Source organism: Dendropsophus ebraccatus, chromosome 1, assembly GCF_027789765.1.
Source record: "Dendropsophus ebraccatus isolate aDenEbr1 chromosome 1, aDenEbr1.pat, whole genome shotgun sequence".
In the NCBI taxonomy this organism is placed as follows: Eukaryota; Metazoa; Chordata; class Amphibia; order Anura; family Hylidae; genus Dendropsophus; species Dendropsophus ebraccatus.
Genome location: NC_091454.1, coordinates 222,280,294 through 222,332,258, shown reverse-complemented (window position 1 = coordinate 222,332,258; position 51,965 = coordinate 222,280,294). Strand labels below are relative to the sequence as shown.

Genomic DNA, 51,965 nt, shown 5'->3' with positions numbered 1-51,965 from the left:
AGAATATATCCCTAGTGCAGCTCGAATATCACCCTGTATAACCCCTAACACAGTACCACCTTAGCACAACACTAGTATCACCTTGGTAATAAACATATAGAAGATCTCTCGTATAACACTAGTATGAATAGTATAGTAGTAGAACACTAGTATGGATAGTATAGTAGTAGAACACTAGTATGGATAGTATAGTAGTATATACTAGTAGTATATACTGCTATATCAGCATTACTGATATAAAGAAGATAATCTATGACAGGTGATATATCCCCCCGGACTTACCTCATTCTGTCCTGCAGCAATGTCCTGTATAGAGTATATAGTGTATATATATAAGATGGATGTACCCCCCCCCCTCCTCCTGGTAATTGTACCCTACAGATATCATTAGTTCTTCCCGTCCCCACTCACCAAACGTACAGAGAAATTATAAGTAATTAAGACGCTATAACAAGGCCGTGCGGGGAGAAATTATCATGGGCGATATCCGTTCCCTCAGGTTATTGTTATAGAGTTTGGTTGTATCTGAATAATATGATACATCTATATACATTATATATGTGTAGGCCGAACCTGCTGACCATCTCACACCGGGGGGTCCTAACTCGCCATTGATGTCAGGCGAAGAAGTAGGATCGGGCATGTTGTATATCAAATGTCTGATCCTTTTGTTCTCTGAGAGATAAGCTGCCACCAGAGAGGTCAAGTTTTGGATATTTTTTTCTGAAATAAATGCATGGGGAAAAAAATAAGTCATATTTTTGACAGCTTGGTTATGGATCAAGCTGTTCTTGTTCTGGTCAAGCTGTTCTTGTTGCCCATAGCAACCAGAGAAATGTAAAATGTAAGTGATACTGTCACCCCCCCCTTACTCCCACTTTATTTCATCGGTAGACAGTGTCACCTAGGCGGGCTGGGGTGAGGGCCCTACTGCCATGAAGCCCCGCCTAGTTGACACTGTCCACCAATAAAATTTTAGAGCAGAAAGAAGACAAAGACAAGTGTTATACAGGTGTCTGTGTATATATATATATATATATATATATATATATATATATATATACACACACAGTGGGAAAAAAAAGTATTTAGTCAGTCACCAATAGTGCAAGTTCCACCACTTAAAAAGATGAGAGGCGACACCATATTAGACCTCAACTATGGGAGACAAAATGGGAGAACAAATCCAGAAAATCAGAATTTATTTGCAAATTATGGTGGAAAATAAATATTTAGTCAGTAGCAAAATTTCAGGGTTGAGATCTGGAGACTGGCTAGGCCACTCCAGGACCTTGAAATTCTTCTTACCAAGCCGCTCCTTTGTTGCCCTGGCGGTGTGCTTTGGATCATTGTCATGTTGAAAGACCCAGCCACGTTTCATCTTCAATGCCCTTGCTGATGGAAGGAGGTTTGCACTCAAAATCTCACGATACATGACCCCATTCATTCTTTCATGTACCCGGATCAGTCGTCCTGGTCCCTTTGCAGAGAAACAGCCCCAAAGCATGATGTTTCCACCCCCATGCTTTACAGTAGGTATGGTGTTTGATGGATGCAACTCAGTATTCTTTTTTCTTCCAAACACGACAAGTTGTGTTTCTACCAAACCGTTCCACTTTGGTTTCATCAGACCATAGGACATTCTCCCAATACTCTTCTGGATCATCCAAATGTTCTCTAGCAAACTTCAGACGGGCCCGGACATGTACTGGCTTAAGCAGTGGGACACGTCTGGCACTGCAGGATCTGAGTCCCTGGCACTGGCGTAGTGTGTTACTGATGGTAGGCTTTGTTACATTGGTCCCAGCTCTCTGCAGTTCATTCACTAGGTCCCCCCGCGTGGTTCTGGGATTTTTGCTCACCGTTCTTGTGATCATTTTGACCCCACGGGGTGAGATTTTGCATGGAGCCCCAGATCGAGGGAGATTATCAGTGGTCTTGTATGTCTTCCATTTTCTAATTATTGCTCCCACAGTTGATTTCTTCACTCCAAGCTGGTTGCCTATTGCAGATTCAGTCTTCCCAGCCTGGTGCAGGGCTACAATTTTGTTTCTGGTGTCCTTTGACAGCTCTTTGGTCTTCACCATATGGAGTTTGGAGTCTGACTGTTTGAGGGTGTGCACAGGTGTCTTTTTATACTGATAAATTTAAAAAGGTGCCATTACTACAGGTAATGAGGGGAGGAAAGAGGAGACTCTTAAAGAAGAAGTTACAGGTCTGTGAGAGCCAGAAATCTTGATTGTTTGTAGGTGACCAAATACTTATTTTCCACCATAATTTGCAAATAAATTCTTACAAAATCAGACAATGTGATCTTCAGGATTTGTTTTCTCATTTTGTCTCTCATAGTTGAGGTCTACCTATGATGTAAATTACAGACGCCTCTCATCTTTTTAAGTGGGAGAACGCTATTGGTGACTGACTAAATACTTTTTTTCCCCACTGTATATATTCGATGGTGTGGCCAAAAAATAAATCTCCTGTGGCCAGAGGCAGAATCCTGCGTGCAGCCACAACAGTGACTGGCAGAGCAGAAAGCCATTGGCTGCTTGTTCTGTGCATCCACTGCAGTACATAAGGGGTTGAGCAGAAGGACACAGGAGGCTCTTATCTTCCCTGTGCATCCCGGGTCCCTCCCCCCACGGGTCCCATAGCAACTGCCTACCCTGCCTCTATTGTAGCTACGCCACTGGGACGGGCTGTCAGCACATAGTGAGGCCTGCTGCTGCACACAGTCAGCGCAAATGTCTGGCAGGGCCCTCAGCATCTGCTTAGAAAGGGCGAGGGAGGGTGTCTGCTGCACTGCCTGTGCCTTTTTAATATGCGGCATTTCCCTTTACAACCCAGGCGCCCCCCCATGGACTAGCCCTCCAGTCTGCCAGATTGTCAGTCAGGGCATGGAGGGAGAGCAGGCATGCTTAGTGCAGTTCTCCCAAACCGGCTGTCATTATGACAACCGATTGGGGAGAACTGCAGAGTGATAGAAAGTGGTGAGGGGGCCCCCCTAGCTTCGGGTCCGGTAGCCATGGTGGCCGATGCAACCCCTCTAGCTACGCAACTGGCTGGCTATGTTGTGCTCTCTATATAGTAATAATGTCCCCCTGCAATGTCCCCCATATAGTCATAATGTGTCCCTGCAATGTCCCCCATATAGTTATATTGTCTCCCTGCAATGTCCCCCATATAGTTATATTGTTCCCCTGCAATGTCCCCATATAGTTATATTGTCCCCCTGCAATGTCCCCCATATAGTTATATTGTCCCCCTGCAATGTCCCCAATATAGTTATATTGTCCCCCTGCAATGTCCCCCATAGTTATATTGTCCCCCTGCAATGTCCCCCATATAGTTATATTGTCCTCCTGCAATGTCCCCCATCTAGTTATATTGTCCCCCTGCAATGTCCCCCATATAGTTATATTGTCCCCCCGCAATGTCCCCCATATAGTTATATTGTCCCCCCCAATGTCCCCCATATAGTTAAATTGTCCCCCCGCAATGTCCCCCATATAGTTATATTGTCCCCATGCATTGCTACAAACATAATAATAATAACTAGATTCGCATTTCCAGGGAAATACATAGTGCTTGAAAAGAACGCCCCTTTACCAGTGATTTCCTTATAAGAGAAACTTTAACCCTGGGTACTGTCCCTTTAAGAGTGACTTGGGTCCCGTCCCTTTAAGAGCGACTTGGGTCCCGTCCCTTTAAGAGCAACTTGGGTCCCTTCCCTTTAAGAGCAACTTGGGTCACGTCCCTTTAAGAGCAACTTGGGTCTCATCCCTTTAAAAGCAACTAAAGTCCTGTCCCTTTAAGAGCAACTTGGGTCTCGTCCCTTTAAGAGCAACTTGGGTAGGACAGGTCCTTATTAAATGCTTCTATTACTATGGAAGAATTGGGGAAAGTAGTCAAACACCTAAAACCTAATAAGGCCCCGGGGCTGGACGGCTTCACTGGGGATTTCAACAAGCTTTTACTAGAGGAGGTTGGTCCTGCCTTGATGTCCTTATTCAACTCCTATCTGGCTGGCACTATAATATCACGAGATATGAACACAGCCATAATTAAGGTTTTGCCCAAACCAGGGAAAGACCTCACTTCTCCAGGAGGATATATGCCTATCTCATTAATAAACGTTGACTTGAAAATAGCTTCCAAAATTATGGCAGATAGGCTGGCGCAGATACTGCCTAGACTAATTTCTCACCACCAGGTGGGCTTTGTTCAGGGGAGAGCGGCAGTGACCAACCTCAAAACGGTTATAGGAGTGTTGGATGAGGTCCACTTGAGACCGGAACTACACCCCTCCCCCGCCATATTATCTATCGATGCAGAAAAAGCCTTTGATAATGTGCGGTGGGAGTAGGTGTGGAATGTAATGAAGAGGATGGGATTCCATGGGGAGTTTATGGCCTATTTACACTCCCTCTATACGTCCCCGCAGGCTCGGATAGGTACCCCCGGCTTTCTGTCTTCTCCGTTTTCCCCAGAGTAGGGCACCAGACAGGGATGCCCTCTTTCGCCCTTATTATTCAATATAGCCATAGAACCGTTGTCACGGATCTTGGATCAGTGTTCAGTGTTTGAAGGTATAGCGGTTGGGGGCATCCCTGTTCGCATTGCCTTATTCGCAGATGATCTCCTTATATTTTTGGAACACCCGAGCAGGGATTTACCATCCGTATTTAATTGTCTACATGATTTCGGACTCAAATCTGGCTTCAGGGTCAGTGTCTCTAAAAGCACACTGCTGGAGTTACGGGCTAGCTCCTCTCGACTATCACAACAATTGTTGGGGGTCCCGGTATCCCTCACTTGCACTAATATGAAATATCTGGGGGTATTGGTGGGGTCCAGTGGTACCTTGTAAGGTCTAAACTTTCCTCCCCTCGTCCAGTCCATTATAGCATCCCTGGAAAGATGGGTGAAACTGCCCTTACCCTTGCTTGCCAGATGTCATCTGGTGAAAATGATGGCCTTCTCTAGGTTATTATACCCAATGCAGACCATCCTTGTCCTACTCAAACATGATGATGTTCGCCGGCTGAACTCTGCTTTTATTAAATTCATTTGGGGAGGCAAACGCCCCGGGATTGCATTGAAAAAGTTACAACTATTCCGTGACCAGGGGGGTCTTAATTTCCCGGATGTTAGACGCTACAACTTGGCGTGTCTTTTGCGCCATGGAGTGGATTGGATGAGGGGAGGTGGCCCGTTCTCCAATATCCACCTGGAGTGTGCCCTAGCCTTTCCCTGCCTGTTGCAGTCGATCCTTTACACTAAATTTCCTGCTATCCCTCCAGCTATCAAATGGAGCCTCCTTCTACGGGACACAATTAGAGCATGGAAGTCTAGCTTAAAGGATACGGGGTTACCATTCGCCATCGGTAGGCATATGCCCATATGACATCATTCTGAGGCACAAGAGTTATCTACTAACAAGCTATATCACAAATGGAAAGATAAGGGTATCACCCAAGTCAAACACCTTCTTCACGAGTCGGAACACAGATATCTGACTTTGGAGGAGACTCTATTAAAATATGGGTTAACCTTGGACCACTTTCTGATTTATTCGCAGGCGGTGGCCTTTCTAAAATCTAGGCTCCGTAATCTCAAACCACTGCTCCAGTCATCTTTTTTTGATGACGTCATTCAAACAGAAACTCATATTCATTCACTGTCTTATTTGGCATGGGCATTGAGACGGCAAGCCTCGAGCCGATCGGACATGGGTGTTTTCACACACTGGGAACTTTATTTCAACAGGGAAGATCTTACCAAACCAATTCTGGATGGCTATACGTCTGTGAGAAAGGCCATTGTAAATGAAACAATTTAAGTTAATCCATAATGCCACGTATGGCTTTACCCTGCCTAAAACCGTTGACAGGCCTGATTGGATTGAGGCTTGCCCGAACTGTAATGCCCGAGGCACGGACCTGGTACATGGCCTAGTCACTTGTCCTTTGACAAGACATTTCTGGGTACAACTGCAGAATCTTATAGCTAAACTGCATGTTACTATGTCGTTAGACCCACTGCAGCTTTTGTTTCATATTCCGCAATCAGAGGGTACGTTGACCCAACTTACCCATGTCTTTCTCCTAGTAGCAAAGAGATGTCTTTTAGCCAACTGGTTGGTAGCGCGTATGCCAACGATAGATGATGTGTTGCTCCAGGTAAAGCGATCCCTTTATCATGATCAACTGGAGGTGCTTAGGGACAAGGAAAAATCCACTAATGGGTTTTTTAAGAAATGGAAAACCTTCATTTGTTGTTTTCTTTCCCATTCTGAAATTAGACAGCTAATGTTGCCATTCGTACATACCCTGTGGTACCTGAAAAAGGATGTTGCTGGAACTTTAGGAAAATTTAAGGTGACATCTTGAGGTTATGGTTCATTAAGGCATTAGCACCAGATGCGTATACGTAGCCATGTGATTACTTCAAGACCGTGAGCGGGTGGGTGGGCGAGGGAGGGGGGGTTTTGGGAGAGAGTTTCTCCTATTACTTACTCGGTTTTATCTTCTATGTTGTATCATTGTTTTATCTTTACATATATGTGGTAACTATTGCATAGATCTTTTGGCGGGAGTGTTTTCCGCTGTTGTGACAGATATTTGTAAAATGTTTTTGGTTAAAAATAATAAAAAAATGATATTTAAAAAAAAAAAAAAAAAAAAAAGCAACTTGGGTCCTGTCCCTTTAAGTGACATAGGTCTCTTTGAGAGCAACTTGGGTCCCGTCCTTTTAAGAGTGACATGGGTCCCTTTAAGAGCAACTTGGTTCCCGTCCCTTTAAGAGCAACTTGGGTCCCGTCCCATTAAAAGCAACTTGGGTCCTGTCCCTTTAAGAGCGACACGGGTCCCGTCCCTTTAAGAGCAACTTGGGTCGTGTCCTTTTAAGAGCAACTAGGGTCCCAGCCCTTTAAGAGCAACTTGGGTCCTGTCCCTTTAAGAGCGACTTGGATGTCGTACCTTTAAAAACAACTTGGGTCCCGTCCCTTTAAGTGACATGGGTCCCTTTAAGAGCAACTTGGGTCGCGTCCCTTTAGGAGTCGCTCTTAAAGGGACCCATGTCGCTCTTAAAGTGACCTAAGTCGCTCTTAAAGGGACCCAGGTCTCTCTTAAAGGCACCCAGGTCGCTCTTAAAGGGACCCAGGGTCGCTTTTAAAGGGACCCAGGGTCGCTCTTAAAGGGACCCAGGGTCGCTCTTAAAGGGACCCAGGGTCGCTCTTAAAGGGACCCAGGGTCGCTCTTAAAGGGACCCAGGGTCGCTCTTAAAGGGACCCAGGTCTCTCTTAAAGGCACCCAGGTCGCTTTTAAAGGGACCCAGGTCGCTCTTTAAGAGCGACCCAGGTTCCTTTAAGAGCGACCCGAGTGACCTGGGTCCTTTTAAGAGCGACATGGGTCCCGTCCCTTTAAGAGCGACTTGGGTTCCTTTAAGAACGACTTTGGTCCCTTTAAGAGCGACTTGGGTCACTTTAAGAGCGACTTGGGTCCCTTTAAGAGTGGCCCTCCTACTTATAATGGTAAAGATCATTACTTGGTTACCATGACAATCTTACTCATGTCAGTGAGACAAAATCGTTAAGGACTTTCCATATATTACATCTTCTATTGGCCAATAGTGGACATGTGACTGTGTGAATGTTGTGAGACATTGCCTGACAAGACCTTAGAGTTCCTATTGGCTGCTATATGTTAGCCATTGCATATGTGCTGTGATTGGCTGTTACCGGTTAGAGTGTGGCCATTATTTCCAATGGGCCATTATTTTCTATGGGAAATTAGGGGTCTTTAAATGTAAATTTCTTAAAAAGGACAAATCTGATCGAAACGAAAAATAGATAGCACACCTCACACCGCCAATGGCTCTGAAACAAACTTGGAACTGAGTCTGTGCGCAAAGCAGTTCGGGCTATATTACGCGCAGAAGAATGGCTGGAAGAAGAATGGTTGGGAGAAGAAGAAACGGAAGAAGAATACGGATTAAAATATAGTGTTTTTTCAAGTACTATAATTATACTCACCTAATACTGTCTTCATCTCTTCTAGCCTCTTCTCTCCTCTTCAGCCGGTCAGTCGCTGGAGGGATCCACCAGCAGGGGCAGCAACATCATCACTGCCGCTGTTGGAGGATCCCTCAGAGATCATTTCCAGGTTACATCCGGGGCGGGGGAGGGGGTTGGTGGTCTGTGCGGCGCCGAGAAGGCAGGCGGCAGGGCCGACATCTCACACAGCTCCGGGATCTGCGGTCCGTTGCACATCCCCCCCCCCCCCCCGGAGGGCGGTGCAACAGATCGCAGACCCCGGAGCTGCATGAAATGTCGGCCTTGCCGCCTGCCTCTTCGACGCCGCACGGACCACCAACCCCCCACCCTGGATGTAACCTGGAAATTATCTCTGAGGGATCCTCTGGCAGAGGCAGTGATGACGTTGCTGCACCTGCTGGGGGGATCCCTCCGGCGACTGACTAGAGGGATTCCAAGAGTGCGGGGGGCCAGGCACACCCAGGGTTGAAGACGGGTGTGGCGGATGCGGGACAGGGAAAGGGGTAGCTCTTTTATTGGTGGTCAGTGAGAGCGGTCCTCTCACTAACCACCAATAAAAGAGTTGTCCCTTCCAAAAGTGCGGCGGGGGCGGGATAAATGGCCTTGGGGGGCCGCATGTGGCCCGCAAGTCGTAGTTTGGGGACCCTTGCTCTAATGTAACAAACCCCACATTGTATCTACTATCACAAGTTTTTTAATTTGACTATAGACAATGTATATATGTATTTAAATTACATGAAATTAAATATGATTCCTACGAAACGCTACCCAGGTAGGTGAGACGTGCGTCCCATGACATGCCGCGGGCTGGGATATGCTTGTGTATTGCATTGTGAATGGCTTAAACTATTTGTGCTTTGTTATTAGTGATGAGCGATTACTAAAATGCTTGGGTGCTCGTTACTCAAAATGAATATCTCCCGATACTCGAGTGCTCGAGTAACGAACCCCATTGAAGCACGAACTGGAGAGAGTGGAACGGCTGCACATCCCAACTATGGCTGAAGTCAATTAGAGACTTGAGCATTTTTTTGAGGGGACCCAAGTTCGGTAGAGGGAAGGTTGTGTGAAAACCTGTCAACCTCCGAAATTGATGGAAACACAAAGGAAATGGACAGGAAAAAGCAGGGGCAGCATGTATGCATGCCTCTGAGGCTGCCTAATGGCACCATTATGCCTAATTCTGTGCATTAGCCAGAGGTAGGCATATGGACCACCCAAAAACTGAGCCTGACACAGCATGGCAGTGAGAAAACAGGGAACCATTAAAACAGAGGTAGCATATCATGAACCACCCAAAAATTCCACCTGACACAGCATGGCGATGAGGCCAGAATGAACAAGGTAGAAGCGGTAGCCAGTGAGCCTTCCAAAAATTATACCAGACACAACATGGCATTGAGCACACAGAACCATTAAAAGTGAGTGAGGAAGCAAGTGAGCCTTACAAAAAATTATACCAGACACAGCATGGCATTGAGCACACAGAGAACCATTAAAAGTGAGTGAGGAAGCAAGTGAGCCTCCCAAAAATTAGACCAGACACAGCATGGCATTGAGCACACAGAGAACCATTAAGAAAAATTTATAAAAAATTAAATTAAGAAAAAAGTACAATATATCTATACATGGTGTCTTAGTAAGGGGTGGTGTGGTACATCATAGTGCAAATGTTTGGGGGGGGAAGCACACATCCTTCTAAACTATCAAAGTGGTATAAGTGAACACAATGGGGGAGATTTATCAAAGGGTGTAAAATTTAGACTGGTGCAAACTACCCACAGCAACCAATCACAGCTTAGCTTTCCTTTCAGCACTGCCTAAAGCTGAGCTGTGATTGGTTGCTGTGGGTAGTTTGCACAAGTCTAAATTTTACACCCTTTGATAAATCTCCCCCAAACTGTGCACTCAAACAACAACAACCAATGAAAAGTTAGATAAGTGCAGAACTTTAAACTTTTACAATGTGAACTATGAACTTAAAACAGTCACCCAACAATAGTGACATCCCATTCCCTAGTTGACTAATGTGACAATTCGAAGTGCTAACTGGTTTAAGTGCTAACAAACAAGCATGAGCACAGCTAGATAGATTTCTCTCTCATACTGTGCAAACTTACAATATGTATATATCCCAACAAATTAAACGGAAGGGTAACCATCATTTCAGAATTTCTGACATGTCACCAAACTTGTTAGGGTCCAAGTGCTGACCCTAACCCTACTTGCATAAAGGAAGGGGCAGAGGGCCCTCAGCAGAGTTTGGCATCTGTTCCTTCCTGATCATCACTTCCCGGATAGACAAACAGAAACAAAAAGGTGACGACCTGACCACCTCTGCCCTATTTTGGCAACTGTTGGGGGTAAGGAGGCTGACATGTCAATATGAAAGTTATAGTCACGTCAGTCGTTCCATGAAGTGATAGGTACCCTCCCCTTTAAGGCACAAACAGCATTAACAAACTATTAACTGTGGCGGTGTGTATCCTAAACGTCATTTTTGTCAACTCCATTTCCTCACTCTCCTCCTCACTTTGAGTTACATGACAACAACCTCACTGTCTGACAACCGGGTCTCATCGTCATCATCAGACACCTCTTTCAACCCCGCTTGCAAGTCCCCACTCTCATCACCCACTGACTGCGTGAGCTGCACAGTTTGGGCATCAGGACAGATCGACTGCTCCGGTTGCTCCTACTCAGGGAAGCGTCCAGAAAACAGTTCCTGGGAGCATGGTGGTGGTGGTGGATCTGAATCCCTTCTTTTCCTGGAGGGACCAGGCTGTGGGGAAGGAGGCTGAGCTAATGGAGCAAGGGTTCCACTCCCTTGGGTAGCGTAGGTGGACTGCGTGGAGGACTGGGTGGTGGTGGATACATTATCCGCTATCCACGTGATCACCTGTTCACACTGCTGCGGTTTCAATATCGGTCTACCTTGAGAAGCTAGGGAGTGGACGTCTGCGGTGTGCCATTGCTCCCTCCTCAACAGGTGCTGCTGTGTCACCCTGAAACACGGCCTCCAGCAACCACATCACTTGGAACCCCACGCCCTCGACCCTTACCCCTGGGGTTCACCATTTTTGGACACTGCACAGTATGGAACTTAGATAGGCCTTGCGTATGAAATACAGAAATCAGGAAAATTACTTGGAGTACCCACTGGTTTGGTGGGGCTGTATGGTACAATCTGATGGCCGGAACTAGACACACTCTGTGATACCCCCTTACAATGAGCAGTGAAGTTGTATGCAGGATGTAGTAGAAATCTCAGCAATACAGTGTAGTGCCCACTAGTTTAGGGGGGGCTGGACGGTACAATCTGGTATTGGCCGGAACTATACACACTCTGACACCCCCTTCCAATCAGCAGTGAAGTTCTATGCAGGATGTAGTAGAAATCTCAGCAATACAGTGTAATATAGCAGCACCACCATCCCCAAAATCAAAAAAGAGTACACTGAGCACTTCTTAGGGGTCTGTGTGCAACTCCTAATGTCCCCTTTCTGCCAGCAGCCGGTCAGCACAGTGTGCTGGTGAAATCATGATAGCAGCACAGCAAGTCCCAGCCAGCAGTCTGTAATAACACTATAAAAAACGCTTTGAAACCCTGAAAAGGTCTGTTTGTTTATATTGCTAGTATATACCCTGCCTACTGGAACGCTATATCCTACACTGACACTCTCCCTGACCAGCAGCAGCTCTGTCCCTGATCTCTCACAGCATGCGTCTGAAGCGAGCACAGCCGGCGGCGAGTTTTATATGGCAGGGTCATCTGATCTGGCCAACCAATCGCTGCTATCGACATGTATGGGTCCCACGTGATCGCAGTATGTACCAAAGAGTCTCCTGCATGTTTATTGGCTGAGAAATAGCGCCCAAACTTACAGGAAACGGATGATGAGATTTTCTTGAGTATCGCAAGATGCTCGTCCGAGTAACGAGTTCGCTCATCACTATTTATTATAAGTTTTTCAAGTATAATAGATTTCAATCATCAGTGTATTTATTGTAAGTTTTATTTCTGTGATACCATAACATTATATTTACTGATGTGGATTTAAAGGGAATTTAAAGGAGTAGGAAAATACTACTGTTTTTTTTTTTTAATACAAAAAATAATTCTACATCAGTCCATGGCAACATAATGGCAAGTGTCTGATCAGTGTGGTCAAACCAATGAGATCACCACCAATCATGAGAACGTTTTTTTTTTTTTTTACCAATATTGGGCAGTCCCAGCAGAGTTTGGATAGACTGGTGGTGTGCATATTCAAATAAGAGAGTAAAGAACTTAATTCGGGGGGCTGCCGTCTCATCTGTTCTGGATTGGATTAGGTTGAGATATGATACAGATAGATGAAATGATCCCGATGGAATTGCCAGATGGGCCTCCTCTCCACCACTTATTCCTGAGCTTGAGCCTATTTCTGACCTCTCTCTCTACCTAAGAGATGTTCTTTGGTGTTCATATGTGGTCGGAACAATATGATAAAACATTTTGGCAAGAACATGCAGATCACAAGAGCCCAACTTGATGCCTGGATTGCAAAGATCTCCATGGCTACTGTATACTTTCCCTGTGAGCTGAGGGATGCTGGGATATAGGACAACCAAACACTGAGAAAGGCCAGCATGCTAAATGTGATGAACTTTGCCTCATTGAAGCTATCTGGAAGTCTCCTGGCATAAAAAGCCACAATGAAACTGATGGAGGCCAAGAGACCAAGATACCCCAACATAATCCAGAAGGCAATGGGTGAGTTCTCATTACATTCAATGACAAGAATTCCAGGTTTACTGTCAATGTTCATATGAGTAAATGGAGGAGAAGCTAAGATCCAGCTCACGCACAAGACAAACTGAAGGAGTGAACAGAAGACGATGATCATGTAGGACACACGAGCACTTGTCCATCTTTTAAGACTACTTCCAGGTTTGGTGGCCATGAATGCAAAGACTACCATGATGGTTTTAGCCAAGATACAGGAGACGCAAAGGGCAAACACCATGCCAAATGCGGCCTGGCGTAGAAGACACTTCTCTTTCTCGGGGTAACCAATGAAGGCCAAAGAGCTCAGGAAGCAGAATGACAACGACACCAACAAGATACAACTGAGGGAGTAGTTATTCGCTCTGACCATCGGAGTGTTCTTGTAAAGAAGGAAAAGTCTCAAGATAGAAATCGGAACCATAGAAGAAGAAACACTGGTGGTCACCAAGATGAATCCTAGCGGTTCATAATAGGAAAGATACTCAATAGGTTTTGCAAGACATCTGTCCTTCTGGTTGTTTGGCACCATATCCCATGGACACTTAGAACAATCTATGGAATCTGAAAGACGAAGCCAAAAGTGCTGAACAAATATATTATCAGGGGTTTCTCAATACACATAATTCCTTTCATGTGGGAGATGGCTTCTAGCAGCCTGGGTAATCAGATTTTTTTGTCAGAACGAGGTGCGGACACAGACTGCATTGGGCTCCTGTGCAAAAAGTTGCCTGGGCCCCCCCATTAGCAAACCATGCCACCACATTCTTCCCCCACCCAGGAGAATTGGTATATATATATATATGTATATACATACAGTGGTTTGCAATAAATTAGAACATCAACAAAAAGTAATTTTTTTTCAGTAATTCAATTCAAGAAGTGACCTCATATATTCTATAGAATCATTACATACAGAGTGAACTTTCAAGCGTTTATTTCTGTTAAAGTTAATGATTATAGATTACAGCCATCAAAACCCCAAAAGTCAGGATTTCAGAAAATTAGAATATTATATAAAACCAACTGAAAAAAATGTTTTTAACACAGAAATGTCGACCAAATAAAAAGTCTGTACAGTAAGTGCCCCCAATACTTGGTCGGGGAATCTTTTGCATGAATGATAGCATTGATGCGGCGTGGCATGGAGGCGATCAGCTGACGGCACTGCAGAGAGGTTAGCGAAGCCCAGGTTGCTTTGATAGCGGCCTTCAGCTCGTCTGCATTGTTGGCTCTGGTGTCTTTCATCTTCTTCTTGACAATACCCCATAAATTCTCTATGGGGTTAAGGTCTGGCGGGTTTGCTGGCCACTCAAGCCCAGTGATGCTGTAGTTAGTAAACCAGGGATTGGTACTTTTGGCCGTGTGGAAAGGTGCCAAATCCTGCTGAAAGTTGAAAATTCCATCTCCAAAAATCTTTTCAGCACAGAGAAGCATGAAGAGCTCTAAGATGTCCTGGTAGACGGCAGCGGTGACTTTGGTGTTGATGAAACCCAGTGAAGCTCCACCAGCAGATGACATGGCTCCCCAAACCATCACTGATTGTGGAAACTTCACACTAGACCTCAAGCAGCTTGGATTGTGTACAGCCTCTCCACTCTTCCTCCAGACTCTGAGACCGAGATTTCCAAATCAAATGCAAAATTTGATACAAGGATTAGGTGCAGCTCACAAAACAGAGGCTGCTATGGGCGAGGTTGAACTAAACTCTGCCCTAACCTAGAGAATGGCAGATGAGAGGGTTTCGTGCTAAAATGATAAATTAGTCCTCAAAGCCGAATAACAGCCCTACTTCTAACCAATTATTGATCAATTTAATGAATAAAAATAACGATGAAACATTAATCTTGCTTAATTGGAACATAGAAAATAAATAAATACATTGGTTATGAGGATATATTTAAGTTCGTAGAGCATAAAATATGTAGAGATGTGGTGGTTGGAAAAAAATGAAGAAAAATAAAATATAGGATAAATATTAAAAAATAGTCATTAAATTGATAACAAACTTTGCAATAAACGGTGCCGCCAGGTAATAGCCAAAAAATGCAGAATGGTAATTGCTTTTATCGCATGGGAGCCACTGTTTCCAATGTGGAGTTTTATTGCAATATATCTTGGACTTATAGTCCTTCTGGAAATGCAGTTATTCTTGGACTTATAGTCCTTCTGCCTCTGTAGTTTGTTTTGGACTTGTAGTCCTTCCGGATATATAAACAGTTTTGAACCTGTAGTCCTTAGGGTTTTTCAGTGCGTGATTCACTTCAATTGGGTGAACTCATCATAAGTGTCTCTTATTAGATATAGAGTAAATATTTGCAGATTATGATAGCAGCGATCAATTGCAATATTATGGCGTCTGTGACGCCTCTCACCCGTCCTGAGGTAGCTGGTAGTGTGGCTTTCTCCTCCGCTCGTTCACAGCGGCTGATCGATGCTGATAGTTCTATGTTGGAAAGGTCCTGCGGCGCGTCCTCGTGGTTCAGAAGATACCATCGCGCGCAGTGTCAAAGCCTCGGTCTGGTCTCAGATGGTTCTATCCGGAATAGGCAGATGTGGGTACTATTGGTATTACGAGTGGCCGCATGCAAAGCAGTGATGTATCGCATTCGGGGGGCCCCCCCCGGCGGAACAGAAAATGGTGTGGAGATGATACAAAAATGATATTGGAAAAATGTGAAAACAATGGTGAAAAAATAAAAAATAAAGACAGTCTGTATCTGTATGGTATTAACCCGTGAATGTTGATTGTCAAACGCGTTTCAAGGTTTTAACATATTAACCCCTTCCTCAGTGGCTGTGTAGTAGTGTTCAGTGTGAACGCGTTTGGCAATCAACACTCACGGGTTAATACCATACAGAGTTAACTACCGTGATACAGACTGTCTTTATTTTTTATTTTTTCACCATTGTTTTCACATTTTTCCAATATCATTTTTGTATCATCTCCACACCATTTTCTGTTCCGCCGGGGGGCCCCCCGAATGCGATACGTCACTGCTTTGCATGTGGCCACTCGTAATACCAATAGTACCCACATCTGCCTATTCCGGATAGAACCATCTGAGACCAGACCGAGGCTGTGACACTGCGCGCGATGGTATCTTCTGAACCACAAGGACGCGCCGCAGGACCTTTCCAACATAGAACTATCAGCATCGATCAGCCGCTGTGAAAGAGCGGAGGAGAGGAGAAAGCCACACTATTAGCTACCTCGGGACGGGTGAGAGGCGTCACAGACGCCATAATATTGCAATTGATCGCTGCTATCATAATCTGCAAATATTTACTCTATATCTAATAAGAGACACTTATGATGAGTTCACCCAATTGAAGTGAATCACGCACTGAAAAACCCTAAGGACTACAGGTTCAAAACTGTTTATATATCCGGAAGTCCAAAACAAACTACAGAGGCAGAAGGACTATAAGTCCAAGAATAATTGCATTTCCAGAAGGACTATAAGTCCAAGATATATTGCAATAAAACTCCACATTGGAAACAGTGGCTCCCATGCAATAAAAGCAATTACCATTCTGCATTTTTTGGCTATTACCTGACGGCACCGTTTATTGCAAAGTTTGTTATCAATTTAATGACTATTTTTTAATATTTATCCTATATTTTATTTTTCTTCATTTTTTTCCAACCACCACATCTCTACATATTTTATGCTCTACGAACTTAAATATATCCTCATAACCCATGTATTTATTTATTTTCTGTGTTCCAATTAAGCAAGATTAATGTTTCATACTTTTAATAATTTTAACATCGTTATTTTTATTCATTAAATTGATCAATAATTGGTTAGAAGTAGGGCTGTTATTTGGCTTTGAGGACTAATTTATTATTTTAGCACAAAATGCAAAATTTACTTTAATCTGAAATGAGCCCCTTGGACCACTGATCAACAGTCCAGTTCTTCATTTCCTTGGCCCAGATAAGACGCTTCTGGACTTGTTTATTGGTCAGGAGTGACACATGGAATGTAACACTTGTAGCCCATGTCCTACAGACGTCTGGATGTGGTGGCTTTTGAAGCACTGACTCCAGTCCAGTCCAGCAGTCCACTCTTTGTGAATCTCTCCCAAATTTTTGAATGGCATTTTAATTACAATCCTGTTAAGACTACGGTTCTCCCGGTTGCTTGTGCACCTTTTTCTAGCACACTTTTTTGTTTCATGCAACCTTCCATTAATATGCTTTGATACAGCACTCTGAGAACAGCCAGCTTCTTTAGCAATGAACTTTTGTGGCTTACCCTCCTTGTGGAGTGTGTGAATGCCTTTTGGACATCTGTCAGGTCAGCAGTCTTCCCCATGATTGTGTTGCATACTGAACCAGACTAAGGGACCTTTTATAACACTTTGGAAGCCACTGCAGGTGTTTTGGGTTAATTATTCTAATTTTCTGAAATACTAACTTTTGGGTTTTTCTTGGCTGTAATCCATAATTATCAACTTTAACAGAAATAAAAGCTTTAAAAAGTTCACTCTGTATGTAATGACTAGAGATGAGCGAACCGGTTCGGCCGGTATGGGATCCGGTTCGGATTTTTCCAAAAGTCCGAGTCCGATCGGATTCGGATTTTTGGAAGTCCGCTCCGATTTTTTTTTTCTTGCTTTCTTAAATGGCAGCCGCCATTTTAGAAAGCAGGAAGTGTTCCAGGCGGGAAAAGCGCTTTCACATGATGCCCGGAACACATCCAATCAGCAGGGATCTTGCACTAGCCCACCCCCTGTGTGACGTCGGTATTGCTTTAAGAGGAGTGGTAACATGACCGCACCACACAGTCTGCAGAGAGAGAGGAGAGAGAGAGAGAGAGAGGAAGGAGACTGTTAGCAGTACACAGAGCTCGTCAGTGAGAAAACGCTGCTGGTGCTGCTGTACTGGCTACTGAGAAGATATTGTAGAAAAGCAAAGACCAAAAGATTATGAAAGCGGAGAGGAGAAAGATATAGTGATTGGGAGAGAAATATAGAGAGGGCGACGTGTTATCCTGAGAGACAAATATACCTGGTGCATGTGTGTAGCATAAAACTCTAAAAAAAAGTGCTATACAGATAGACTTGTCCTATAGTTGGACCCTTGTGATACTGTCTATCACATACGTGGGCACATATCACATACTGGCCTCAAATGACTATTGCTGGACCTCCACTGGCCTCCAATGACTACTGCTTGACTTTGAGATATTGAAAAGATAACGATGTTACTGAGCCCTAAATTCAACCAAATACACTACACCCGTTTCATATAGATGCTTTAAACTATGAAATCCAAAGAAATCCAAAATTCGGTCAAGCCAAACTTTTTTTAAAAATCTGGAAGTCTAGTCGGAACGAACTTTTGAAAAGTTTGCTCATCTCTAGTAATGACTCTATAGAATATATGAGGTCACTTTTTGAATTGAGTTACTAGAAAAAAAAAACCCAACTTTTTGTTGATATTCTTATTTATTGCAAACCACTGTATATATAGACACACACCACACATTTACACTAGATATACACTAACCTCCTGTGTCTGTCTCTCTGATAGATGTTACAGGCCAGCAGTGAAGGGGTCAGGAGATGAGGCTGTATGGCAGGGGACAGGGCACACACAGCTTCCAGCCATAACGCTGCTCTAGAACATAGCTCTGCACTGCTGTGCCTCCCTCCCCCTTCTCTCTGCTCCGACACCAACAAGGAGCAGCTTTAGGAAGCCTAGGGACAAATTTGTCTTGTTTTATCCTCCTGTCAGGTCAGACAGCTGCCCCCAGTCAGACCTCTGCCACCATACTGTCCCTGCAGCTAGGTGCTGCACAGGGACAGGGCTGCTGGTCGATGAGCTGGGTAGAGGGGGCCTGAGGCGGAAGAGTGGGCCTGAGTCAGAAGAGGGGGCCTGATGCGGAAGAGGGGGGGGCTGAGGAGGCAGAGGGGGCCTGAGGAGGCAGAGGGGGCCTGAGGGGGCAGAGGGGGCTTGAGGTGGAAGAGGGGGCCTGAGGAGGCAGAGGGTGCCTGAGGGGGCAGAGGGAGCCTGAGGCAGAAGAGGGGGCCTGAGGCGGAAGAGGGGGCCTGAGGAGGAAGAGGGTGTCTTAGGGGGCAGAGGGGCCTGGTGCTGTGCCTGCAGGAGACCAGATGCAAGTGGTACAGAAAGACAGTGAGTGACAGACCTCTACAGAGACAAAGTTAGTGATTGTCTTTCACTGTTTCATTATGTAGCCTGCCGGGGAGTGTGCGTGGGGGAGGAGGTGTTGTGCCCTGACTTCCTGGTGCATGCTGGGCTCCTGCTGCTGTTAGGCAGTTGCTGTTGTTTTAGCTAAGTCACACTTAGCTAAAATAACAGGGCAGGATCATGCTGCCCCTCAGGAACCCAAGAATCTGCCCTATGCGGGCAAATCCTCACTAGCTGCCTGACACCATGGCTGTCTAAGCGGACGGGCCCCTCTCCCTCTTGGGCCCCTGTGCAGCTGAACTGGCTGCACATGCGATATGTCCACCACTGGTCAGAACCTTGATCAAACAAGGTATTTCCCCACCCTATATTCTTGTGGGGGACACGCTGCCATGAGGCATATAGCGAGGGATTGTCTTCATGATTAAATACACTTCTCACCTGTTTGGTTGGAGATCTCTCCTTGGGGGCAACGGACACATTCAAAGCAACAAAGAGGTTTACCCTCTCGAGAAGCCTTTCTGAATCCAGCAGGGCAGCTCTCGCTACAGACGGAAATAGGAACCTAGATGGGTATGAAAATATGAAATATATCACTGTGAAGTTCTAAGCTTCCCATCCATGCCATGCTATAGTATTTGTGGCCTTATAAACATACAGTATACATGATACAAAAACTGGTTTTCTAAACCAGACATCTTATTTTAACCATCATGACTCCTATTTATGGTAGACTTTTTGAGCTATTTCAGTTTATTTCATGATGTTTAGCTGTAACCACACTAAACTTGAGTTAATCTATAATGATATCCTTGTCTTCCAACTTTTTACTCGATGAACCATTGAGATGTCTGTACCAGTCAACAATGTTGTACCTGCCACTGTTAGGGACATTTTCCAAGGATCTAATGAGTATGGGGACCTGCTGATTACCTACATTAGGGAAAATAAGGACCACACTTGAATTTCTCTCTTCTATTTGAAAGAAACATTCATGGTTGGCCAAGCTAAGGATGCTCGTTTATGTTGGCTGATTATGGCTGTCAATCTGCTGCCAGCTATTTCTATGTTTAAAGCCAGTGAAAATCAATATCACATGAGCATTTCTAATTCAGAACCTCTTCTGACCACCATGAATCATCTTCTGTGAATATTTTAGAAGCTCTTTTTTATGTTACCTCATGGCTTCCATGTGGCCACCAGACTAAACTTGAGTTGATGGTAAAAGTATCGTTAGAGTCAGCCGCAGAGTCGTAACTTCCAACTTTCACTTGGGTCATTGAACCATCGGGACGTCTCTGCCAGTTGACAATGTCGTACATCGCTGGTGGATCCCCATCTTTATTGAAGAACAGTTCTCTCTTGCTAAGCGAGGGCACTTGTACATTTTTTAAGTAATGCATAAGCTGGGACAATAAGAGGGAAAAACAATGGACAATGTTGTGTGCTCAGACCTTTGGGAATGGTGAGTGTCCATATTTATTAGATAAAATAAATGGTGGCTTAATGTGTTTTTGAGAGTTAAAAAAGCCTACACATTAGATAGAAGAGGGTTGATGGTTGGTTAAAGGGGTTTGCTGGGTAAAATATGGATTAAAAAGTAATAAATTATAAATGCCAGGTAAATGTCATGGCACATAAAGTTAGGTTTAACTAATTTGGTTGTAAATCTTGTAATATTTAGCTACTTACCTGCCATGGTTTAAACATCTTCAGATCAGAGTATTTCCTATTTGAAAATGGCCCATTCCATTGATTGTATCGCATGAGGTGATCAAGAGCTTTTGCTATCACGTGTACAGCAGAATAAACGTTATAGGAAGTTCTTAAAGTTGAAGCATCATTATAGAGATTGTGGATGCTTGATAGGTCCTCATACCCTGTACATAGCCTAGACTCATTATTAGGACCACTGGGGTTATTTTCTATGGAAAAGGAACATCCAAATGCCTCTTCCCAGAATTTCTTGGCCCATTTGACCCCAGGAACATTGTAAGGGGTGATACTGTTAAGATATTCTTGAAACCCCTTTATATTATAGCTGTGATAAGCAAATCCAATGGTACCGGAAAGTAAGGAAGAATATTTATCTACTGAGAGTACATTCGATATGGACCAAGCTTCAGTGGCAACAAGGAGTTTTCCTGAGACATCTTGTGCTAACATTTCTTCAAGAACAGGGATGGTTACGATGTCTGTACAGAAGATCACTACCACTTTAGCTGTTGATCTCTTTATCACTTTGACAATTTGTTTAATATAGGTAAAATCACTTGGTATGTATTGTTTGAAGGCCACACAGGCTCCAGACCTTGTAACATCTCTTTCCATGACCATAACGCCCTCTCGGCCAGAGTCATTATCACGACCAACGAGCCCGACCCAAGTCCATCCAAAATGTTTCACCATTTCAGCTAGTCCTAAACACTGGAAATGATCACTTGGGACAGTCCTGAAGAAGGAAGGAAATTTTGTCTTGTCACTCAGTAGAGGACTGGTTGAGAAAAAGCTGACCTGCACGAGAGACAGAGGAGGCAGATTTTAATACAGACTTGTTAGATCATGATCCATGTGTTAAAGATAATACTAAACAAAAATACAATACAAAGAGAAAAACACAAACATGGACAGATGTGTCACCCCCCAAATAGGGCGGTACATTACACAAGGGGAGGGGCTCCCTGGCACCTGTCAGTAATCGCCTATTCACTTATATTAGTGATTGCTGATACATATAACTGGACACATATAATGATTCGTATTGCCAGATCCTACAAAGCATTTTGATCAATGTCTTTTGACTTCATTGCTTTTTATCACATTACCTGTGGATATCTGTACAGTCCTAACATAAAAGCCATTTGAATGGAAAAACTGGATGTTGAGTGCCCAATGATGGCCGCCAGGGGTGGACTTTCACGGCAACAGTAATTGGGTATACCCGGATCAAGTCCTGTCAGCATCCACAAAGTCCCCTTCATCTCCTTAGTCAGTACAGCACAGGAGTCAATATGATAGAAGCCCAGGCTGATATTTGGGAGAAGTTCCGGGCTTCTATTAATTTCATCAATGGCAAATCTCATGGCCTGGAAATACTGGTAGTGTTCTAAGCGAAATCTGAAATAGGCAAACGATGGACTTCATAAGATTTACACTATATTGTATTTATCCACCAGCATCACAATATTGAGCCCTTGGTAAATAGGCCTGGACGAAAGTGCTTTGGATCGAGAGAGACTCGACAGTGAGAGCCATGCCTAAGGGTTTAGGGACTCGACAGTGAGAGCCATGCCTAAGGGTTTAGGGACTCGACAGTGAGAGCCATGCCTAAGGGTTTAAGGACTCAACAGGGAGAGCCATGCCTAAGGGTTTAGGGACTCAACAGTAAGAGGCATGCCTAAGGGTTTAAGGACTCAACAGGGAGAGCCATGCCTAAGGGTTTATAGACTCGACAGTGAGAGCCATGCCTAAGGGTTTAAGGACTCAACAGGGAGAGCCATACTTGCCGGTTTAGTGGGAAAGCAAACACTGGATGCCGGGCCAATTCTAGCTTTCCTGCTTCTTGAAGCAAAAACTGAAATGCAACCCCCCCACCTTCTCCGCCCCATTGAAAATTGTAAGTATGAAAGGTTTGTGAGCATAAAATCTGCCGAATGTAACAGTACCAGCAAAGTAGACGTTCTGGGGGTAGTGACGCTCCTGTGTTTTGCTCAAAAATTTGAGAGATGTCAGGACAGTTGTGTACGATAGAGGAGGGGTGGGCAAAACACAGACAGTGAACCCTAATCTGGTCCCACCAGCTGACCCTGCCTACTTGCCTTAACATCTGTATGGTGTTGGAGATGGCACTCTGTGTAACAGTGGTGCTCGAGGTAGGGTAAGGTCCCAAGTATAGCAGTAGGAAGAATCCCGGCACTCAACAAGTTAAGTAATGCTTATTTATTCAGTGCAAAGACATCACAGGGTACAAAAAGACGCGTTTCAGCTCATAGCCTTCGTCAGCTCCACTAACTTGGTGAGTGCCAGGATTTTTCCTACTGCTATACTTGCCTCAACAGTCCCTGGCGACTGCCAACAAACACAGATACAGTAGATACACACACTCTCTGACACACACATAGATACAGTACTTACATCTCCCAGTCTATCCCTCTTTCTCTCTGCAGTCAGGCCGATATCGTTCCACACTCTAGGTCTGAGGACCTGCAGGTCATGTGACTCAGGTCCTTCATTACTCTCCATCTCTGTATGCAGGACTATAGGTTGGAGGCTGAATTGCAGCTTCCCTTTAGTAGGCAGCAGAGACTTCACCCTCCCTAATGGACAGAGTGTCCCTGAATGGATGGCCTCCATGCTCTATCTCCTGACTAGATGGTATCTGGTGCTACGAGAAGGAATCTGGTCATGTGTAGCCAGAGGCGAACTGTACTGGAGACTAAAAATGTAAAACTCTGATCCCTAGGGCCAGATCCAGACGTATTTCTGATAGTGAGCAATGGTCATAGTGGGTCCCTCTGTCTACTCTAACCTCGGCTTGAGAAACCTAGAACATGTTAGGCCGGTTCTCCATGGCCCAACGTCCCAAGGGCTCTGGTATTGTGGAAGTGCATTCACCGGTTATGTTAGTTTTGTATAATTCATGGTAACATGGTTATGGATTATGTTCTTAGTAGAAGTGCCTGGTAGGAACATACATATGACATGAAGGTAAATGCATTTTCATCTTTAACCTTACATTATGCAGATATCTTCTGGTGGCTTCTCCTTGAAGGTTATATTGCGGTCCATTATATCAAGATGAAGAGGAATTATGGCTCCTACAAGGATATCTCCATTAACCAGAATCCCACTGAGGTCCTTGTAGGCCAGATTATCTTCTGAGTATGAGGTGGCGGGGAATATTACTAGAAGGTGCCATAGTGTTCTGCCCAGATGAGAAAATAACCTGGAAAAGAGCATGGAACAGCATTTATCCCCAAATATAAGAGAGGATAGCGCAGTGGTCTCCAACTAGAGACGTTTCTGATGTCGGGAAACTACAATTTCTACGAGCTGCAGCTTCTAAACAGCCACACTGGGGAGGGGGAGGGGGGGGGGGGGGGTCATGGGCTGTTTATTCCATAATATCAGTGCCAGAATATTCATATTAAAGAGATCAAATATAGCAGATAGCCAACACTTGAATACGGTTAAGAGCCAACTTTTACTGTGGATCCATTAAAAGTTTGCAAACTTTGGCAAATACAGTAGGCAAAATGAAAAAGGCAATTCATATACAGATAGAAAATCAGAATGTTTCAGACCAGGTTGCCGTCACTCATAGACCGTGAGTAAGGGCCACATAAAGGGGTACTCCATGTGCTGATGGTGGCTGGACCACCCACTGAAAGTCGAAAATCGAGGCCTGAGGTTATGTACTCCATCATCATCATCATCATTATGTACAGCAATCTTTGGGTATTGTTTCCACGACTGGGAGCATTTTAGCCGAAACAAATCTCAAAATTTTCCAATTTTGATATTTGGGGTTAAATTAGTTTATTTATGAAATTATTCTCCTCTCTTTACTGGTCTGCATTGTCTCCTTACTGGGTTCCAGTCTGACAAGGACAACATTTATATGAAGTTTACCCCTGTAGTTTGCCTCTACAACCCAAAAAGGAAAGCAAGAGGTCAACTGGTTTCTTATGACATTTGTCCCATCTAGTGATAATAGATTATGAGCGTCACTGGGGACAGATGGCAAACTCTGTATATTGTACAACGCTGCAGAATATGTTAGCACTATTTAGGAAATATGTCACTCTAGTGAAACACTAATAAATATATGTTTATATCCAGGGACGGACACAGTCAGCATAGGGCCCTTGTGCAAAAAAATTGCCTGCCCCCCCCATAAGCAAACCATACCACCACATTCCTGGCTGCCCCCCTTCCCCACACACTACCCATCCTGGCTGCCCTCCATCCCCATACACACTACCCCATCTGCCCCACATCTCCACACACACTACCCATCCTAGCTGACCCCCATTTCCATACACAATATCCCATCTGACCCCCAGTGGTCCTCCAGGTCATCAGGATGGTCAATGCCGCCATTGCCAATGTACGACCACCAGGTGACATCACTGGTGCGCGCGTCCCGAGGTAGGGCAGGAGCGTTGGCCATAGCTCACATATCCAATAGACGAGTGTGGTATGTGGGGCAGGCTGTGGCTGCTGGCATCTTGGAGCTGGCGGGCCACGGGTGGCAGGGCATATCATCAGGAGTCTGGTACATGGGTGGATGGACTATACATATCACCTATGCACCGGGGCTCAGGGCAGTTGAGGGGCCCGCTAGGCTGAGACTCAGAGTCCGAACCTGTAGGGCCCCTCTGTTGGCCTGGGCCCCTATGCAGCTGAACAGGCTGCACAAGTGATATGTCCGCCACTGTATATATCACTAATACAGCTCTACTATAGAGTGAATATAAACTGAACATAACACTAGTAAGACCTTACTACAACTATGATGTATGCCTAGTGCAGCTCGTATATCACCCTGTATACCTCTAGTATAGCTGAGTGTACTGTATCACTCTGACTATACCCCCTAACACAGTACCACCTTAGTACAACACTAGTATCACCTTGGTGAAATACTAAGTATGTATGCAGAATAAAGATATAGAAGATCTCTCGTATACCACTAATATGTGTCCTTCACATTGATAGCAGACTTAGCTCTATGCACAAAAGCAGCTCTGCTATATCAGCACTACTGACTTATAGAAGATAATCTATGACAGGTGAGATATCCCCCCGGACCTACCTCATTCTGTCCTGCAGCAATGTCCTGCATAGAGTACACAGTGTATATATATAAGATGGATGGATGTACCCCCCTCCTCCTGGTAATTGTACCCTACAGATATCATTAGCTCTTCCCGTCCCCGGTCACCAAACGTACAGAGAAATTATAAGTAATTAAGAGGCCATAACAAAGCCGTGCGGGGAGAAATTATCATGGGCGATATCCGCTCCCTCTGGTTATTGTTGTAGAGTTCAGTTATATCTGAATAATCTCATACATCTATATACATTATATATGTGTAGGCCAAACCTGCTGTCCATCTCACACTGGGGGTCCTAACTCGCCATTGATGTCAGGCCAAGAAGTAGGATCGGGCATGATCCTTTTGTTCTCTGAGAGATAAGCCGCCACCCGAGAGGCCAGGTTTTGGATATTTTTTCAGAAATAAATGCATGAAAAAAAAAGTAATATTTTTTACATCTCGGTTATGGACCTAATTTATGACAGCTGTTCTTGTTGCCCATAGCAACCAGGGAAATGTAAAATTTAAGTGATACTGTCACTCCCCCCCCCCCCCTTAGTCTTGCTTCATTTCATTGATGGACGGTGTCACCTAGGCGGGGCTTCACAGCAGTTGGGCCCCATCTCCTAACCATAGGGGAGGATCTATACTGTTTGCACCCACCATAATAGAGGAGCAGTGTCCCACTACCTGGGTTCTTGGCACTTTGTCTGAGTTTAAAGGACATTATTGATTAACAAGACTGAGGTTATGTTGTAGTGTTTTATATCTGCAAATGTCGATGTAAAGTCAATATCAATATCAATATTGTAACTGCTGGTGACACCAAGGGCTTGCACACGGCCGCACGCTCCATTGTGTGCAGAGGGGAATTCGGATGCAGGCTCCACGGATGCGCCCGCATCCAAATTCAGCAGAAGTGAAGATCTTGTCTGACACCAGCAGTTCCGTGACCCAGCGAGGTTATGGAACGGACGGTCTCTTACGCCATGTGAACGTGGCCTTAAGGAGCACTGGAAAACACTGATATACCCGTAGGCCTATGGCTGAATCCATGTTTTCCAGGCAGCCCGTAGTCTGCATCCAGCTTCTTCAGCCACTGGTATTGAAGTGCTGAATGATTGGACTCCAGCACACTTGAATTGCGCTCATCTCTAGTAATATATTGTATTTTATACCGCTATATGATAGGTAGAAAGGAGGAGATCCCTGCTCTGCCACCAATCCCCTTCCCACCCGGGTGGAGGATGCCATGCCTAGAGAGGTGGGATAGTCAGTGTAGTTCAGAGCAAGGCAGAGTAGGGATCAGAGAGTGTGAATCTATAAAGATGTGGACTACATGGGTTCAAACATTGGCGAAGAGAGCTGCCCAGGGGATACCAGTCCTATTTAAGGGGTTCCTAATGACAAGTATTCTTCAGCATCTAAATCAAGCATACTGGTCATAAGAACGGTAGTACTAGTCAGCAAGGCTAAGGGTCCTATTACACAGGCTGATGAAAGCCCAATCTATATTGTAAACGAGTGCTGATTAGCACAACAGCCAGGGGGCGACAGAGAGTCCAGCACAGCAGCCAAGGGGTGACAGAGAGTCCAGCACAGCAGCCAAGGGGTGACAGAGAGTCCAGCACAGCAGCCAAGGGGTCAATAGGGCGTCCAGCATGGGAGCCAGGGGGCGACAGAGAGTCCAACCCAGCAGCCAGAGGGCAACAGAGAGTCCAGCACTCCAGCTCTATCACTGTCACACTGCCATCTGCTTTTTAGTCCTCCATGCTGGAAAAGGAAAGTAATAAAACAGAACATCCTAAAAGATAAAAATTAAGAAAACAAAAACCATGACGCTGCACTATACACATGTGTGAGAGAGTCTGTGTGTGTGAGGGAATGTTCACCCAGCTCACCTGTAGTGCGGCCATCTTTTTAGCCCAGAGCTCCAGTCTTGTTGCCAGCACTGGCTCCTGTATCTTCACTCTGTGCTGTATATACTGTATAGTGTATACCTGCAGCTTTAATGTTTTTCTGCTCCCTCACAGATTCACCATAGCCATAAACCAACCCACCACCACCTGGAGCCCACATAGATATATCCACATATAATAAATGACACAGCAACCAGGATCTTAATTGTTGGGCAGAGGTAGGCCACAGCTTTTTTATTTGTATAAATAACTTCCTTATTATAAGGAGAACAAACATAACCACACAGGAGGTGTAACAACAAGGGTGTGCCGGCTGTTGATGCCGACGGGCACTGCCAACTTCATTCCTCCATTATCCATCAACCGCCACGAGGAGCCCGTGTAAGCCTACACGGTGCTCCTACCTCCACCCAACAAGAAAAGGGCCTGCTCCACACCATCCTGTGAACCAGACAAAAAATGTCCAACCCAATTTCGTTTAAATGAACCCCGTCGTGACCCATGAGGCGATGGTTGTCCCCTTCAAGCTGTCAGTGATGTACCACAACCCCCCCCCCTAGATCGTACAAAGCGTGAAGTACGCTCGTTGACTGTACGTCTCGCCTTCTCAACAGCCCCTGCACCTCAGGACCCTTGTCAAGTGACCAGGGGAATAACCTCAGACCATACGCGGATCATTTCTTCAAAAAACCTAGAGAAACGGTCCATGTCCGTTCTGATCATAGTCAGCAACTCCGCAAGCCGAAGAAAACAAAGATTGTTCCCTCCAGCATGAAGAACGAGTACCACCGGGGGAGACGCTGTACGGCTGATGTCGATCACTTCTGTCAATACCTCAGTCCAGTGCAGGCTTTTAATACCCCTCCAATGCATCTCTGCATTATTGAAGCCGAGACTCCTTCCCCCAGGTCTATATTCTGTCCTCTGGGCTGCCCAGAATATGTAAGAGTGCCCAACTAGCGATACATTGGGACGTCAAGGACCTAAAGAGGAAAACAGGTTAATCTAGCAGCTCAGGTCTTATGTAAGTGGCATAACAAGCAGATCTCCATCTCCCAATCCTCTGAACATCCGCTTCTGACATATCTGCCCTAGTCGCCTCTGTCGCGGCACCAATGCCTAAGGAATGGGTGCCATAATCAGCCGGAGAAACCCCAACAAACTCAAGAACTTTCTTCAATACCGATTGAAACTGATAACGAATGAGATAGGAAGAATTTTTCATGCAACGGAAATTGAGGGCCAGCAGGGCGCAACCCATAATATTTTGAAATAATAGCAACCGGGCAAACCACACCCGCCACCGGCAAAATGGACACCCATTCAACCCGACCATAAATTTCTGTTTTAGATTTATGAATTCTAAGCTTTACAGAATTGTTGGCAAAAATAACATCCTCATGAAACAAACCCCCTGGGCGGGTGGCAGCTAGAGAAACTAATTCGCCAACCTGCAATTCCCCAAAAAAGGCTAGGCAAAAGGCCGCCGAAAACAAAGAAACCTCAAAGCTGGAGGAGCAGACAGAACCCAAACTAGCAATAATCTTTTGGAGCAACGCATAAGAAATGGGGCGCCTGCATTCCTTCCTAACGTGCTCCTTCTGCCAGCTCTTGTCTGATCATGAAGTTGGATGTAACATCTGGCCAACCCCTTAATTTAAAGTGAAAGCTTAGCCCAGCTTACCTTCGCTGCGCAACCACAATGGAGCAGCCCTGCTGACGAAGGGATAACATGTAAGAAATGGTAACCGCTAACCTGTCATGATCATTAGACTCGACTGGCCTAGGCCCCACCATAGACGCCCAAACTGACCAGGCCTTACCGTGACAAGCCCAGGTGGCTGGAGTAACAGAAGCTTGGACCAAACTCATGAACCTTGGGTCACTAAGGGGGGGGGGCACTCTCGACCTTGCTCTGTCGCCTCCGGAGGACACAGCCTCCTGAACTCCTGACAATGAGAACGTGAAAGTGCGTCAGCAACCGTATTACTTACCCCTGGAATATGCTGAGCTCTGAAACCAATGTTATATTCCAGACACCAAAGTACTAGGTGCCTGAGGAGTGCCAGAACTGGAAGAGGGAAGACGTCAGCTTACTGTATTTATACAGTGCACTACACTTAAATTGTCGCACCAAAAGCACACTCTCCTATTGACTAAGACTCCACATCACAGTTCAATAGAAACAACAATTGGGAATAATTCCAACGGTGTAAGGTTACGACTAGAGATGAGCGAACCTCGAGCATGCTCGAGTCCATCCGAACCCAATCATTCGGTATTTGATTAGCTGGGGCTGCTGAAGTTGGATAAAGCTCTAAGGTTGTCTGGAAAACATGGATACAGCCAATGACTATATCCATGTTTTCTACATAGCCTTAGGGCTTTATCCAACTTCAGCAGATAACGCTAACCAAATGCCGAATGATTGGGTTCGGATGGACTCGAGCATGCTTGAGGTTCGCTCATTTCTAGTTACGACATAATCCCAGTTCCAGCCAGTCCGCAGGCCAGGGCTGAGCACAGCATTCAGTGCCCAGGAAAGCCCCAAAACCAATGGAACCAAAAGCGTCAGTGAACAAAGAAATATCCAAATTAGTGACCTCATGAGAAGGCCAATAAGTCAGACCATTATACAAGGCCAAAAAGGTCCTCCAAACCGCCAGATCAGCTCTCAAAGGATGAGTAATACGGATAAAAGGAAAGCCGCCTGGAGTAAACAAGACCCATTGTCATGATCCTGCACACAAAGACAAGCAGGCAGACAAGAAGTGATTGAAGCTGTCCAAGAGTAACTCTCTTAACAGAGCAAAAACCATTAATAAGGGCAGTTAGCTTGTCCAGCTTGTCTTTGGGGAGGCAACAAAACCCCAGCTTCAGTGTCCAATTCTATTCCCAAGAAGGACAGCCAAGTACACGGGCCCTCAGTTTTTTTTCACTAGCCATGGGGGACACCAAAACGGTTCATAAAGAAAATAAAAGTGGATAACAAAAACTGACAAATTTCTGTACCACCTGGTGCTATGAACAGTGTATTGTAGTGTATAATTGCGTTGGAAGCTGTCTCATAACGAACCACCCATTCGTGGAACGAACTAAACAACTCGAAGTAGTGGCACGATATGACGCAACCCATGGGAAGACACATATTGTAGTATAACACGCCATTAACCTTAAAAATCCAATAAATGATAGCATTCTGGATGGGCAGGGAGAAGTCGAAAAGCAGACTTAATGTCAGCCTTAACCATAAGGGCACCTCTACCAGTGGCCTACAGCAACATAATAGCCCTTTCAAAGGACACGTATGACACAGCTGCGTCCTCCTTCGGAATACCATTATTCACCGACTCACCTTTAGGATAGGACAGATGGTGAATAAGTCGGAACTTACTTGTGTAATTCAGAACAACACCTAAAGGCGAAATCCTCAGGTTAGAAAATGGAGGGTCACGAAAAGGACCCGCCACTCGACCAACTTCCAGCTCCTGTAAAACCTTATCACATAACACATCTGGCAAAACCCTAGCTGACTTGAGATTGTTAGCCTCGCAAGGAAGGTGAGACAAAACAAAAGGTATGAAGAAACCTTCAGTAAGACTAGAACGAATTTAAACAGCTTCCTGCCTATTGGGGTTGATGCTTAATCAGGGAAGCATCTCTGTTACGCTCACTGGCGTCCTTCCCATCACTAAGGTTGGCGGGTTTGATAGTGGGTTTGGTACGCTGGCGAAACACGGCTACGTGCTGCCCTCCACATGTAGCACATTCGTGCTTGAATTTACAGAGGCCGTAGAATATACAGTGGCCCTCATTAAAAAACCAACTTATCCCTGGGCGCGTACGGCCACTGACCTGGAAGGGAATGAGGCAGTGGCGGTGATTGAAAGGGGGTAGATATTTGTGATAGCATAAGCTGCAGCCAAACATTGGTGGCCTTAACCTCCCAACTTATATCTGGTTGTAACGACAAACGACGACGGAACTCCATCGTACCGCCACCAGGCACTACCACCATGGGACCTGTACGCATTATATATATGAAGAGTTCCGAACATAGTTCAGGGTGCCGTTCCCCCATTACACAGCCCAGAATGGAAAAAGGTTTGCAGCCAATTGTTAATGGTCTTAGCGACCCTAGGCTTACCCTCATACGCTTTTTCAGAGAGGGGCTTACGTTCTTTGTCAACTGTGTGCTGGTCCACCGTGACCAAGGACCAAATGTCAATATATTTATTTTCCCATATCTTCTTCTTCACCTCATCCAGGGGAGACCCTAGTGGGCAAATACAGCAGAAAATGGCTCCTTTTGCACGCCAGCTTTAGGCTGGGCGGGCCTAGCGGGTTGATTGCTCAAATTGGGCTCTAACTTCTGCAATAGGGCTTTAATAGGAGGAGCCACCACACCAGAAGGACCCGGATTTCAACCGCCATCGCTGTGGCAACAGGTTGCTGGAAGGCAGAGGAAGCTGTAGAAGACTGGCTAAGCTGAACAGGAGGCACCACCACCGTGCTGGCCCGACTGGCCCCACGAGACGACCTTCTGGGCGAGGAGGAAGAAGGCTCCTGCCTATGCCTACTTCTACGCGACTCTCTATCCGAACTGGAGCGACTTCGGGAAGATGAGCCGGACGGCGACCGCCACCTAGAGGATCTTAATTTCCTTGAGTAAGCACTCCTCCTTGACTCTCCTGAGTATCTGCAGAGGCGGTGGCATCTGGAACAAGCAGCTCTGCGGCGACTACACCATGAAGAGCCCTGGGAGGATAATTGGGAAGACGAGCGGTTACGACTGCATCTACCCCGCCCCAAAGCACTAGGAGGAATGGACTGTGTGTGATCAGGCAGCCGCTCCATAGTGGAGGCCTCGACATCCAGAGCTGCACGTAAAGGCTGCTCAGCAGAAGGCAGCAGCCTGAGTAACCCCTACAGCTGCAGGAGCTGACAATATAACCTGCTGCTGTATATCTGCAGCTGGCTAAGCAACAACATCAGGGCGGTCAGAAGCCTCCTGTGAGGCAGAGCTAGAGGCTGGATTATTGCCCATAGCAGCAGAAAGAGGGCCATGGCAGTTGTAGGACTAGATAAAATGGCCGGTGCCACGTGCAGCAGTACACTGGGGGAAGGGGGCGGAGCCAGGAGCGCAGGGGCGGCACAGGGAGGCAGGGCAAACAATGGGGCCGCAGCGTTACTCAGGGGACTCAGCAGCCGTCCCTCTATCCTGGCAGCGCCTCCTGGAAGCCGGTAGACTGGGGCTTAATCAGGCTGGTGGGCGGGTTTGCCGTGCGGACCGCCGGCCGCCTGCCGGATCTAACTGCACCAAAGGAGGGGTGGAAAGTGTGGCAGCACCCAGACCAGCCAGAAGCCTCCCCAGGAACCCAGGATCATTTTGCAGCTTACCCCTAAGGGAAGACATTAACTGCTCCTCAGCCATACTCACAACAATATAATCTGCCTCAGGTAAATCGGGGAAGAGGAAGTGAGTAACCAGCACTGACCATATATACCCCCCAGGAAGTGGCACAGATGCCTGAGGTTGCCTGAGACCACATGTTAGCCCACCTGACACCAGGAGCCAGTAAACATGATGGGTAGTACAAATACTATGGGCAGTTAACCATTTAGTGACTGAACCTGCCCCTGCAGTCCTGTATGCCTGCCTTATATTTCTGGCATATCTAATATAGTTCATAGCTCACGGGGTGAACTGATTCTCCTGATTCCATCTCCTGTAGCTCAGTAGGTCACATGAGCCATGTCGGAGCCTGTACCGTACTTCTCTATACTCTACCATGCATCTCCATCATCTATGAGGCTCCTCAGGACACAGAGCTGTAGGCTGCCGCCATGTTGGAGCCTGTGCTGTACTTCTCTATACTCTACCATGCATCTCCATCATCTATGAGGCTCCTCAGGACACAGAGCTGTAGGTTGCCGCCATGTTGGAGCCTGTACTGTACTTCTCTATACTCTACCAGGTATCTTGATATTAGTACAACCTTTTAGCAATGTTTTTTTCTGACATTTTTCTGCCTATAGACGGTCTTGGAAAAAATGTCACAGCCAGAGCAATGAATTATTTTGAAAAACTATCACTGAGCTAAAACATTAAGGTCATTTGTACATTACATAGCATGTAGGTGATCGCATTCACAAAAATAACTAATGAAATGCGTATTTCAGTCGGCACGGAAGACACGGAAGGTGCTGTCAGACCACTTGCCATCTGATAGGCTGATGGTGTCAAGTGGCCGACGTCTCCAGTGGGCGGGCCGCAGACGCTTCCCGCCCAGTAGGAGCTGATGACGCAGATGAGAAACCTGCTGAAGAGATGTGCAGTGAGTTGTTTGCAGAGTGGGCAGCTGGAGGGTGAAAATTGCATTATGTGAGGGAGGCCTGGAGCGGGTAAATTGAGGTGTGTGTGGAGGCCTGGAGGGGGTAAATTGTGGTGTGTGTGGAGGCCTGGAGGGGGTAAATTGTGGTGTGTGTGGAGGCCTGGAGCGGGTAAATTGTGGTGTGTGTGGAGGCCTGGAGGGGGTAAATTGCGGTGTCTTTGGAGGCCTGGAGGGGGTAAATTGCGGTGTGTGTGGAGGCCTGGAGCGGGTAAATTGTGGTGTGTGTGGAGGCCTGGAGGGGGTAATAGCCGATGTATTGGGGTAAATTGTGGTGTGTGTGGAGGGCTAGATAGAGATAACAGCAATGTATTGGGGGGTGGGGAGACGGAGGGGGTTATTTCAGGTGGAGGGGAGTGGGTTGGGAGTTAATTGCAAGTCTATTTGTGGAGTGGAGAGGGTTAATTGTAGGCGGTGGTGCGGTGGATGGGGTTATTGCAGGTGAGGGGACAGAGGTGGTTAAGTGCAGGTGTGTGGGGTGGTGGATGGTGTTAGGGTGAGACTTAGAATAAAGTCTCCCCGCTATACCTGGGTGCTGCCTTATACTGCAGCTGGTCTGGTCTGTGGATCTCTGAACCATAATTCTCCCAGGTTTGGGTGTCGTCAATGCAGATATGATGCCAGTCCCATCTGGGGTGCCATTAACTGTGGGGGAAACACCCACCCCCAGTCTTAGCGAGACTAAATTATCAGTAGGGTATTTTTACAAGCTTGGGAGACATGACACAGACACAGGATTCTGTGAATCAAGCTCATCATTTATTGGACAAAAACACATATTTATACATACAAAGAAAGTTGGCGTCCAACCAAGAAGGACATGGGCAGTGACCAAGCTCCTATTGGTTAGATGTTACATACATAGTAATTCTTGTTCTGATTGGAGTGAGTGTCAATTATGTATTCTATTACTCAGCATGTGAGGGGCTAAGATTAATTAAACAACTTCTTATTTTCAAGATATGTGAACCAATGGGTGTTTACATATCTTACAAGAGCTGCCATGTGTCCCCAGCTGTCCTCGCTCTAATCTTATAGTCAACGATCCTCAGACCCTAAAGGCCCTATTCCACCAACAGATCTGACGACAGATTATCTGCCAAAGATTTGAAGCCAAACCCAGGAGTGGATTTGAAAAGAGGAGAGATCCCAGTCGTTACCTTATGACCTGTTCTCTGATTATAGTCTGTTCCTGGGTTTGGCTTCAAATCTTTGGCAGATAATCTGTCGTCAGATCTGTTGGTGGAATAGGGCCTTAAAGTAAAGAACAAATTCCACTAGCCATAGTAAATAAACAAGTTCTCCTTTTAATAAAGATGGTAAATAGACAGAGCAGGGGCCTCTTTCCCAATAGTTGCATACACAGCATTTATACACAGCATTATACACATTTCAAGACTATAGAATGGAGGAACAGAGACAAAATGTCCTCTCAACTCCACAATAACACGTATAAAATAGATTCTCAACTCCACAGATGGGGTTAAAGGGGTTGTCCAGTGTGGGGGCACTTTTTTGGGGGGACCGGGGAGGAGGTGGCTGAAATAAAAGACGTCCACTCACCTCCCCGGTTCCAGCGGCGGCTCACTCATCGCGGCGCTCCGGTCCCCGTTTCCCGGCCGCTTCTGGGTGGCTGACGCCCAGGCCCGCATCTGCCATGAGGCGAAGTGAAGTCTTCGCCTCAGGCGGCAGCTCCCACGACGCTGGAGGGGGCGGCACTGGCCGCCCCTGCACAGTGAGCTTTCATGCATATATTATATGCATGACCGCTCACTGACTACAGGAGCAGAGAGATCAGCCATAGACTGATGTCTCTGCTCCTGTATGCGTATTCCAGGGCGTGCTACGCTAATAGCGTACCGCCCACGGAATATACGTGCAGAAGCAGGGACTCCAGTGTGATGCCGGACTCCCTGCTCCTGCACTATAGGAGCGCCCCCTGCTGTCAGCTGTGTCTGTGTCCTTATTAGGAGGCAGACACAGCTGACAGGAGGCTCAGAGCAGGGAACTAAGAGTTCTCTGCTCTGTGCCAGTCACTTCTAGGTCGCAGGCTGTGTTAGTGCTGCCATCTAGAAGTGATCTGGAGCAGCCAGTGATGTCTTCCTGGTCAGGCTGCTCTATGAGATCTGTGATCAGCCTGACCAGGAAGCGACCAGGAAGCATCCAGGAGGCCACAGGGACTGCGGGGGAACGATTGGTGAGGTGATGGGGGGACACAGGAGATGGGGGGACACAGGAGATGGATGATACAGGGGGTAATTGTTGGGGGGACACAGGAGATGGATGATACAGGGGGTAATTGTGGGGGACACAGGAGGAATATGAGGAGATGGATGATACAGGGGGTAATTGTTGGGGGGACACAGGAGATGGATGATACAGGGGGTAATTGTGGGGGACACAGGAGGAATATGAGGAGATGGATGATACAGGGGGTGATTATGGGGAGCACAGGAGGAATATGAGGAGATGGGAGGATTATGGGGGGCACAGGAGGAATATGAGGAGATGGTGAGACACAGGTGGGGGGGATTATGATGAGATTGGAGGATTATGAGGAGATGGGGGACACGGGGGATTATGACTACAGGAAGAGATGGGGGGATTATAACTGCCTAAGGGGGATTATGACTACATGAGGAGAATGGGGATTATAATAGTGTGGAGATGCAGAAGGGATCTTCTAAATTGTGGAGCCTAAAATGTCTGTCCAATAGATGCTGCAGGGACAAGTCATGGCTAACAGAAGTCTTCATGATGGAGTCGGATCTGAATGTAGAAGAAAAGAGAAAGTGAACAACTCTGATGAGAGAAGACGTCACTTGTGAGTCACTGGATGTAACTGTACCCTGATCACTATACTGTCACTGTGTGGGGGTAATGCTGGACTCTATACAGTGTTTTTTATTCAGTAGCACTACTGGTGGTATTGATCAGTCAGTGGTGGAATTTTTCCCTTGTAGTGGCAATATTGGTAATAGTATTTAGTCACTATGGAGTGCTGATATGCAGTCATCATGTGGTGGAATTATTTGGTGTTTATATGATGTTGATCTCAGTTGAGGGGGGGGGGCGCTATTTCAGTTCTCGCCTCAGGCAGCAGAAGAGCTAGAATCGGCCCCGCTGACGCCGCCCGAGACGCTACGTCTCAGGGCCGCTCAGCCGCTCAGTGAAGGAGGCGGGATCCGTGTTAAGTCTGCTCGGATCCCGCATCCTTCACTGAGCGGCTGAGCGGCCCTGAGACGTAGCGTCTCGGGCGGCGTCAGCCACCTGGAAGCGGCCGGGAAATGGGGACCGGAGCGCCGCGATGAGTGAGCCGCCGCTGGAACCGGGGAGGTGAGTGGATGTCTTTTATTTCAGCCACCTTCTCCCCGGTCCCCCCAAAAAAGTGCCCCCACACTGGACAACCCCTTCAAGTGCAGGTGTGTGGATGGGGCGGATGGGGTTACGTGCAGGTGTGTGGGTGGGCGGATGGGGTTAGGTGCAGGTGTCTGGGTGGGGCGGATGGGGTTAAGTTCAGGTGTATGTGGGGGCGGATGGGGTTAGGTGCAGGTGTGTGTGTGGGGCGGATGGGGTTAAGTTCAGGTGTGTGTGGGGGCGGATGGGGTTAGGTGCAGGTGTGTGGGTGGAGCGGATGTGGTTAAGTGCAGGTGTGTGGGTGGAGCGGATGTGGTTAAGTGCAGGTGTGTGGGGCGGATGGGGTTAAGCGCAGGTGTGTGGGGGCGATGGGGTTAAGCGCAGGTGTGTGGGTGGGGCGGATGTGCAGTGTCCCAGTACAGGATATATATATGTATACTGTTGCCTATAGGCACTGGAAATGGTTAATGGCCACTGCAAAGAGTTCAGCTTGTATTGCGCCCCCAGTGTTCAAGTTTGGTATTCTTCATATTCTCCTATGTAAATTCATTTGTATGTGTTTCCATGTCACATGGTGTGATAATGCAAATGGCCTAGTGTCACGTGACTTCTCCGGCTGCCATAGTAACCCCAATAGCCGTCAAGCTTTTGGCTGTGGTCAGTCACTTCCCATCTGGCTCTCAAGGGAGATGGTTGTGTGTGTCCTCCCTCTACCTCCAAGAGGAAGGACTAGTCCGCTGCTGCTCTGCAAGCAAGGCCGCAACTCAGTGTGATCCTCTCGACTACCTCAGAGACAGATTCCGCTCCAGTCCTGACCAGTCTCCTCCTCAAGATTTTCTATTCTATTCAAGATCTGGGTAATGTTCTCAAGTCGCTATCTTCTTCTCATCCTCAACAGCAAGTATTCTATTCAGTACTATTCCACCCAGCATCATTCTCAGGGAACTACTACTCCCATCCTCCATGAAGATTCCTTTCACTCAATGTAACGCTATCACACTACGGCCTATTGCAGCATCAACCATCTGCTCAGTTATATTCAAGTTTACCTATTCCTGGTTGCATCCAGAGAGACTGTTGCTATTGACAACCACCGTGTTAATAAACGCACAACCACCGTTGTTTCTGAATCATGGCATTGGTCTAGTTATTGGCGCCTTGACTAAGGGCAACGAAGAATTGTCCTGGGGTCCCGCTTACTCAAGTTCCCGTGGTCTAGCCCTGCACCCTTGTGCCAATACCGTGACCATAACATCTAACAGTGGCAGCCCGGGTACCGCTAACATCTACTCCTTAGCGGGTTACTCCAGATGGGGTTAAGTGCAGGTGTGTGGGTGGGGCGGATAGGGTTAAGCGCAGGTGTGTGGGTGGGGGGGATAGGGTTACGTGCAGGTGTGTGGGTGGGGGGGATAGGGTTACGTGCAGGTGTGTGGGTGGGGCGGATGGGGTTAAGCGAAGGTGGGTGGGTGGGGCGGATGGGGTTAGGTGCAGGTGGATGGGGTTAGGTGCAGGCGTGTGTGGGGGCGGATGGGGTTAAGTGCAGGTTACTTGCAGGTGTGTGTGGGGGCGGATGGGGTTAGGTGCAGGTGTGTGGTGGGGCGGACGGGGTTAAGTGCAGGTGTGGGGGGGGGCAGATGGGGTTAAGTGCAGGTGTGTGTGGGGGCCGATGGGGTTAAGTGCAGGTGTGGTGGGGCGGACGGGGTTAAGTGCAGGTGTGTATGGGGGCAGATGGGGTTAGGTGCAGGTGTGTGTGGGGGTGGACAGGGTTAAGTGCGGGTGTGGGGGGGCAGATGGGGTTAAGTGCAGGTGTGGGGGGGGCGGATGGGGTTAAGTGCAGGTGTTTGGGGTTGGACAGGGTTAAGTGCAGGTGTGGGGGGGCGGATGGGGTTAAGTGCAGGTGTGGGGGGGGGGGCGGATGGGGTTAAGTGCAGGTGTGTGTGGGGGAGGATGGGGTTAGGTGCAGGTGTGTGTGGGGGAGGATGGGGTTAGGTGCAGGTGTGTGTGGGGGCAAATGGGGTTAAGGTTAGTGCAGGTGTGTGGGTGGGGGCAAATGGGGTTAGGTGCAGGTGTGTGTGGGGATGGGGGCAAATGGGGTTAAGTGCAGGTGTGTGTGGGGGTGGATGGGGTTGGGTGCAGGTGTGTATGGGGGCGGATGGGGTTAAGGTTAGTGCAGGTGTGTGGGTGGGGGCAAATGGGGTTAAGTGCAGGTGTGGGTGGGGGCGGCCCAAGCAAGAAGCAGAAGCAAGCAAGTATCACACTAAACGTAAGTCTGTTTTTTTCTATTTTAAATAAAATTGAAAAGAAAAACAAACAGTACTTTTGTTCATCGCTGCCCAGAAGGAAACATCCAGAGATCGCCAATTGAATAAAAATTGAAATTTATTTGTAAAATAGCACTGGTATTTACACGTTTCGGGAACATTCATTTTAAATACCAGTGCTATTTTACAAATAAATTTCATTTTTTTATTCAATTGGCGATCTCTGGATGTTTCCTTCTGGGCAGCGATGAACAAAAGTACTGTTTGGTTTTCTTTTCAATTTTATTTATGACTCAAGGGCCCCTTATGGGAGCATCCCAGCTTTAGCAGCCCTCATACATCCTAGCCAGACCTACTACCTTCGCACGGACCACCGGACTCCAGTACCCCCACGACTAGTGAGGGGTGATATGCATAAAGCCCAAGGGGCCACAAGGTGAGCAGCCTACATTTCTTCCTCATTGTTTATCCACCACCTGAAGGTATCACACGAGGCGCCGGGCCTTTTTTCTTGTTTATTTCCTTTTTCTATTTTAAATAACGATAAAGATGCTAAATAGCTAACAGTGATGAAGTGGTACTGCATGCTGAAATTATTTCATGTTTTTTAGCGATTTTAAGAACATTTTTAAGTACGGGTGCCCTGAGATAAAAAAAAAATTTCAGGGGTGCCCAGAGATAAAAAGGGTTGGGAAGCAGTGGTCTACACTTAGGACTAAAAGTGACAGGAGTAAAAGAAATCACTGTGCCCTTTGGAGGAGAGCAGCCTAATGGGACTGTGAGTGATCTGAGCTTCTACCACATGGCTGAGAAAAGAACCAAAGAAAGTTTCGGGGCTTCTTATCTGCCAAGCGACATCAGGGTACACCTATGCTTTGGCCGGTCAAACTGTGTAGCAAAGATTGTGCATGGTATTGAACTAGTAGGTGCACTGTATAAGTGATAACATGAGTGCCCCGGCGGTCCCCGCATAAGCAAGGGCCGGTTGTAGATTTGGTACATCGGCCAAATTTATGACCAGTGTAAGTGTACGCCAGTCTTGATAAATCCCCCCCCCCCTTAGTCTCTGAGTGCAGCTAACCAGTAGTAGCTTTCCTAGGTAGTCGAGTGTAGTCAATAGAGAGTGGCTAACTTGCACTTGCATCTGTGCTCTACTGTGGATCAGCCTAGGTCTGGTCTCTTCTCTGTCTGGAACACAACTCCACTGGTCTAGAGCTAGGCTAGAACTAACTAACTCTCCAGGAAGTGTGGTTTGAGAGTGTGTGTGGCAGGCTATACCTTCAACCACAGCTGTGCAAAGGGAGAGTGAGACACCTAGTGGCTGGAGTAGGGCCCAGCAGCTAACTACACTAACTATGGCATCTGACAGGACTATTTTTATCTGGGTGTGTGAAAATAGAAAAACCCATAGTGGGACACTACAATAGCGGCATAGGTATATGAGTCATGGAGGTCGCAACTGCAACTGGGCCAATGGGGGGGGGGGGGGGCACAAGCAACACCTGAGTCCTCTATGGTGCGTCTGGCTGACCACCAACGCTCTGATGTAACAAACCCCACATTGTATCTACTAACACAAGCTTTTTAATTTGACTAAAGACTATGTATATACATATTTAAATCACATGAAATTAAATACAATTCCTATGAAACACTACCCAGGTAGGTGAGACGTGCATCCGCAGGCTAGGGAATGCTTGTGTATTGCATTGTGAATAGCTTTAACTGTTTGTGCTTTATTATAACTTTTTCAAGTATTATAGATTTAATTTATCAGTGTATTTATTGTAAGTTTTATTTCTGTCATACCATAACATCATATTTACTAATGAGGATTTAAAGGGAATTTAAAGGAGTAGGAAAATACAACAGTTTGTTTTTTTTTAGAAAAAAATATTTCTACATCAGTCCATCACAACATAATGTCAAGTGTCTGATCAGTCTGGTCCAACCATTAAGACCACCACCAATGAAAAAAAAAACAGTGTTTAGCAATCTTGGGCAGTCCCACAGAGTTTGAATGGAATGGTAGTGTGCATATTCGAATAAGAGAATAAAGAACTGAATTCTGGGGGCTGTCATCCCATCTGTTCTGGATTGAATTAGGTTGAGATATAATACAGAAAGATGGAATAATCCTGATGGAATTGCCAGATGGGCCTCTTGTCCACCACTTATTCCTGAGCTTGAGCCTATTTCTGACCTTTCTCTTTACCTAAGAGATGTTCCTTAGTGTTCATATGTGGTCGGAACAGTATGATAAAACATTTCGGTAAAAACATACATATCACAAGAGCCCAACTTGATGACTGGATTGCAAAGATCTCCATGGCTACTGTATACTTTCCCTGTGAGCTGAGGGATGCTGGGATATAGGACAACCAAACACTGAGGAAGGCCAGCATGCTAAATGTGATAAACTTGGCCTCATTGAAGCTATCTGGAAGTCTCCTGGCATAAAAAGCCACAATGAAACTGATGGAGGCCAAGAGACCAAGATACCCCAACATGATCCAGAAGGCAATGGGTGAGTTCTCATTACATTCAATGACAAGAATTCCAGGTTTACTGTCAATGTTCATTTGAGTAAATGGAGGAGAAGCCGACATCCAGCTGATGCACAAGAGTAACTGAAGGAGTGAACAGAAGACGATGATCATGTAGGACACTCGGGCACTTGTCCATCTTTTAAGACTACTTCCAGGTTTGGTGGCCATGAATGCAAAGACTACCATGATGGTTTTAGCCAAGATACAGGAGACACAAAGGGCAAACACCATGCCAAATGCTGCCTGGCGTAGAAGACATTTCTCTTTCTCGGGGTAACCAATGAAGACCAAAGAGCTCAGGAAGCAGAATGACAACGACACCAACAAGATACAACTGAGGGAGTAGTTATTTGCTCTGACCATCGGAGTGTTCTTGTAAAGAAGGAAAAGTCTCAAGATAGAAATCGGAACCATAGAAGAAGAAACACTGGTGGTCACTAAGATGAATCCTAGTGGCTCATAATAGGAAAGATACTCAATAGGTTTTGCAAGACATCTGTCCTTCTGGTTGTTTGGCCACATATCCCATGGACACTTTAAACAATCTATGGAATCTGAAAGATGAAGCCAAATTATAAGTACTGAAGAAATATATTTTCAGGGGTTTCTCAATGCACATAACTCCTTTCATGTAGGAGATGGCTTCCAGCAACCATGGTAATCGGTATTTTTTGCCAGAAAAACAAGATATTTCCCCATCGAACAGTGTATTCTTGAGTGGGGGACAAGCTGCCACGAGGCATATAGAGAAGGATTGTCTTCTCACCTGTTTGGTTGGAGATCTCTCCTTGGGGGCAAGGGACACATTCAAAGCAACAAAGAGGTTCACCCTCTCGAGAAGCCTTTCTGAATCCAGCAGGGCAGCTCTCGCTACAGACGGAAATAGGAACCTAGATGGGTATCAAAATATAAATAATATCACTCTGAAGTTCTAAGCTTCCCATCCATGCCATGCTATACTGTAGTATTTGTGGCCTTATAAACATATACACGATACAAAAACATTTACTGTATATTAACTCAGGATTCCTTAATAGGATATTTGAAAATTGTTTTTCTTTATCAGACATTTTAACTATCATGAATCCTATTTACAAAAGACTTTTTGAGCTATTTCAGTTTATTTCATGATATTTAGCTGTCACTAGACTAAACTTAACTTGATATATGATGAGATTCTTGTCTTCCAACTTCTATGGGCCGATGATGTATTGAGAAGTCTGTACCAGTTAATAATGTCGTACCTGCCTTACCTGCCACTGTTGGGGATATCAGCCAAAGATCTAATGTATATGGGGAATTCATGATTATGTACATTAGGGGAAATAAGGACCACACCTGAATTTCTCTCTTCCATTTGAAATAAACATTCATGGTTGGCCAAGCTGAGAATGCTTGTTCATGGTGGATGTTTATGGCTGTCAATCTGCTGCCAGCTATTTCTATGTATATAGCCAGTAAAAAGCAATATCCCATGAACATTTCTAATTCAGATGCTCTTCTGACCACCATGAATCATCTTCTGTGAATATTTTAGAAGCTTTTTTATGTTACCTCATGGCTTCCATGTGGCCACCAGACTGAACTTGAGTTGATGGTAAAAGTATCGTTAGATTCAGCCGCAGAGTCGTAACTTCCAACTTTCACTTGAGTTATTGAACCATCGGGACGTCTCTGCCAGTTGACAATGTCGTACATTGCTGGTGGATCCCCATCTTTATTGAAGAACAGTTCTCTCTTGCTAATCAAGGGCACTTGTACTTTTTTAAAGTAATGCAGAAGCTGGACAAAGAAGGACAAAACAATGGACAATGTTGTGTGCTCAGGTCTTCTGACCTTTGGGTTCCTTTGCGAATGGTGAGTGTTCATATACATTAGTTAAATTAAATGGTGGCCTAATGTGTTTTTGAGAGTGGAAAAAGTGTACACATTAGATAGAAGAGGGTTGATGGTTGGTTAAAAGGGTTTTCCGGGTAAAACATAGATTAAAAAGTAATAAAATTATAAACGTCAAGTAAATGTGGTGGCACATAAAGACTAATAATTTCATAGTAAATCTGGTAATACTTAGCTACTTACCTGCCATGGTTTAAACATCTTCAGATCGGAGCATTTCCTATTTGAAAATGGTCCATCCCATTCATTGCAGTGCATGAGGTCATCGAGGGCTTTTGCTATCACGTGTACAGCAGAATAGACATTATAGGAAGTTCTTAAATATGAAACATCATTATAGCTATTGAGGGTGCCTGATAGGTCCTCATACCCCGTACATAGCCTAGACTCATTATTAGGACCACTGGGGTTATTTTCGATGGGAAAGGAACATCCGAATGCCTCTTCCCAGAATATCTTGGCCCATTTGGCCCCTGGAACATTGTAAGGGGTGATACTGTTGAGATATTCTTGAAACCCCTTTATATTTGAGCTGTGATAAGCAAATCCAATGGTACCCAAAAGTATGGAAGAGTATCTATCTACTGAGAGTACATTCGATATGGACCAAGCTTCACTGGCAACAAGGATTTTTCCTGTTACATCTTGTGCTAACATCTCTACAAGAATATAGATGACCGCGAGGTCTGTACAGAAGATCACTACCACTTTAGCTGTTGATCTCTTGATCACTTTGACAATGTCTTTAATATTTTTGAAGGTAAAATCACTTGGTACGTATTGGGTGAAGGCCACACAGGCTCCAGACCTTGTTATTTCTTTTTCCATGACCATAACGCCCTCTCGTCCATAGTCATTATCGCGACCAATGAGCCCGACCCAAGTCCATCCAAAATGTTTGACCATTTCAGCTAGTCCTAAAGACTGGAAATAATCACTAGGGACAGTCCTGAAGAAGGAAGGAAATTGTGTCCTGTCACTCAGTAGAGGGCTGGTTGAGAAAAAGCTGACCTGTAGGCAGATTTTAATGCATACTTGTCAGGACATGATCCATGCGTTATTTGTTAAAGACAATACTATACAAAAATACAATACAAAGATAAAGACACAAACATGGACAGATATAGTAAACACTGCATCTCCTACCTACTGGGGGTTCTTCCTTTAATTCTTACTGGGTCAGCTATCTACCTACTAGCCTTATTAACCTACTGGAACCAGCTATTGTTATATTAGAGGGATGTTTGATTTAAGCTTACTTGTCTTGGCCGAAGGTCTGACCGTTGTGCCCTCTGGGGATCTATAGATCGGTGCCCTGGCTCCTTTCTCATGAATTGAGTCACAGGTTGGTGCATGACCATTCATTCTCTATGGAGCCTCCGGGGAGGAGCCAGGTGCTGTACTTGGCTCTCTCTGTTGCCTCCACAGAGAATAAATTGAGCTGCAGGTCACGCGCTGATTCTCAGCTCCATAACTAAGAAAAGAGCCTGGGAACCAACCTAGAGATCCCCGGGAGGCACGGAGGTTGAGCCCTACGTGACCTCATACTGGTCTCCTATCCTGTTGATAGGGCTCTACATTACACAAGAGGAAGGGCTCCCTGGCTCCTGCCAGTAATCGGCTATTCACAATCGGCTATCCTACAAAGCTTTTTGACCAAGTCTTTTGACTTCACAACTTTTTTTTACCTACCTGTGGATATTTGTACAGTCCTAATAAATAAGCCATTTGAATGGAAAAACTGGATGCGGAGTACCCAATGATGGCAGCTAGGGGTGGACCTTCACGGCAACAGTAATTGGGTATACCTGGATCAAGTCCTGTCAGCATCCAAAAGGTCCCCTCCATCTCCCTATTCAGTACAGCACAGGAGTCAATATGATAGAAGCCCAGGCTGATATTTGGGAGAAGTTCCGGGCTTCTATTGATTTCATCAATGGCAAACCTCATGGCCTGGAAATACTGGTAGTGTTCTAAGCGGAACCTGAAATATGGAAATGATGGACTTCATAACATTTATACTATATTGTACTTATTCAGTATCACAATATTGAGCCCTTGATAAATAGGCCCAAACGAAAGTGTCTTGGATCGAGAGGGACTTTACAGTGAGAGCCATACCTGAAGGTTTAGTGGGAAAGCAAACACTGGATGCCGGGCCAATTCTAGTTTTTCTACTTCTTGATGCAGAAGCTAAATACCCGCTACCTCGCCCCATTTAAAATTGTAAGTATGAAAGGTTTGTGCGCATAAAATCTGCAGTATGTAATAGTACCAGCAAAGTAGACACTCTGGGGGTAGTGACGCTCCTGAGTTTTGCTCAAACATTTGAGAGATGTCAGGACCATTGGTTGCGTACAATAGAGGAGAGGCACGGAAGACACAGATGGTGAGCCCTAATCTGGTCCCACCAGCTGACCCTGCCTACTTGCCTTAACATCTGTATGGTGGTGGAGATGGCACTCTGTGTAACAGTGGTGCTCGAGGTAGGGTAAGGTCCCAAGTATAGCAGTAGGAAGAATCCCGGCACTCACCAAGTTAAATAATTCCTATGTATTCAGTGCAAAGACATCACAGATACAGTAGGACGCGTTTCGGCTCATAGCCTTCATCAGCTCCACCAACTTGGTGAGTGTCGGGATTCTTCCTACTGCTATACTTGCCTCAACAGTCCTTGGTGACTGCGAACAAACACAGATACAGTACATGCATTCACTCGCTGACACACACATAGATACAGTACTTACAGTCTATCCCTCTTTCTCTCTGCAGTCAGGCCGATATTGTTCCACACTCTAGGTCTGAGGACCTGCAGGTCATGTGACTCAGGTCCTTCATCACTCTCCATTTCTTTGTGCAGGACTATAGGTTGGAGGCTGAATTGCAGCTCCTCTTCAGTAGGCAGCAGAGACTTCATCCTCCCTCATGGACAAAGTGTCCCTGAATGGATGGCCTCCATGCTCTATCACCTGACTAGATGGTATCTGGGGCTACGAGAAGGAATCAGGTCATGTGTAGCCAGAGGCGAACTGTAGTGGAGACTAAAAATGTAAAACTCTGATCCCTAGGGCCAGATCCAGACGTATTTCTGATAGTGAGCAGTGATCATAGTGGGTCCCTCTGTCTACTCTAACCTTGGCTTGAGAAGACTAGTACATGTTAGGCCGGTTCTCCATGGCCCAACGTCCCAAGGGCTCTGGTATTGTGGAGTTGTCACTCACCAGTTATGTCAGTTTTGTATTATTCACGGTAACATGGTTATGGATTATGTTCTTAGTAGAAGTGCCTAGAAGAAACATACTGTACATATGACATGTAGCTAAGTACATGTTCATCTTTAACCTTACATTGTGCAGATATCTCCCGGTGGCTTCTCCTTGAAGGTTATCATGGGGTACAGTATATCAATGTGAAGAGGAATTATGGCTCCTATAAGGATATCTCCATTTACCAAGATCCCACTGAGGTCCATGTAGGCCGGATTACCATCTGAGTATGAGGTTGCGGGGAATATTACTAGAAGGTGCCATAGTGTTCTGCCCAGATGAGAAAATAACCTGGAAAAGAGCATGGAACAGCATTTATCCCCAAATATAAGAGAGGATAGAACAGTGGTCTCCAACTAGAGACTTTCCTGATGTTGGGAAACTACAAATTCCAGAGAGACGCAGCTTCCAAATAGCCACAGCCTGGAAACCTCTAGGGAGGTGTGAATACTTTGTATCAGGGTAAAAAAACAAGATTTTCTGGAATCTGTAATGACCATAGTGAACATCTTTTTGCATTTCATGGGTTGTTCATTACTTCTTATCAGTGCCCCAATAATATATCAGATAGCCAGCACTTGTATACGGAAAACTGCCATGTTTTCCATATACCATGTCGCTGTCACTCATAGACCGTGAGTAAGGGCTGCACAAAGGGGTACTCCATAGGCTGATGGTTAGAGATAAGCAAATTTGACGAAGTTCGGGTTCGTATGAACCTGAACTATCGGCTTCTGACTGCCGCTGTCTGCAGCCTCCGTGAACAGGGTGGATACAGCCTAAGGACCGCCTGGAAAACTGGGATACAGCCTATGTCTGTATCCCAGTTTTCCAGGCGGTCCGTAAGGCTGTATCCACCCTCTTCATGGAGGCAGCGGGAATCAGAAGCCGATAGTTCAGGGTTATACGAACCCGAACTTCGGCAAATTCGCTCATCTTTACTGATGGTGGGTGGACCCTGCCTCTCAGCAACAACTGAAAGGAGTCCCTGTGGTCATGTGCTCCATCATCATCATCATGTACAGCAATCTTTAGGTATTGTTTCCACCATTGGGAACATTTTAGCCGAAACGAATCTCAAAATTTTCCGATTTTGATATTTGGGGCAAAATCAGTTTATTTATGAAATGATTCACCTCTCTTTACTGGTCTGCATTGTCACCTTACTGGGCTCCAGTCTGACAAGGATAACATTTATATGAAGTTTACCCCTGTAGTTTCCTTCTACAACCCAAAAGCAAAGCAAGAGATCAATTGGTTTATTATGACATTTGTCCCATCTAGTGATAATAGATTATGAGCGTCATTATGGACAGATGGTGAACTCTGTATATTGTACAACGCTACAGAATATGTTAGCACTATTTAGGAAATATGTCATTTTAGTGAAACACTAATATCTCACTAATAAGCTCTACTATAAAGTGAATAAAAAATGCACTGGTGCCTTGGATTACGAGCATAATTCATTCCGGGAGCGTGCTTGTAATCCAAATCTACTCTTAAACCAAAGCAAAATTTCCCATAAGAAATCACTAAAATGCAGACAATTGGTTCCACACCCCCAAAAAATTATTTATTATTCTGAATTACATGTAAAACAAATGAAACAAACATTCAGAAACAGCAGAGTATGTGATATCATAAGTTAATGTACAGTAATGGAGAGGATGGGAAACACAATGGCGGACAGAGACTGCAGGGAGCATGAAGGAATGAGCAGGGCAGATGTGGGCACATACATGCAGCACTCTTTCTGGGGAGATAGGGGTTACAGTTATGGAGAGATTACCTCCACTGTCCTGTCCCCTGATGTAAGCCCCAGCCTGAAGTGGATCTGCTATGATTTGGAAGGTGAGGGAGACTTCCTGGGTCAGAGTACAGAGCTGTAGACCCCGCTATGCAGACCATGCCCCTCTCCCACTTGCGCTCCCACCCAGTACAGGGAGCTCTTAAACCAAAGCAATGCTCTTAAACCAAGTCACAATTTTAAAAAACTGTGAGCTCTTAAACCAAAACGCTCTTAAACCAAGTTACTCTTAAACCAAGGTACCACTGTACACTGAATATAATACTAGTAAGACCTTACTACAACTATGATGTATGTCTAGTGCAGCTCGTATATCACCCTGTATACCTCTAGTATAGCTGAGTGTACTGTATCACTCTGACTATACCCCCTAACACAGTACCACCTTAGTACAACACTAGTATCACCTTGGTGAAATACTAAGTATGTATGCAGAATAAAGATATAGAAGATCTCTCGTATACCACTAATATGTGTCCTTCACATTGATAGCAGACTTAGCTCTACGCACAAAAGCAGCTCTGCTATATCAGCACTACTGACTTATAGAAGATAATCTATGACAGGTGATATATCCTTCATTTCCCTCGGACCTACCTCATTCTGTCCTGCAGCAATGTCCTGCATAGAGTACACAGTGTATATATATATAAGATGGATGGATGTACCCCCCCCTCCTGGTAATTGTACCCTACAGATATCATTAGCTCTTCCCGTCCCCGGTCACCAAACGTACAGAGAAATTATAAGTAATTAAGAGGCTATAACAAGGCCGTGCGGGGAGAAATTATCATGGGCGATATCCGCTCCCTCTGGTTATTGTTGTAGAGTTCAATTGTATCTGAATAATCTCATACATCTATATACATTATATATGTGTAGGCCAAACCTGTTGACCATCTAATGTAGAGGGGGTCCCGGCTCTTTCTGGAAAGGTGATGCCAGGAGGAGCAGGATCGGTCATGTTGCATTTCAACTGCCTGATCCTTTTGTTCTCTGGGAGATAAGCCACCACCGGGGAACCAAGTTCTGGATACTTTTTCTGAGACAAACACCTTCTTTCAGTACTTAAAGCAAACAGCCAAACCTATATCAATATTTCCAAAAACTTGACTCTGGACCTCACTTATCAAAGTTGCCTACAAGAAAAAAACCTTAAAATGGATGCTCTCTGTTTGGTATGGGCAGCAAAGAAAATTTTGACTAATTTGTGTTATTGTTGTCTCAGAGAGACATACTGTATGGAGTATCACACTTATTACTTTCCCTCAACATACTGTGCATCCGTAATGACTAGTGATGAGCGAGTACTAAAATGCTCGGGTGCTCATTACTTGAGACGAATATTTCCCTATACTTGGGTGCTCGTTTCGAGTAACGAACCCCATTGAAGTCAATGGGAAACTCAAGCATTTTTTCAGGGGACCCAAGCTCGGCACAGGGAAGGTTGTGGGAAAACCTGTCAGCCTCAGAAAATGATGGAAAAACAGCGGAAATGGACAGGAAACAGCAGGGGCAGCATGCATGGATGCCTCTGAAGCTGCCTAATCACACCATTATGCCTAATTCTGGGCAACAGCATGGTGGTCAACCTCAAGACAATAGTGCTGACCCAGACCAAGATGGGCAAGGCACATGCGACCACGGTCAAAGGCCTGAAGGTCACTTTTAAGGTCAAGGGCCTTGGAGAGTGTTCCCCTGCCAGTGCCTGACAAGCTGACTGCCCCCCTCCTCCCCCCTTAATAACTTGTCTTTTTAAGTTACTAAACTGACCTGGGCTGGGGCATGACACCCCCTGACTACTTTAGCAGTTGGGGTAATTTTCTCTGTATCATGTGACTCACCACTTCTCCCACTTGATTTTGAAGTTGAGTTTCAGTTTGAGCTTGAATTTGAGTTTGAATTTAAGTTTGAAATTGAGTTTGAATTTGAATTTTAGTGGCTCAGTGGTTAGCACTATAACCTTGCAGCGCTGGGGTCCTGGGTTCAAATGTCACCAAGGACAACATCTGCATGAAGTTTGTATGTTCTCTCCATGTGATCACCTGTTCACACTGCTGCGGTTTTAAAAGCGGTGTACCCTGAGGCCCCGTAAGTTGCGAGAAGAAGCTAGGGAGTGAATGTCGTCAGTGTGCTTTGAAAATTGAAATTGAACATTTAAAAATAAAAAGACCATGAAGTGGCCTTTACCGGCCTTTAGATGAGGCAGGCGTGGAACCCAAAAATTATGCCTGACACTGCATGGTGGTGAGAAATCAGTGAACAAAGTAGATAAGGCAGGTGTTCAACCTCACAAAAATTAGGCCTGACACAGCATGGCAGTGAGGACACAGAGAACAATTAAAAGTGAGATAGCAAATGAGCCTCCCAAAAATTAGCATGGCAGTGAGGACAGAGTGGCCAAGGTAGAAGCGGTAGCAGGTGAGCCTCCCAAAAATTATGCCAGACACATCATGGCGGTGATGACAGAGTGACCCAGGAAGATGGGATAGCAGGTGAGCCTCCCAAAAATTATGCCAGACACAGCATGGCAGTGAGGACACAGAGAACCATTAAAAGTGAGGTAACAAGTGAGCCTCTCAAAAATTATGCCAGACACAGCATGGCAGTGAGGACACAGAGAACCATTAAAAGTGAGGTAGCAAGTGAGCCTCCCATTAATTATGCCTGACACAGCATGGCAGTGAGGACACAGAGAACCATTAAA

The 51,965-nt window shown here is 45.7% G+C and overlaps 2 protein-coding genes across 2 annotated transcripts; both read right to left on the bottom strand.

Moving 5' to 3' along the window:
- Window positions 1–6,412: 6,412 nt before the first annotated feature.
- LOC138785047 (vomeronasal type-2 receptor 26-like) lies at window positions 6,413–35,711 on the bottom strand. The gene is made up of 13 exons (XM_069960680.1): window positions 35,683–35,711; window positions 35,280–35,355; window positions 33,951–34,089; window positions 31,875–32,003; window positions 31,083–31,142; window positions 29,412–29,676; window positions 23,723–23,932; window positions 21,813–22,104; window positions 20,680–21,501; window positions 20,166–20,393; window positions 19,429–19,552; window positions 12,501–13,388; window positions 6,413–6,507 (listed from the first exon to the last, which is right to left on the bottom strand). Exons 1-13 carry the CDS (start codon window positions 35,709–35,711, stop codon window positions 6,413–6,415), a joined length of 3,357 nt encoding a protein of 1,118 aa, XP_069816781.1.
- A 6,218-nt stretch (window positions 35,712–41,929) lies between these two features.
- LOC138785031 (extracellular calcium-sensing receptor-like) lies at window positions 41,930–47,099 on the bottom strand. Its single transcript, XM_069960679.1, has 6 exons — window positions 46,930–47,099; window positions 46,046–46,166; window positions 44,366–45,193; window positions 43,841–44,068; window positions 43,053–43,176; window positions 41,930–42,840 (listed from the first exon to the last, which is right to left on the bottom strand). Exons 1-6 carry the CDS (start codon window positions 47,097–47,099, stop codon window positions 41,930–41,932), a joined length of 2,382 nt encoding a protein of 793 aa, XP_069816780.1.
- Between the last annotated feature and the right edge of the window lie 4,866 nt (window positions 47,100–51,965).

Bases quoted from the DNA above. Each gene is read 5' to 3' on its own strand.
- LOC138785047 (XM_069960680.1), bottom strand. From the start codon at position 35,711: ATGAGTGAGCCGCCGCTGGAACCGGGGAG. The intron at 32,004-33,950 runs GCAAGTGGTCTG...TTTGCCCACTAG, and splicing joins CACCATCAGCCTATCAGATG to GGTCTCCCCTGGATGAGGTG. The intron at 6,508-12,500 runs GTAGAGAGAGAG...AGTAAGTAATAG, and splicing joins CACCAAAGAACATCTCTTAG to GAGAAACTCTCTCCCAAAAC.
- LOC138785031 (XM_069960679.1), bottom strand. From the start codon at position 47,099: ATGAAGTCTCTGCTGCCTACTGAAGAGGAGCTGCAATTCAGCCTCCAA. The intron at 44,069-44,365 runs GTAAGTAGCTAA...TTCTTTGTCCAG, and splicing joins AGATGTTTAAACCATGGCAG to CTTCTGCATTACTTTAAAAA. The intron at 43,177-43,840 runs GTAACATAAAAA...ATACCCATCTAG, and splicing joins GGCCACATGGAAGCCATGAG to GTTCCTATTTCCGTCTGTAG.